Source organism: Triticum aestivum, chromosome 2A, assembly GCF_018294505.1.
Source record: "Triticum aestivum cultivar Chinese Spring chromosome 2A, IWGSC CS RefSeq v2.1, whole genome shotgun sequence".
Classification (NCBI taxonomy): domain Eukaryota; kingdom Viridiplantae; phylum Streptophyta; class Magnoliopsida; order Poales; family Poaceae; genus Triticum; species Triticum aestivum.
In genome coordinates, this window is record NC_057797.1 from 194,864,900 (window position 1) to 194,936,988 (window position 72,089).

Genomic DNA, 72,089 nt, shown 5'->3' on the forward strand with positions numbered 1-72,089 from the left:
CAAGATCAACATTGTCTATGTCATCATAATCATTGTCTACATCATCATAATCATAATCATAGTTCATGACTTCATCAGCTTGGTCGTCGACATCGAATATCTTATCATCACCCTCCCCGGTATTGTTCACATATTAGGAGCCGTCATCTGCTTCATTCAGATAATCTGGCCTGGTAGGGCTGCGTATGATCTCGAACAGGGCCTCTTCTCCCTCTCTGCCGGTATTGTCCACCATAGCTTTTACTTAACTAATACAGAAGAAATATAAAACAATTTAATATTCAAATTACAATGCATGGATGCAATCAATAAGAAAAAACTGAATCATATAGTACATAATATGCATCATCTCGAATAGTATATAATCTCGAATACATCATCTTGAATAATATATAATCTCGGGTACATCATCTCTAATAATATATATAATCTCAAATACATCGTCTCGAATATTATATATCGAATACATCACTGGCCAGGTACCTAATAAAGATCGAATACTATAGAAGAATCTAGGCCACTCGCGGTTCCTGGGGCGCGGGCGGTGGACACCCAAAGAGAAGGAACCATCACAGGATCATATCTCCGGTCATCTGCCCAAAGAACCTGCCAGGTATTGGACAACCTGATGTCCATAGCAGCCATGTAGCGATGGACGTGCTCGTCCTCCTCCCTAACACGACGACGCACCACCTCTGGCGGGCCGTCTCCCTCTGCACCGAATGTGGCCCATGCGAACGCCACCAAAGGAGATTAGGGTCGATGACGGGACCCGAGGCCGGGTTCCTCACCAAGCGGCGCCCCCCTCCAAGTAGCACCTCCCAGTGCCAGCCCGGCGGAGCCCAGTCCCGGACATGGGTCAGCCGGATGTCTTCGCGAACGGGTCGACAGCGAGGGATGCGGGCCGGGCATCGTCGAGAACAAATACTATATGCCCGCAAAAAGTAACATTTTTTAAATGATTGGATTGTGATAAGTAAAATTCTATATGCAAATTCTAAATTTTTCTGTAACTAAAATTATAAGAAACTAAAAAAACATTGATCATCGTCTAACAATTTGACATTAATCTAATTCATCTAGCTAAAACTAATTCTAACATTTCTATATATATAACTAACATTTCTATAACATTTTTAATATTTCTATCACTAAAAACAGAAAAATTGCTAACATTTCTATAAATATTTCTATAACTAAAAAAAGAAAAATTTATAACATTTCTATAACATTTCTAATATTTCTATAACTAAAAAACAGAAAAATTTCTAACATTTCCATAGATATTTCTATGACTAAAAAAACAAAAAATTCTATAACTAAAAAACAATGTGTGTGTGTGGACATGGCGGCCAGGGCAGGAGCTCACCAACGAGGCGCGGCGACAGGGGGCGGCGACGGGCGATGACGACGGGGATGGGGACAGGGCGGCGACGAAGATGACGGGGACGGGCCGTGCAGGGACGATGGGAGACGACGGGGTGGGGACGGGGCGGGGACGGCGACAGACGGTGGGGACGGTGACAAACGGAGGGGACGGGGACAGCCGGGGCGGTGACGGCAACGGGGACGGCGATGGGGGCGGCGACGAGGGGCAGCGGCGACGGGGCAGAGGAGAAAGAAGCAGAGGGGGAGATGAGAAACTGATTTTTTTTGAAGTGCTTTCTTATATAGAACACCCCTTTAGTACTGGTTGGAGCCACCAACCGGTACTAAAGGTCTGCTTTGGCCAGGCCAAGCGGCGGGAAGCGCCCCCCTTTAGTACCGAGTGGTGGCACCAACCGGTACTAAAGACCCCCCCCCCTTTAGTACCGGTTGGAGCCACGACCCGGTAAAAAAGGGGTTGCGCTGCCAGGCGAGGGGCGCAAAAGTTTAGTCCCACCTCGCTAGTTGAGAAGCGCCCAGACCAGTTTATAAGCCCCGACGCGGGCACAGCATTGAACTCCTCTCAAAAGCAGGCCTTTCGGGCCTACCTCTCCTACTCTCCATGTGGGCCTACTGGGCTTGCGGGCCTGCGTCCTGGCCCAACTACAGGTTGGGTTTCTAGTCGTATGCAGGCCGCACTGGCCCAGTAGGTGGGCTTTTATTTTCTTATTTTTTTATGCTTTGTTTATTTTTGGTTTATTTATTTTTGAGTTGTTTTTTGCTATGTTTAGAGTTTCTTTGTGAATATTTTTGCTTTAGGTACAAAAAAATACAAACTTTCCGTTAGTGCCGGTAGTTTTCAAATTTGAATAGTTTAAATTTTAAATTATTTGAAATTTGTGTGAATCACTAGTTTGTGAATAACTTAACTTAGAAAATAGATTTTTCAGTGATTCTTTTTTCTTATGTTTAATATTAGTGTGTTTTGTCATTATATTCAATTTGGTAATGCTTAGGTGATACGTCTCCAACGTATCTATAATTTTTGATTGCTCCATGCTATATTATCTACTATTTTGGACATTATTGGGCTTTATTATCCACTTTTATATTATTTTTGGGACTAACCTACTAACCGGAGGCCCAGCCCAGAATTGCTGTTTTTTTGCCTATTTTAGGGTTTCGAAGAAAAGGAATATCAAACAGAGTCCAAACGGAATGAAACCTTCGGGAACGTGATTTTTGGAACGAACAAGACCCAAGAGACTTGGACCCTACGTCAAGCAACCAACAGGGAGGCCACGAGGTAGGGGGCGCGCCTACCCCCCCCCCCCCCAAGCGCGCCCTCCACCCTCGTGGGCCCCCTATTGCTCCACCGACATACTTCTTCCTCCTATATATACCTACGTACCCCCAAACGATCAGATATAGAGCAAAAACCCTAATTCCACCACCGCAACTTTCTGTATCCACGAGATCCCATCTTGGGGCCTGTTCCGGAGATCCGCCAGAGGGGGCATCGATCACGGAGGGCTTCTACATCAACACCATAGCCTCTTCGATGAAGTGTGAGTAGTTTACCTCAGACCTACGGGTCCATAGTTATTAGCTAGATGGCTTCTTCTCTCTTTTTGGATCTCAATACAAAGTTCTCCCCCTCTCTTGTGGAGATCTATTCGATGTAATCTTCTTTTGCGGTGTGTTTGTTGAGACCGATGAATTGTGGGTTTATGATCAAGTTTATCTATGAACAATATTTGAATCTTCTCTGAATTCTTTTATGTATGATTGGTTATCTTTGCAAGTATCTTCGAATTATCAGTTTGGTTTGGCCTACTAGATTGATCTTTCTTGCAATGGGAGAAGTGCTTAGCTTTGGGTTCAATCTTGCGGTGTCCTTTCCCAGTGACAGTAGGGGCAGCAAGGCATATATTGTATTGTTGCCATCGAGGATAACAAGATGGGTTTTTTATCATATTGCATGAATTTATCCCTCTACATCATGTCATCTTGCTTAAAGCGTTACTCTGTTCTCTTGAACTTAATACTCTAGATGCATGCTGGATAGCGGTCGATGTGTGGAGTAATAGTAGTAGATGCAGGCATGAGTCGGTCTACTTGTCTCGGACGTGATGCCTATATACATGATCATACCTAGATATTCTCATAACTATGCTCAATTTTGTCAATTGCTCGACAGTAATTTGTTCACCCACCGTAAAATACTTATGCTCTTGAGAGAAGCCACTAGTGAAACCTATGGCCCCCGGGTCTATCTTCATCATATTAATCTTCCAATACTTAGTTATTTTCATTGCTTTTATTTTACTTTGCATATTTATCATAAAAATATGAAAAATATTATCTTATCATATCTATCAGATCTCACTCTCATAAGTGACCGTGTAGGGGTTGACAACCCCTTATCGCGTTGGTTGTGAGGATTTATTTGTTTTGTGTAGGTGCGAGGGACTCGCGTGTAGCCTCCTACTCGATTGATACCTTGGTTCTCAAAAACTGAGGGAAATACTTACGCTACTTTGCTGCATCACCCTTTCCTCTTCAAGGGAAAACCAAGGCAAGTGCTCAATAGGTAGCATTAGGTTATTTAAAAAATGAAATGCCTTTGTAACAGATGAGTTTTCATCCAAAACCCTGATACTTCGAAAGAGATTCTCCTTTTTTGTACACGAAGTGCATCCAGTTTTTGCGGTAACCCTCTCTATTTTTTTGCACATGCTATGTGGGGGAAATTATGATACCATGCCAACTTTCAACCTTTTCTGAGTTTGTTTGCACATAAAATTCATTCACGTTTCAAATGCCAAAACACATAACTACCCTAACTATTATAGAAGAAAGTGATGATAGTGAAGTCGATCACATCCCAGATCTTTGGGTGTGAAACTTTTTCTTCGCGTGTGTCCCTTTGCACCGTAGCCATGGAAAATCTTCATCATTTAACTGGATGCTCGGGTCAATATTCACTGTGAATGGAGCAATTTCATCAAACTTTTCATAATCTTCTGACATGTTTGTCTTCTCATCCACTCCCACGATGTTTCTCTTCCCAGAAAGAACTATGTGGCGCTTTGGCTCATCGTGTGATGCATTCGCTTCCTTATCTTTTCTTTTTCTCGGCTTGGTAGACATGTCCTTCACATAGAAAACCTATGCCACATCATTAGCTAGGACGAATGGTTCGTCTGCATATGCAAGATTGTTGAGATCCACTGTTTTCATTCCGTACTGCGGGTCTTCTGTTACCCCGCCTCGTGTCATATTGACCCATTTGCACCGAAACAAAGGGACCTTCAAACCACGTCCATAGTCAAGTTCCCATATGTCCTCTACGTAACCATAATATGTTTCCTTTCCCGTCTTGGTTGTTGCATCAAAGCGGACACCACTGTTTTGGTTGGTGCTCTTCTTATCTTGGGAGATCGTGTAAAATGTATTACCATTTATCTTGTACCCTTTGAAAGTCATTATATTCGAAGATGGTAACTGGGACAACGAGTATAAGTCATCTTCAATAGAGGCGTCGTGCATGGTACGTGTCTGCAACCAGCCGGCGAAACTCCTGGTTTGTTCACGTGTAATCCAGTCATCAGACCGCTCCGGGTGTTTGTAGCATAGAAAATTCTTGTGTTCGTCCATATATGGAGCCACCAAGGCGGAATTCTATAGAACTGTGTAGTGTGCTTCAGTGAGAGAATGTCTGTCCATACATATTATTTGATTCCCTCCTAGTGTGACTTTTCCATCCAGTCTGCCCTTATGCCGCGATTCAGGAACACCAATCGGCTTAAGGTCAGGAATAAAGTCAATACAAAACTCAATGACCTCCTCATTTTCATGGCCCTTGGAGATGCTTCCTTCTGGCCTAGCACGGTTATGAACATATTTCTTTAATACTCCCATGAACCTCTCAAAGGGGAACATATTGTGTAGAAATACAAGACCCAAAACGTTAATCTCTTCGCATAGGTGAACTAGGATGTGTGTCATGATGTTGAATAAGGATGGTGGGAACACCAACTCGAAACTAACAAGACATTGCACCAAATCATTCTCTAACCTTGGTATGATTTCTGGATCGATTACCTTCTGAGAGATTGCATTGAGGAATGCACATAGCTTCACAATGACTAATTGAACGTTATCTGGTAGAAGCCCCCTCAATGCAACTGGAAGCAGTTGCGTCATAATCACGTGGCAGTCATGAGACTTTAGGTTCTGGAACTTTTTCTCTGCCATGTTTATTATTCTCTTTATATTCGACGAGAAGCCAAACGATACCTTAATATTAAGCAGGCATTCAAAGAAGATTTCCTTCTCTTCTTTGGTAAGAGCGTAGCTGGCATGACCCTGATGTATGACGTCTTTTCCGTGCATACATTGCTGGTCCTCCCGTGCCTCAGGTGTATCTTTTGTCTTCCCATACACGCCCAAGAAGCCAAGCAGGGTCACGCAAAGATTCTTCATCACGTGCATCACATTGATTCCAGAGCGGACCTCTAGGTCTTTCCAATAGGGCAGGTCCCAAAATATAGATTTCTTCTTCCACATGGGTGCGCGTCCGTCAGCGTCATTCGGAACAGGTTGTCCGCCAGGACCCTTCCAAAGACTACCTTCAAATCCTTGACCATATCATGTACATCAGCACCAGTACGGTGGCGAGGCTTCGTCCGGTGATCCGCCTCACCTTTGAAATGATTGCCTTTCTTTCTTATGGGATGCCTGCTCGGAAGAAATCAATGATGTCCCAGGTACACATTCTTCCTACAATTGTCCAAATATATACTGTCGGTATCATTCAAACAGTGCGTGCATGCGTGGTATCCCTTGTTTGTCTGTCCTGAAAGGTTAATGAGAGCAGGCCAATCATTGATGGTCACGAACAGCAACGCCTTTAGGTCAAATTCTTCCCCCATGTGCTCATACCATGCACGTACACCTGTTCCATTCCACAGTTGTAAGAGTTCTTCAACTAATGGCCTTAGGTACACATCAATGTCGTTGTCGGGTTGCTTAGGGCCTTGGATGAGCACTGGCATCATAATGAACTTCCTCTTCATGCACAACCAAGGAGGAAGGTTATAGAAACATAGAGTCACATGCCAGGTGCTATGGTTGTTGCTCTGCTCCCCAAAAGGATTAATGACATCTGCGCTTAGACCAAACCATATGTTCCTTGCGTCACCTCCAAACTCCTTCCTGTACTTTCTCTCGATTTTTCTCCACTGCGATCCGTCAGCGGGTACTCTCAACTTTCCGTCTTTCTTACGGTCTTCTCTGTGCCATCGCATCGCCTTGGCATGCTCTTTGTTTTGGAACAAACGTTTCAACCGTGGTATTATAGGAGCATACCACATCACCTTGGCAGGAATCTTCTTCCTGGGGCGCTCGCCCTCGACATCACTAGGGTCATCACGGCTGATCTTATAGCTCAATGCACCGCATACCGGACAAGCGTTCAAATCCTCGTATTGATCACCGCGGTAGAGGATGTAGTCATTAGGGCATGCATGTATCTTCTACACCTCTAACCCTAGAGGGCAGACAGCCTTCTTTGCTTCGTACGTACTCTCCGGCAATTCGTTGTCCTTTGGAAGCATATTCTTTATCATTACTAGCAACTTCCCAAATCCCTTGTCAGATACACCATTCTCTGCCTTCCATTGCAGCAATTCCAGTGTGGTGCCCAACTTTTTCTTGTCAGCTTCGCAATTCGGGTACAACAATTTCTTGTGATCCTCTAACATGCGCTGCAACTTCTTCTTCTCTAAATCACTTGCGCAGTTTCTCTTTGCATCGGCAATGGCCCGACCTAGATCATCAGCGGGCTCATCTGATGCCTCTTCTTCAACTTCTTCCCACATTGTCGGCTCATCTTCTTCCCCCATTGTTGTATCATCGTATTTAGGGAACCCATGGCCAGGATAGCTGTCGTCGTCCTCTTATTCTTCATTGTCTTCCATCATAACCCCTCTTTCTCCGTGCTTGGTCCAAAAATTATAGTGGGGCATGGAACCGGACTCAAACAGGTGGACGTGAATGGTTCTTGACATAGAGTAATTGTGATCATTCTTACAGCCAGCACATGGACAAGGCATAAAACCATCCGCCCGCTTGTTTGCCTCAGCCGCAAGCACAAAAGTATGCACGCCATTAATGAACTCGGGAGAGCATCGGTCATCGTACATCCATTGTCTGCTCATCTTCATTACACAACACCGAAAAGAACAAATTAATACAAGTTCATACATAAAGTTCATACAACACTTAAATGCAACAAACAAAATAACTCTCTAGCTAAAGAACTTAAATGCAACAACAAATGCGATCAAGATCGCAACTAAGGTAACAATTGATCCAACGGCATAATGATACCAAGCCTCACTATGAATGGCATATTTTCTAATCTTTCTAATCTTCAAGCGCATTTTCTCCATCTTGATCTTGTGATCATCAACGACATCGGCAACATGCAACTCCAATTCCATCTTCTCCCCCTCAATTCTTTTCAATTTTTCTTTCAAATCCTCGTTTTCTCTTTCAACTAAATTTAACCTCTCGACAATAGGGTTGGTTGGAATTTCCGGTTCACATACTTCCTACATACAAATATCTATGTCAACTTGATGGGCATAATTTGTCATAAACACGAAATGCAACAAATAGTTTTAAAAGAGAATATACCACATCCGAATCATAACAAGGACGAGGGCCGACGGGGACTGATATCAAAACCATGGCACTATGTATAACAAACAACATACGGGTAAGATAATTATACGAGTAACTATATATCCAAATCACACAAACATCAATTTTTTATATAAAACATTCATGAACAAGAGGCTCACCGCAAGGTGGTGCCGGTGATGGGACGATGCGGGCGATCGACGGTGGTTACGACGGAGATTTAGAAGGCACTAAGTAAACCACACCTACATATGCAAACTAAGTGTTATTTTTGACCTCAAATTGCATATAAATCAAATACTAGCACATATAATTCCTCCCAATTTACTAAACTCACAAATTAATAACTATATAAAGCATTGCAAGAGCTAATCTAGCAATGAGAGATGAAATGACAAAGTTGCTAACCTTTGTGGTCATTTGAATGGATGGGGGCCTTCAAATCTTGACAAATTTTGGGCAAAATGTGTGATGAGCTCGAGAGGAAGAGGGGAAGAACAGAGAGGAGAGGGGAAAGGGGAAGAACAGAGCGAGCTCGGGTGGATGAAGGGTTTATGTAGGACGACCTTTAGTACCGGTTTGTGATACCAACTGGTACTAAAGGTGCTGGAGGGGCCCCAGACTGTCAACATCCTGCCACCACTCACTTTAGTACCGGTTCGTGGCACGAACCGGTGCTAAAGGATCACCATGAACCGGTACTAATGAGAGAGGCCGGGTAGCCATTGGAACCAGCACTAATGCACACATTAGTGCCGGCTCAAAATCAAACCGGCACTAATGTGCTTCACATTTGACCCATTTTCTACTAGTGCGGTGTTGTTTATGTATTCACACATGTATTTAAGTTTCCGGTCAATACAATTCTAGCATGAATAACAAACATTTATCATGAACAGAAAATATGATAATGATCATTTTATTATTGCCTCTAGGTCATATTTCCAACACTACGATCCCACACCATCATTGTAAGGTTCCTGGACCATAGGTGCTTTCAAATGTCCACCTTCAAACATTCTCCCGGAAGCGATCTGTCCACTCGGAGACCTGGAACCACCGAGGAGCATAATGTCAGGCTTCAAGTGTAGTTATTACTTCAGTTACCAGAAACGTTTGTAATAACCCTCCTTCATCTCCCTTGTAACATAGCCATAATGAGGGATGGTGCACTCTATATAATCCAACCCCTCGCGCTGAGGCAAGGGTTCGCAACCCTCCTGTAATCCAGACACTAGAGAAAATAGCCCAGGGCTCGAGACATAGGGCTTTTGCCTCTCCACGAGGGGCACGAACTCGTAAAATTCGAGTGTCACACTTGTGTCGTAGTTAGGATCGGCCATTGTTCGTACCCCTGGTACTCATTGTCAGGTTTGTTGCCTTAACAAGCTCCACCTTCCTTTTGGGTGGGCTAGGGGGTGGAGAACGACGTTTCGCATGTCCGGACCCCCCCCCCCCCCGCACACGCTCACATGGCTTCCGCGGTCCAGACGGATGTGGGCGGTTTGAGGGTTGGCATTGAAGAAGCCCTTAGTGCCATAAATACTGCTACTTTTCCCTATGAAGTTGGTCAAAGTTTTCCCCATAAATACTGCTACTTTTCCCTATAAAAACTTCAACTTAGGATCTTCGTCACAACCGATGATGTTAACATTGTCATTGGAGTGACTCCTATGAAGGAACATGCCGATGGACAGCTCTGGCGACTGCTCGGGCGGCGCTCCTGGCGACGCGGACGCCGCGGTACCTCCGCCGCCACCCCTCCTCCCATCCCCCCCCTCGAGCCCCGCCCCCTCGCCGGCGTCCGCCGCCCCTGCCCCACCGCCGATCCCCCCCTCTGGTCCACCGCGGGTTGTGTGGGCTGACCTCGCCGAGGCCGACGATGTCGCCGCTGGGTGACCCGTCGTGTCCCGGGTGCGTGTCCCCCCAAGGCTCCGCCGCGGCTGCCGCTGCTCGACCACGCCGGTGGCCCTACTCCCAGGGGTGGGAGTTCGGCTGCCCGCGGGTCAGCTCGGCGCCGGTGCCACCCTCCGGCCATCTCTCCGTCGCGGGGGTCGCAAGGTGCGACCTCGGGGACCGGGGTACCCCTCCCCCCCCCCCGGCGTCGCCGTGCCGGCAGCTGGGGTGTTGCCGGCCACACGGACCGCGGCCCTGCTCGCTCCTCCTGGAAGCCCTCGACCCCGGCGATGCCCTCCTCTGCTCCGGCCCGATCATCACCGGTGATCCCGCCGAGCTCGCTGCGGTCCTCTCCCATCGTGCCCCCTTCCGGCCCTTCTTCCCATCTCGCGGTTCCCCCGGGCCCCGCCATCCCCTCGCCGCCCCCGCCCTCCCCACCCCGGGGCGCTCGTACCGGGCCGCCGGGCTCCTGGGCCGGCCCATGGGCCCGGCTGCTGGCCCCTCTCCTAGGGTGTTGACCGCGGGCGCGACCTGTGGGATGCGGGCCACCGCAGGTGGGGTGGGCCGGCCCAGCGGGCCGGTCCCGCCCCGCACAGCCTAGGCTCTTCCCCGGTCGGCCTCTGGCCCAGGCCAGCGCTCTATCTGGCCCCCGGTAGGGTTTCCTCGCCCCCCGAATCCCACCCCCGCGCCGCATGCCCCCTGCCTCATCCTGATTCCTACCGACCCGCCCCGCCCCCTGCTCACCGGCATCGCCGGCCTCCCCGCGCCCCCCTCTCACCCCTCGCCGACCATGACTCGGGAGTGGGGGTACGATGCTGGACACCCCAAGCGGCGGGAGGACGATCGCCGTGACCCTCCCCGCTGTGAGGCTGACCTGCGGCAGCAGCTCGCCTCCCGGCTGGCCAGGCTATCCCCAGTGCGTGACTCCCGCCGCTCCTCCCCTCGTCCATCTCGCCGCTCACCAACCCGCGACGACCGCCGCTCGCGCTCCCTCGCTTGCCGCGCCTCTCCTCGGGCGGAGTCGCGGGACCGTGGTCGGTCGCCGGCTGGGGAGCCTAGGCCGTCCGCGCGGCGGCGGTCCCCCTCGCCTGCCCTTCGCCGGGACCGGTCCCCCTCCCCGCCCCGCCCGCTGCCCGTCTCCAACACCAACAGCGCCCCGGCCACCCGTCGCTACCAACCTCCTCACTCCCAAGCAGCATTTCCGCCATCTAACGGTGGTAATGGGAACCAGGGGCGCCAGGGCCCCAAGAAGAAGAAGAAGAAGAAGGGCCCTCCGCGCCCCCCGGCCTCCGCCTCCACTGCCGCCGCGGCTCCTCCTCCGGGCACCAACGCCCCTTCCGACGGTCCGCTGTGCTTCAATTGCGGCTTAACCGGCCACTTCCAGGTGGCATGCCCCAACCCTCCGATGTGCTACCTGTGCAAGGATGCCGAGCACCCCGCGATTCTCTGTCCGGACCGCCCGGTGATGGAGGAGATCGTGATGTACGGCCACGACATGGAGGACATGGCCTTCTTCCACATCGAGGTCCCAGAGATCCCCTCCCTCCCCCTCGCTGCCGGTGATTGTGTCGGTCATGGGCGAGGCCGTCACCACCCCGGAGCTGATCGAGGCGGAGCTCAACCACCTGTGCAGGTGCACGTCGGATTGGCAGGTGACCCCACCGCATCCAACGCCTTCTCGGTGATCTTACCCAACGCTATGAGCATGGGACTCTGTACCCGCAGCACCAACATCACCTTGGCCCTCAACGACATTGTGGTGAACATATCTGAGCTGAGGTGGGACCCCAAGGCCGTGGCTGTCTTGGACACTGCTTGGCTCCTCATCGACGGCCTGCCAGATGTGGCCCGGTCTGAGCGGGTCATCCGCAGTATGTCCAAGATCCTAGGCAAGGTGGTGGTGGTCGACGAGCTCTCCCTGCGCAAGGAGGAGGAGGTCCGGGTCAAGGTGAAGTGCCTAGACTCCTCCAAGCTCCACGCCACGATCTGTGTCTTCTTCAACGATGACGGCTATGACCTCAAGATCTGCCCCGAGCCTCCGAACCACGTCGGCCGCCCCCGCTTCTCTGATGACAGCCACATGGGGGGTGGCCCAGCCGATGCCGACGACTCCCACCGCAGACGCTCACGTCACTCCCGCCTCGACGACCCTGGGGATGACGAGGACGGCTCGGAGCACTCCCGCTCCCCCTCCCGTGAGCCCACCAACCCACCTTCGGGTTGTGGCGGCTCCGGGGCGGGGCGCACTCGAGTGTCGGCCGCTGACCTCACGGTGGCCCTCCGCCTAGCCACTCCGCCGGTCATGCCCTCTCAGTCTCCGTCAGAGTCGGCCAGTGACATCTCCAGTGTCGGTCTGCTCATTGCGCCGCCTTCGTCGCCTCGCTCTCCCTGCGCCGTCTCCGCCCTTCGCCCCTCTCCGTCGGGGCCGGACCCCCCTTCCCCCCCCCCCCGACTCGGCCTCCCCGGTCTCCATGGGTTGCGGCGGGTGTGAGGCCTCCGACGCGCCTGCTCGGACACCCCCACCCGCGGGGACTACGGCCGGTGACACCCTGGAGCTCGTCGGCCCTCTCCCCTCGCCGGTGACCTCCGACGTCCGCCTCTCCTCACCTGCCTCCCTGACTGCTCCGGTGGTCGTGGGCGTCTCCACTCCGGCCTCCGCTCACCCTCCTCCGACGGTGGCGTACGCCCGGCGGCCCCGCTCCACCTCGACGCCGGTGACGGTCTCCCACCGCAGCGCCCGCCTCGATGTGACCCGGCCGGCAGACTCCCCGGCTCCGTCCATCGCCGAGTGCGCAGAGCTCCGGGCGGCAGTCCGGAACCTCAAGTCAGGTGCGGATCCCGACCTTCCCAGTTCTTCCAGCTGTTCCTTTTCCGCGCTTGAGGCCGCTCCTCTTGGCGGCCTCGCCAAGGTGGCCACTGACTCGGCCATAGTCTTCAGGGGGGGAGGTCGGTCCCCCCTTGGAACGGATCGCGGCCATTAGGGCCCGTGAGATTCTCGATGGTAAGCTGGCTGAGACCCGAGCTCGCTTGCTTCGGCCCCCTGAGGGATCGACCGCCACCCCCGCGGTTCAGGCCCCTCCGGTGGCCGATGGGATAATCCATGGACGCACACGTTCGCGCACTGCGGCTCTTCGCGCTCAAAGCGCTTCCCGTCTCCTGGGGTCAAGCAGCCCCCCGATGGGGGCTTAGATGCGGGCCCTTTTCTGGAACATCTGTGGCTTCGGCCATGATGGCCGTCGCCGCCAACTCATTGAGTACATTCGTGATGAACACATTGACATCATTGCCATCCAGGAAACCTTGCGTATTGAGTTTTCCCTTCAGGAGCTTGAACATCTTAGCTCCCACCTCTTCGCTTGGCACTGGCTCCCTTCTAGTGGGACCTTGGGCCACTCTGGCAGCATCCTTTTAGGGGTAAAGGATGCCACCTTTGAGGTGGGTAGCATGGACCGGGGTAAATTCTTTGTTAGTATGGAGATCTTCGAGCGTGCCCTGAACTTCAAATGGGAGGTCATAATTGTATACGAACCGGCGGACCATCGCCGCTCCCCGGCCTTCCTAGCGGAGCTGCAGCTGAAGATCTCTAACTCCCTCCTCCCAATTCTCGTGGGCGGAGACTTTAACCTCATCCGATCCCCGGATGAGAAGAATAATGATCGGATTAACTTCCCCCAGATGCAGTTATTCAACGATTGGATCGCGGAGCTGGGGCTCCGCGAGCTTGATCGGACGGGGGCCAGGTTCACCTGGACGAACCGTCAGATTGACCCAACGCAATCCGTCTTGGATCGTGTCCTAGTTTCTCGGGAATGGGGAATTATGCTGCCCCCTGGCCTCGCTCCGGGCTGTCACCCAAATTGGGTCTGACCATGTCCCCCTCCTCCTCTCCACCGCCGGCGAGCGTTCTCCCACCCCGCCGCGATTCCGGTTCGAGCCCTTCTGGCTCAATCAGGCCGGCTTCCGGGAAGCTGTCGTCGCTCGCTGGATTTCCGCTCCTCTGCACCCCATCGCTCCATGTCTGTTGTCGACTCATGGCACTTCTGCGCCAAGCTCGCCCGCCAATTCATGAAGGGTTGGGGGGCTAACCTTGGCCGGGACCTTAGAGATCACAAAAAGGCCCTCCTGTTGGCTATCCAAACCCTGGACGCCCGCGCCGACATGACCGGGATCTCCCCGGATGAGTGGATGTTGCGATACGACCTTGAAGACCAGCTCTCCACCATTTACACAGATGAAGAGGCCTACTGGCGCTTGCGCGGTTCCCAACGGTGGGTGCTTCGGGTGACGCCAACACCGCCTATTTCTAGGCGGTGGCGAACGTCCGGCGTCGTCGTCGCAATTCCATCCACTGCCTGTGGGATGGAGACACGCCTATCGTTCTCCCCTCGGCCATCCGTGCCCATGTAGATGGCTTCTATAAAGCCCTATTTACCCCCACGCCGCAGGGTGGGGCTAGTCTCGCCCCCGACATTTGGTCGGGTGCGCAATTGGTCTCGGCTGAGGCCAATGCGGCATTAGTAGCCCCTTTTGACGAGAACGAGGTCCTCGCAACCATTAAGGGGATGAACCCCTCCTCGGCCCCGGGTCCGGATGGCCTACCCGTGACGTTCTTCAAGACGTTCTGGCCTACCATCAAGCCGGAGGTCATGGCCCTGTTTGAGGAATTTTATTCGGGCTCCATGGACCTTGGGAGCCTCAATTATGGGATTTTGACCCTCATCCCCAAGGTCCCGGGCACTTCTGACATCCGCCAGTTCCGCCCAATCACAATGATTAATGTGATTTTCCGGATCCTAGCCAAAGGGTATGCCAATAGGGTGACCCTCCTCGCTGACACGATTACACATCCGAACCAATCCGCCTTCATACAAGGCCGATTTATTCTGGATGGGGTGTTAGTATTTCACGAAGTCCTCCATGAGGTTCGGCTGAAACGCCACGGCGCGGTCTTCCTAAATCTAGACTTCCACAAAGCATATGACACGGTCCACTGGCCATTCCTGCGGGAAGTGTTGCTTCGCAAGGGCTTCGACGACCGTTGGGTGACTCGCGTCATGCAGCTTGTCTCCTGTGGCCGGACCGCGGTGAACATCAACTGAGACATTGGGCCCTACTTCCCCACCCTCTGTGGGGTCCGTCAGGGCGACCCTTTCTTGCTGTTCTTGTTCAACAGTGGTCGATGCCCTGGCATCCATCCTGGATAAGGCCAAGGCCGCTGGCCATATCCGTGGCATAGTCCCCCACCTAGTCGGAGGGGGAGGGGTCTCCCTCCTTCAATATGCGGATGATACCATTATAATGGTAGAGGGGTCCGCTCTAGATATTACTAACCTGAAGTTCCTCCCCCTGTGCTTCCAACAAATGTCGGGTCTAACCATCAACTTCGATAAGAGCGAAGTGATGGTTCTCGGATACCCCTTGGAGGAAGCACATGCTATTGCTGACCGACTAAATTGTCAGCTGGGTTCTTTCCCCACGACCTATCTGGGGATCCCCATTAGTGATTCACGCCTCACCGTAGCCGATCTTCGTCCCACTGTGACCCGTGTGCAACATCGCGTTGAGCCCTGGAAAGGGCGCTGGCTGTCGAAGGCTGCTCGCGTGATCCTTATCAATTCCTTGCTTGCCAGCCTCCTTTGGTTCCTCATGAGCTTCTATAGCCTCCATGAAACCCTTCATCAGGAGATCACTAAATACCAATCCAGATTCTTCTAGGCTGGGGAGGGGGATAAGCAGAAGTACCACATGGTCAGCTGGCCAGATATCTGCAAACCCAAGGACCAGGGCGGTCTTGGGATCTTGTCCTCCTGACGCATGAACATTGCCCTCCTGACCCCTTGGCTCTGGCGCATTGCCAATGGCGATGGAGTTCTCTGGCTTACTATCATCCAGAACAAGTATCTTCGTGGACAGCCTCTCGCATTCTGTCAGCGCTTAGGTGGCTCCCAGTTTTGGCAGGCCATCGTCCAGCTGCTACCCGTGCTTCGCATTGGCACATCCATTTCGGTTGGTATTGGGTCCTTGACCCTGTTCTGGTTTGATAGGTGGCTTGGCGACACCCCCCTGGCCGCGCGTTTTCCAGTGCTCTTTGACATCGATGTTGACCCTTGGCTATCTGTCGAGGCGGCCCTTATTGACCTAGGGCGCCTCGCTTTCCACCGCCCCTTTGCCCCCCCTGAGGTAGCAGCTTGGGATGTCCTCCTCCAGGACATCGCCCTCCTTCCTATGGACGTCGCCGACACCCCGGACGCCATCTCTTGGCACCTGGAACCCTCCGGCTACTTCTCCACCAAATCCCTCTACGCGGCCATCGCCCCCTCGACGGTCCCCGAGCCCTTCAGTTTGATCTGGGACATCCGCCTACCCCTGAAGATCAGGATCTTCCTGTGGCAATGGATCCGCGGCCGCCTCCCGTCCGGCGTAGAGGTCCTTAAGCGTAATGGACCTGGAGATGGGATGTGCCCCATGTGCGGCACGGTAGAGGATGCCAACCACATCTTCTTCTCGTGCTCCACGGCACAGTTCCTTTGGTCCTGTTTCCACGAAACGGTTGGGGGCCAGTGGTGCAACACCAACTTCCCTGACCTGCTTGCGGAAATTCAGGCCTCCCCCCCCCCCTCGCTACAGGCATATTAGATGGCTTTGCGTTGGGGTCCTTCTCTGGACGCTTTGGACCGTACGCAATAAACTTGTCATACAGAAGGTGCCTCTTCAACGTGCTACTGACGCCATCTTTAAAATGTGTGGATATTTGCAGCTCTGGCGGCCGCTTAGCCGCCCCCAGGACCGGGACGTCATCAGCACCCTCCTCGCCGACCTTCGATCGATGGCCTTCCGCTTGGCGCCTCCGCTCCCTCCGCCACCCCCGGAGCCCGACTAGATGATGTGTCGCTCCCGGCGCGTGCGTTATTTTGTGTTTCTTCAGGGCTTGTTGAGCTGTGCCTCAGCATTAACCCTTTGACTACTTGTCTGTCTGGACCTTTTGTGTGTGTGTGTGTGTTTGAACCTTGTTGGATGTTTGGCTTGGGCATTTGCTTTATAATATAAAGCGGGGCCAAAGCCTTTTTTGATAAAACTTCAACTTAAGATAAAAGATAGATGTACACATATGCTGTACAGTAGATATCCATAGTCTGTTCACACATATGCAGGGAGTAATTTCTTCGATGAAACCGGGCCAGAGCGAGATCGATCAACACCCCTGGACGCGACAAGCGCATGCACAAGATGGAAATAATGGAGGCAACGGAGATCTGGTTGTTAGTACCGTGTTGGTGTCTTGTGTGTGACCTGACGATTTTTCTGCTTGGTCATGAAAGTGTCAGGAGGAGGGGCGCACAAGAGGCTATGCGGATGGGCCAGCTGATGTGAGACATGCATGCAATTGAAAAGGAAGGGACCAAGGTAGTCGGCATTAGCTTTCGGTTCCTACGTTATTTGTTCCGAGATGGCGAGATTTGCGTGGGGTTTCAGCCCTTCTGGCAGCCGCTCATACGTTGCTCAAAGCAACAAAATCCGAGAATAGAATACAAGGGGTTGCCTAAAGTGCACTTCAAGATTTTTTTTTAAGATTCAGATCTTTTATAAAAATTCTACCATTATCTCCGCTAGACTGAGCCGCCGACGCGCCATTGTCATCGCTCCCCTACTAGAGCAGACTTGACCTTGTCAATGACAGCCAGGAAATCTTCATGCACGTGTCCCTAAGGACCAACGCCCTGGAGTCACAGTTGTCGTTGTTGAACCCTTGAAGCAACTGACATCAAATCTCACCATCGCGCACACACGACAAGAACACCTTATCTCACCGCTCCATGGAGACGGCAGGAATCTACGCTGGAACTTCATCGACTATGTCTAGATGGATAAATTCAAGGAGGATTGAAGCCTGAAAGATAAACTAGAAAAAAAGCGCCACGACCTGCCCAAACGCCGCACCTACGAGAACTAAAAAACCTTAACCTAGTCTACTAGCCGGAGCAAAGTCACCAGCTGTCGGAGCGGGAGGCGAATTCATGGGGTCATTCACCTGGAGAGAAGAGTTTACTCTAGCTCCTGAGAGAAAGGGAAGGAAAAACATTCCCAACTTCTACTCACTCCGAGAATTAGACTCCTTTCACACATGTCATTCTTTGAACAGTAACATACTTTTTCCTTATCAAAATATAAAACGGTTTTTTAACACTATCATAATATCGAAAAAGGCGTATATTTTGATACGGAGGGAGTACGTCTTAACATATGCCTGTTGCTAACCTCTTCCCTCAAACAAAATTAACATTAAAGAAAGCAATACGTTTTGTATGAACGTAGATCAATAAACCTTTTGTTCATGTGGTATACTCCTTCCGTCTGAAAATACTTGTTATCAAAATGAATAAAAGGGAATGTATCTAGAACTACTTCCGGACGAAGGGAGTACTACCTATCCAAACAAGACATGGCTGCAGATTCCTGGCTGGGTTGACATCATCAGTGTAACTGCTGATGATGAAGCGTGGGCTCGATCAGGCTCTGAGCAAGGGGAAAATATGTTCAAGTCAAATGCGGCCACGCTGCACCTGCACGTACATGAATGAGCAGAGAGACAAGACAGGGCAATTGAATTTTTGGTCCTGCACATTTGCTGCTACGTCTGGAGCAGTGCAGGCCCAGTTTGCTTTCTTTGAGCTCAGATCAGCTGAGGCGCGCAGATTTTTGCTGCAGGTGAGCAGGCAGTGCTCATTTCACATTAACACCCTCGGGCAGGCCAGAAACAATCGACTGTTCGAGCTTCACTTTTCTTCCTCTCTTTTGGAACATACTCATAGCATCACATGAGAAAGAGAAGGGATTGAAGAAGAACATGATGACAATTTCTCTTGCTATTTACACACAACATACATGGAGGGAGAACAATAGCAAGGTCCATTACATACATAGTTTCAGTTGAATAGATTAGAAATGGACCAAGTTTTTTTTTTTGAGGAGCAGAAATGGATCAACTTGATGAACAATTGATTTATTTATAGAATAATAATGATGCTGTATTCTATTGGTCTGCTGCTGCATATACATGTGCTCTATATGTTCTCTTTGTGCTGCTGCTTGCATGTCATGCAGCAGCGGTTTCCCAGCAGGCTGCAGGTCGGTACAAGAATCAATAACAAGGTGAATGCATTTAAAGAGTAAATCTTACCGAGCAGCAAGCCCGGTTAGCTATCTTAGTACCTTGAAATTGATATTTGCAATCATACTTCATAAGAGTAAATCTTAGCAATATATTATTTCAGTTTCTAAAATCCTGATCGTATGCTCTGTTTAACAGTTATAAATGCAGTATGAACATTCAGCGGAAAAGTACACTACCATCAACTATGATTGGTTACTAGATTTCTTTCTGAAGTGCAGGACCGTAGAAGTAGAACAACTGTTGTACGACATTTTCATATTAATAACAACGTAAAGATGTTTACAAAGAAACGAGAAAATGGGGCAGTTTATCCAATGCCAGTTTTAGCTAACATGTAGAGCTAAGTGTGACAGGAAATCATCAAGTTACACACAATGCTCTAGGCACTCTAGATTTTTAGCTTTGACTCTGTGCTTCAAATCTGCCTGAGAAAGAATCTCCAAGAGTTTGTGCTAGGGACCTCACTTTTGAAAAAAAAAATCCCATTTCTCTGATTCCAAATGTTCCAGCATCCAAGGATGATGATGTCCGTTGCAATTCTTGCGAGGAACTTGAGTGGCTAGCATAATGTCATCATATAAAGAAATGCCAGAAGAGAAGCAAAGCGGTTTCGTCAGAGCTTTCATTGCAAAATACACGTTCATAGCGTTCCAAATGCATTGTGTTCCCTTTGAGCAGATTTCTAGCATTGGCTCCGTCATGAAGTAGCAGCCAGAAGAAGAGCCATTTGAACATAAATAAGAGTTTCGTGACTGCCTTTTATCCACTTGTACACGGCCCCGTCCAACTCAAACGGAAATATAAACAATAGAGAAAGCCCATTGTAAAGCCCACTCATGGCCCGTTCCTAGTCCTGGTCCTAGCTTTAACTTCCCTTCCCGTGATTAATGTGTGATTAGTTAGGCTGGCGATTGCGTTCTCGTCGTGCCGCCTCCTTCGCTTCGAGCAGTTCTGGCGATCACAGACTATATCAAAGTGCGACGCCTTAGGCGAAGCGACTGCTTAGCCACGCCAGGAATTCGAGGATAATTCCTACACCAGGAAGGGCGCCGGCGCTGTCCGGAAGCTCCTCTGGAATGCGGCCGGCAACGTCAAGAATGAATTGCAGCAGCTGGAGGCCAGCGTTGTTCTGATCATCAATTCTCCATCCCACTAATCAGTGTTTGCATTACTGACCATTGCCTACTAAATTCTCTCAACTATTGTCTTATTCATGTCAAAATTGTACGTTAAATTAATTGTTTTGATTGTATGATCTTTTTCTTAATTGCGATTGTATGATCTTTGATGTTAATTCTAAGACTTGCAGTTATAAAGAAAAACGCAGCTAAGCACCCTCAAGATTAATTTGAAGTAACCCTAAAAAAGATTAATTCAAAGTAAAATGGAAAGCGACGTGCTTTGCATTGCATGATATAATCTACACTGAAACTTGGAAGTGGCAGCTAAGTTCTCTTCTGATGAAAATATTTATATTTTTTCAATATTAATGGCAACTGAGAGGCAATTTTAAACTAATTCAATATTTGGCGTCGTCCGCTCCCGTCCCCCGCGTCGTCCGCTCTGGGCGACTCGGGGGCGAAACCCTAGCCGCCCCCAGGTTTCCCCCCGCCTCCCCTCCTCCTCCCCCGCCGCCGCCGGCAGCCGCCCGCGCGGCAGTAGGCGGCGGCGGGGCTTCCCCGCGCACCCGCCTCGACGTGGAGGCGCCACCTCCTCGCATCAGACACCGCCGCCCGCCTCCCCACCTCCTGGTGGCCGCCGAACTGCCAGATCAGGCCGGCTCGGCCCTGGATCGGCGTTGGCTCCTCTCTGGCGGCTGGTGGGCTGGGGATCGCCGGATCCACCTGAATCTGGCCGGCGTGGCCCTGCCTCGTCGCCCGGCTTGGGTGCTCGTGGTGTGGTCTCCCTGGTGGCGGCGGTGTGGGTCGTTCTCCGTGTTTTGACGGGATGTGCGCGGTGGGTGGATGTCGGGGCGGCGGCCTCGGACGGTGTGGACGGCGTGGCCTCTCGACGGGCGACGGCCGTGGGAGCTGGTGGTCCGCGACTTCGGCTGTGCGGGCGGCGAGGTCTCGGTGGACGTCTACTACGGTGGGTCGGGGTGCCCCGTCACCCGGCGTGCCTGCTTCGATGAAGTCCGACGCCTTCTCCGGCTGCCGGCGCTCCCCTGGCCAGGTCCTTGGCCGGGTGGTTGGGACGGGGGCGGGATCGGGGGAAACCCTTGGCCGTCGGCGGAGGCCACGACAATGGCGGCGCCTTGTGGGCGTCGGTTCCCTTCTTGGAGGCCTTGTCAAGGTCCTATCCCGTCTCTCACCGTGTTCTTCATTTGGGCGAAAGCTCTAGTTCCCCTTGCGGGCGATGGCGTAGTACCTTCGTCGCGCTCCTTCTTGAAGGCGTCGCCTGGGGTCCCCGGAAGCACGGTGGGCGCTTCGTGGTGCGTGTGAGGTGTTTGGCGGCGGCAATGTGTGCGGCGATTTATCTATTCTACCGCTGATCTTCATCTTGTGGTAGCGCTCCATCTGCTTGGTGATGTTCTACCGTAGGGGGTGGTCGTCATTTGGCGTCATGGTGGCGTTAATGGCGGAGGGCCTGCCAAGGTTAGCACCTCAATCTGCTTGGAGATGGACCCGTGGAAGATGGTGGAGACGACACCTGTGAGTGCGTCAGACCGGTTTATGCCCCAGACCCGGTATGTGGCTAGGCTGGGGATTCCGGCTTTTGATGTTAGGTTTAGGTGAGTGGTCTGGGTAGTGGCCCAGCTAGCACCCCTTCATCATATGGATAGGAGTAGCGGCATATGTTGCCTAGTTGGTGGATTCAGGCTTATTGTTGTAACACTTTGTAAGGTCCTCGAGAATAATCAATAAAGTGGCCGTATGCATCTACCAGATGCAGAGGCCGGGTGTCATCCTCCTTTTCTAAAAAAATAAAAAAAATAGCACCAAAGGGACACATTGTTGATCTTCCAAAAAAAGTTCTTAATTATCAAGTAGGCTCGGCCCCCACTATGCCCAAATCCTGGCTCCGCCCCTGGTCAGGCAGATGGCAGAGTATGGATAGGCAACAGGCCACAAGAACCAATGTATTTTAGCTGGTATGGCTTTACAAAAAAAAACTCAAAAGGTTTTTTAATGTTTTGAAAATTTTCAAAATAATCGTTTCACACGCAAGAATATTGAAAGCACATGCTTGAGTAAACATGGTGCAAATCACACATAACTTGGCTAAATGGCATAAAATTCAACTTGGGAATTTGAACAAATCCTGAAAGGTCGCCCATGTAATCTTTCTCGTCCAAAGACAGTTCACAACTGCAGATCATACATAGTTGGACCTCAGGCCTTAACTTCCTATGACTAGCTCTGATAAACTGACAGTGGCTACCATTTTTTACATTTCACGCATTTTTTTTTGTTTGGATCAGTATCTTTTATTCAACGCCGCTTAAAGTTCTGTCGTGTCCTCAAAGCCCTCAAGTGTGCCCTCCGGAGATCCAGATTCTGATGGCTTAGAGCAACTCCAATGCGCTGATCCAAATGGACGGCGATTTTGTCCGCTTTTGTCCGTTTGGGTCGGCCGCCTGCTCGGCGTCCGCCCTGATTATGATTTGGATCGGCACTGCACCCAACCCCGCGACCCATTTCATGTCCGCGCATAAATTTGAAAAGGCCCGCGGCCATAGACCATGCCATCGCCCAAAGTTCATACCGGCACCATGCCAGCGGCCGACATACAATGCCAGCTCCAAAAAACACCACACAGTTCCATGCTGGCGCACTTGCCAGCGGCTGGTACGCATGCCAGCACACAAAAAGGGGCGGGAAATTCAACCACACCATCTCGGCCATGGTCATGCCAGCACACTTTCTCGCCATACAAAAAAGGGATGGCGGTCGCCGCCATAGATTACTCGTCGTCGAACTTGAGCATGTCGGCCTGCATCTTCTCGAACCACGGCCTCTTCCTCGGCGACACGGTGTTGAGGTCCACCTTCATGATCTCAACCCCTGTCATCATGCTAGTAAGAGCCACTTCTTTAGCCTTGGTCTTGGCATTGGCGGCCTCGATCTCAAGCATCTTGGCTTGCTTCTCGGCCTTCATCTCAAGCATCCTTGCTTGCTTCTCCGCCTCCATCTCAAGCCTCCTCCTTTGAATCTCCATGAAGGCGTTCATTTGCTCTTCCTTGTCTTGTCAGCGCTTCTCCTCTCTTGAGTCCTTGGTCATCATGCCCTCCATGGTTTCGAGCAAGGTGATCGACGCTGCATCCTGCTTGTCCTCCTTCTTGGAGTTGGTCTTCTCCCGCGTCTGTGGCTTCTCGCCCTCCCCAATCTCCTCCACGGCTTTCTTCCCCCCACGCGACATGAGGGCGGCATATTGCGCCTTGAACTTCTCCTCCCCATTGATGATCATCCAACAATGGAAGAGGTTGAAGGACTTGCCTTAATGTTGGACCTTGAATGGCTCCAAAGCTTGGAATGCCTACAAATGAATAGCATGCAAGCATATGGGCAAATGGATATGCAAATGAACATGCAATCATAACGGGAATGGAAACGAAGAGGGCCGCATGCATACCATGTCTTGCATGCCGATGCTGCTCACGGGGCGTGCCTTGATGCTCTCAAGGGTGGCACAAAACTTGTTCCACTCTTGTTGTATCACCCTCCATCACTTCGAAATGAATACCCACCCGCGCATGTTATGCATTTGGTACGGCGCAAACTTCTTGCGCTCATGGAACTCACGATGAACACGAATCCAAAAGGTCGATGCCTTTTGTTCGGCGCCGACCTTGGGGTTTTTCCCAATGTCCCTCCAACACTCACAAAGGAGCTTGTCCTCGGGAGCCGGGTATGCCTTCGTCCGCTTGCTCTTGCGCTTCGATTTCGCCCCGGTGGCTTGGTTGGCGAGCTCCTCCTCGAACAAAGGCTCATCGTCGATGTCCATTTCATCCTCTTCCTCGAGGTCGTAGTCCTCCAAGAACTCGTGGTCGGTAGGGAAGCCATCTAGGCTGACCCGATCTTCCATGAAGGCGTCGTGCACTTGATCATAGGTTGCCGGCGTGAACGGCTCTCGGGCGTATTGGCTTTGGATCTCGTCGGGATCATAGCCAGCGGCGGCACTGCTAGTGGAGCTAGCAGCCGCCGCACCACCCTCGAAGATGTTGCTCTTCATGAAACGGTTGGTCGTCTCGTCGTCACCGGCCGCCAGCATTCTGTCAAACAGGTTGTGGGCGCCGGGGAGCACGTCGGCTGGCATCTCGCGCGCGCGTTTCCTTGGCCCTCTGGATGATGAGGCGCCATCCACCGGCGTGGCGTTGAGGTCGATGGGCATAGGCGCGGGCGTGGAAGGTGCCACCACGCTCACCTCCGGCGGACATTCCTCAGAGAGTCGGGAGGCTTGCGGGTAGACATGGAAGCCGAGAACCGGGTGCGTCGCCGACTCGCGGGGCGACTCTGGCAGCACCATCCGAGGAAACGCGGACAAACCGGTGCTGGCCACGGCCACGGCGGCGTTGCTGAGCCCGTGCTGCCAGGGTTTAACCCTAGGTAGATCAGGGCCTCCCTTGTTACCGCCACGGCGCGGGCGTTGGTTTCCTCCTGCTGCGCGGCGGCGGCGAGGGCGGCGGCCGCCGCTGCTTCGCCCCTTGCGTCCGTCGCATGCCTCCGGTCGTCACTCTTCGCCGACTCCATGGCCCGCTGCTCGGGCGTCGGCTGCTTCTTCTTCTTGGGCGCCGCGGCGGTATTGCGGGGAGCGTGGGGCTTGCCTTTGCCGGAGGGGACGGAGGTGATGGCGGACGAGGCAATGGGGGTGAGGCCCGCGGCGGCATCGAGGGCATCGTCCATGGCGAGCGGTCGGGAGCGCGCGCGGGCGGGAGGGTTTTTGGGTAAGTGGAGGCAAATGGTGGACGCTTTGCCACCGACTGGCGGGCCAAGGGAGTAGTTGGCGCGCGGCGCGTGCGGCCGTCTCGTGTCCGCGCTGACGTAAATGAGGCTCAAAATTGGCCAACGAATGGGTCAGCAGACGGACGAAAAGCGGACGCGCGTCCATTTGAGTCGGCGCGTTGGTCTGACTTTTTTATCCGCCACGACCCAAATGAACACGCGCGGACAAAATAGGTCGGCACGTTGGAGTTAGCTCTTAGCGAATGACAGGTAAGAGAGGAGCAATGTCCCTCATACTATTCACTGTCTCGCTGATTATTCCGAGCACATAGGTTAGAAAGATGCATGTACTTGACTGCAGCTGCTCTACGAAACGACTTATCTTATTTCGCAAAAAAAAAACGACTTGTCTTACACCAGTTATTGGACAATTATCTCAAATGAAAGGCAGCGACGAACCAGTCTTGATTCCTTTCTGTATTCCACAAATCTACCAACACTTTAGGAGTTCTTACTCCAACAGAAGATATTATCAAATTGTCAAATTTGACCATCCATAGCAGCCACATCACCCCCCGCGATCATAGGTGGCGATTAGCAGAGTAACAACAAGAACTTGGACAAGAATGGGAGGGCAGACATAAGCTGGTTATAAACAGATTCAATTTATTTATCTATTCAGATTTGTACAGGACAAATCAAACTACACATCGATGTCATCACAGCCAGTAGACAACCGATAGTAGCTGATGTCTTAGACAAAATGGGGAAAAAAACTCCTGAGCTTTTGAAGTATATAAGAAACATGCTCGCAGATACAAGGAAGATGGTGACACTCACCGAACATGGCAGACTCACAACACACGAGCATCAAAACAGAATATAACAACAACCCTACCAGCAGAGTACAGAACAAGACCACACCACAAAATCAGACTAACACCAAGAGATCAAGAAGATAGCGCCACGATCAGATGGCCACCTCCTGTCTTCCAAGACATTTTTGTTCTCCTTGAGCAGCTTGATGCAACACGGCCTTGATTAGTCGACCCCCATAGGCATTTGATTCCAAACCCTCCACAAAATCCAGGTTACACATCCCAAACCCAACACCATGATTAATCACCAGGTTCCCCTCCCTGGTGAAACCAACTCATAGAAGAAAGTTCAATGGAAACCCAAACAAATATTTCTTTTAAGCTAGACCACAAATCAAGATCTGTGATTAGCATTCTCCTTCACTTCACGGAAAGAAAATTAATCATTTCCTGGCCGGTGTCTATATGCCAACTTGAACTGCTATCGGAATGCCGTCTTTTAGTGCTATGGGGCAAGCCCACAAGATCTTATTTGGGAGGCAATTTGGCCTTCCGAACATCCATGTTCCTGGAATGAACCAGACCACCAAAAGTAAATTCTTCTGCATAGAGGATTAGATCATGTTTTAGGAAGCCCCGACAAATACCATACACCAGTTGAATTTCCTGCAATTCGAGCAAATCCCACTACTGAACTTCAACCTTTCCCAAACACCTTAGTTTCCAGTAACCTCAGTGTCAGTAGCAACCGATGTATTCTTCTACAGTAAAGCCATCGTACAGATGCTGATATCCACGGTGCTTTGTCCCCTCGAGATGTCCTGCAGAATGTGTCAGGAGAGCACAAATACCACAGATTAGAGTTACTAATAGGAATCATATCTATTTGAACCATGTTATAGTTATCCGAATGCTCCAACCACAAACTTTAAGATAAGTTTTCAAAATGACCGCATGTATTTTTGCAAAATCAATTTAACCAAATTCTTTCCTAATTATGTATGGTACTTACTCTTCATGGAAGAATTATGTGCTACAAGAAATATCAAAGCCACGAAAAATGTTTTTGTTGGAATTAAACCAAAGAAAAGTATGTGTAGCTAGTACTATGTCGGAAACAAATCTAACAACTATTTCGGACCCAAAATATAGGCCGGTTTACAACTTTCTATGCACTTTGCCTAAACACTTCCCTGAAACCCCAACCCAATTACTCTCATGAATACGCTATCTTGATACCAGTACAGCCCAGGGAGATGGTCATTTCAGCTTATTTCCCTTAACTCTTGTGGCTGTAGGTTGTCAATTGCCTCCCAGGGAGCCTTGGGTGCTACCAGATGTGGAGCTTTCTTGGTCGTCGTCATCAGCCTCGATGAAGAAGAGTCGCGCACACCGCTGACCCTGAACATAAATCTCATCACAGTTGAAGAAAAGGCCTTGGCTGCGACGTTCTTCTAACTCAGCTGGAGTGAAGCGCCAAACCTGCCGTGGCGGGGTTGGCTCTGGAATGGTCGACAACAGAATAAGTGGTAGTGGCGCTGGCGGGGAAGGTATTGTAGCTGCGTTGGCCGCGGGAAGATTGGAGGGGCACAAGGGCCCTGTAGGACCAGAGGGCTGGTGTGATGGCATTGTTGTCGAGAAATGCTTCTGCTCATAGGCCTTGGCGAAGGAGATGGCAGTATGTTGGTAAGATGGCCACCGAAGCTCGACGTCAATGTGAAGACCATCAGGCAGCCCTGCTGTGTACAGAAGCCGTTGTTGGGACGGTGTTAATGGCTCATTGTTGTGGCACATGAGCAATAGAAACCTGCTGGTGTAGTCGGCAACCAAGGAAGTGAACGGCAGACGTGCCAACTCACCCGAAGGATTGGCGCGAAGTGACGGCCCAAACTAAACATGGGAAGCTTCCTTGAACTGCTCCCATGTTGGCATGCCAAAGTCGCCCTCGAGATGTAAGTACCAGAACTGAGTGTCATTGGTGAGGTGGTAGGCTGCAGCTCAGACCTTGTCAGCCTCCTGCTCGCACCTATTTAGCGAACCAAGAGGATTGACCGAACCAGCATATGTCGCGAAGCCGAGCTTGTGGAAGCAAGGCACGCCTGAACCAGAACCTAATCCGAGGTGATTGTTAAGTAGGGGCAGAAGGGAGGTGATGGGCGAGGTGGGTCCATAGATGGGTTGTGGAGGGGGGTGCAGCCATAACGTCACGAAATCGGTTGGCAGGTGGAGGCATGAAGGCGGTAGAGGCGGCGGCGGCGATGGCCACGCTGGAGAAGGGGGCACCGGAGGTGCTGCTGGCGAGGGGAAGCACCAGGTCGCTAGGGTGGAGGGCCGGGGGCCCAGAGGTGGCGTCATGGGCAGCTGTTGCAGTCATGTTATCTGAAGGTGGGGGCAGGGCCGGCAGCCGTTGCTCGAGTGTCGTCAAGCGCTGCACCAGCCCGTCGAGGAGCACCTGGTCCTCCCCTCGTTGGAGCGTGAAGGTCTCCAATTGCTTCGTGGTGATCTTCATCTGCCCCACAGCCTCGATTTCTTTGCCCGCCATCGAGATGGATCTCATACCAAATTGGAGGAATCTACTATGACCTAACCCTAATTACTCAAAAGTAGATAAAAGTAAACGAAAATATTCTTCTCTGCTTTATTGAAAGGGGTCGGCCCCTTTATATAATAGACAAGACTTGACCAACAAGTCGGTAACTCTATTCAAGCTCTAACACGGTCTCAAAAACTGACTCGACTCTTTCCTAACAAAGATGCTTAATCAACTAAGACACTAATTAAGGGGTAAGACTCCACGTTTGATGGGCTGGTCCACATAACATGCATAATTGGGATCTCAAAAAGAAACATGCATAACTGCCATATAGGCGCTATGGCAGTAATCTACGACAAGTGATGTTGTTGCGAACCTTAAAACAACTAGTGCAAAAAATCAGTCTTCAGAACAGCTAGTTTATTGCACAAGAAACAATCATGATTGCATTCCCTGGTTTGACTTGCTTTACAAGAAGGATGGCAAAGCATATCAACAACATAAAGTAACTATCGACTGCTAAAAACACAAAGGAAGTTTGCAGTAGCAACCTTACTACCTCATATGCTTGGTGGAGACAATAATGGCGGGAAGCCTCGATACAGGTGAGCATGCATCATTTTGTTCTTTGACACATACATCCTCTCAAGCAGGAATGTCTTGAGTTCCAATGCAAAATACTCTATATCCGGTCTCTGCTGTGAAGAGCTTCCAAACCAGGGCCAATCTAGTGAAATCCCTCTTAGGAGTAAGTACTCCTCATCCGCACCTATGATGCACCAGTGATAATTGGGCAACGGATGGTTTATCGTGCTGTGCTGCCACTCTTTGGTGCCTTTACTTTTGTTTCGCCAAACCTTACAGTAGAAGTCTAACGTGCGCATACCAATATTTAACAACCCAATCATACCTTCTCCTGCTTCCACAATGGCGAGCCTTCCCCCATGACTGTTGGGCGGGAGATCTATAATGGTGAATTTCATCTCACGTGTGTCAAGCATGAGCAGTTTGTCCATCCATTCTAACACCCAACAGAAACAACCGTGTGCATAATGGCGCCGATGTAGTCCACAGCGTGCATACAATGCATCCACAACTTCATTGGACAAAGCGCCCAAACCATGGTGTTGAATACTAACCCATTTACCAGTGTGTGAAGAGAAGATGAAGACAGCAACCTTGTTTTCGCACAGCACCTTGCAGATCACTTTGAACGACGATTCACCCTGCCGCACGTCGTCACTGGCCGGAGCAAAAAAGGGCTCGAAATCTAACATGCCGCAGTGCTGCACGGAGTCCGCTAGGTCTTCAGGGACGGGTGGGATCCGGATGTAGCGCCGGGACAGGGGATCACAGACCACGAGATCCACGAAGGTGTTGGAGGTGGCGTCTATGAAGTCGCCACGACCTTCGGAGACTGAGACGGCGGAGAAGAGAACGCGGCCGTCGCGGACGTCACGGGGGCTCCAGCAGGCGGGGTTGGGGAGGAAGCTGAAGGCGAAGTCGGCAGCCTGCGCGAGGGCGTTGGCGGCCGGGGCGGAGGGGTGCGGAGACTGGGCGGCGTAGAAGTCAGCACGGAGGAAGCCGAGCACGGGGACCTTGTGGAGGGAGCGGTAGCGGCGCGCGAAGGAGCGGGGAGCGACGACGTGGCGAAATGAGGTGCAGGAGGTGGAGGCGCGGGCGAGGTCGGCCGCGGTGGAGAGGCGGAGGAGGATCTCCTCCAGGATATCGTTTGGGAGGGAGACCTGGAGCTGTGGAGGCGACGGAGGGGCGTCGGAGTTCGGGGCCGACGGAGGGTCGTCGGCGTCGGGGGGCGGCGGAGTAGGTAATTGTGAGGCCATGATGTGGTGGGGGAGCGAGCGGCCGACGGTGGGTTGTGGAGCTCTGTCTGTAACCCAGCTCAGGTTCCCCGGCGACTGTCTCTCGGGTGTCGTTTTGCTTTATAAAAAAAGAAAAATCCTCCTTATTTATTTATTTATTTTGATAAACGAGAATTCCTCCCTATTTGGTTCCAATTAAAATTCTGCTTCACTATTTGATCTAATAATTATTTTCCATGTTTGGCACTACCTCTAAATTTTATGTCTTATTTGGTTCTAATTAAAATTATGCTTCGGTATTTGACCTAATAAATATCTTCCATATTTGACCTTGCCTCTAAATTTTATCTCTTTCTCGCAACTTCCATCCATTTAGTCATTATAAGTGATACTTAAAAAGACACATTTACCCCTCAGACCACTTTTGAGACATGGTTGAATATATTGGAAAAAAGAGAAGAACATAAGTATTCAACACAATTTCTCTTAAATCTCCCACCTCCCATCTATCTCATGCAGTAGCACATTGGCATCGACGGTGTAGGTGGTGAGCGGGCACCAGCAACAACTGCGAGAAGGAGGCGGGCGGCAAGAAGCGCTGGGCAACAACACTAGTTGGTGCTACCCTTCTTCGATGTTGCGCTTATTCGTACCAACGCCAATCCATGAACCATCCCTCCGTGTGCAATGTCATCTCCATGCGACGTTGTCCCCTTGAGCGTATGGGCTACCACCACATGGTGCACCATGCTCAACATGGAGCCGTGTTTCACCGTGTCATGCCATGCCACGCTCAACTAACCTAATCACCCATCGCCGCCTCACACCATCCATCGTGGCATTGTTTTGCGCGCACCCTGAGCATAGTGCTTCGCTGACGCCAACGTTAACCGTACTGGGCACCACCGTCAGCCAGGGGTAGATTATGTGTGTCGTCGTCATTGAAGTTTCAAGTCAAGGTTGAAGCTGCACAAAGGATGTGTCGACATAGACATCAATCACAACAAACAGATAGGTTGCATTTGCGAGGAGGGCAGGCGGAGAAGTGACGTCGATGACGAGAAGGGTGGGTGTTGGCGAAACAAAGGGTGGGTGAAGAGGTGGGAGTCTAGCTTGGACCGGTGCCATCGACCATGAGGCGAAACGCTCATCAGTGTCGACCAGGTGGAAGGAGGAAGGCGGGAGGTTGTCGGGTTGGAGGAGGAGAGGGGCCCCCTTGCTTATGTGCTCCTATGGCGAAGACAAGTGTAAGGGGGCATGGGAAGAGGAGGGATTTGGGCCCAATGGCTTGTTCAACCTTTTTTCATTGTTGTACAATCAAGGGTAGTTTCATCAATGCAAAAAGGGACGTGTCTTTGATGGAATAGGCGAAGTGTCACAAAAGGCATAAAATGTAGAGGTGGTGTTTAATAAAGAAGAAAATTATTTAGGGCAAAATAGGAAAGAAAAGTTCTAATTAGGACCAAACAAGGAACTCTCAGAAACAAGCTGATCAACGTCGAACGCCTCCACACGGGACCCTTGCCATCGACGATTTTCTCACTGCTGGCGACCGCCTCCACCGCTACCTGATGTGCGCAAGCCTCTTGGAGCCTTTTGTGCCCTCCATTTCCTTTGTCATGCCCTGCATCGCCCTCGGTGAGTAAGCCCAAGCGCCTAGTCGGAGTCACGAGGTGGGTGATGACATGTGGGACTTACCTACCATCCTGCCAGTCCTCTCTCTCTCTCTCTCTCTTAGTGATGGTTGGGCCCCAGCCATCAAGTTTAAACGCCCCAATACACGAGCATGCCGTTTCGGCTAAAGGCGGCTTATGTTGTTATGCCTTCGACATGGCCCTTTGTCACAGCGTTGTGCACCTGGGTTGAGCCCACCTGAGCTCATCAGCATTTTTCTGTTAAATGCCGCTCTGAGCGTGCATTTGTTAACTGGGTCGGATCTATTCGGCCTGGTGTGCACAACAATGTTTATATTTTTCTAAATTACAGCGAACTTTGAAAATTCATATTTAAATATCCACAACCCCAAATCAATTGATTCCCGTTTCTAAATTTAAGACCATTCTAGAGACATGGGTTCCAAAAATAATTGAGCACTTTGGTTGTACTACTTATTTGGGTGGCTTGTTTCTGCTTTATTCTTATGTCTCTGATGTTAGATAATGATTTTCTTGAGAGATTCGAAGAAGGAGCAGAAGACTTTGAAGAATTTGCTGAGCTAGCCAAGCAACCTACTTCGATCATGTTGAACCCATATTTGCATTACACACTTAGCAATATAATTGTTTAAAAATGCTATGGTTGGTTTAGAAAATAGATATTGCATATGTGCTTATTGTTAACATCCCCTTTGACATTGGTAATATGTCAGGACCCTGATCCTAAGTCACACCGATCTAGCATGTAACACATCATATCACTTTGCAACTTCACGCACGGTATCCCCACGGGTGCCACCTTACCTGATCCGGGACCGTTTGCGCCTTTTGACTCACGTATATCGTAGTGTCACTAGCATCCATATGATAGAGAACCCGGGCCGGCATGAGTAGTCATAAACCCAAGGTGGCACTCTTACAGGGACAGACATACATGACCCAGCAACGAACGTGTTGGTCATCAATGTATGAACCCAAGTCGTAGCAAGCTACAAGGACTTAAAGAAACAATGTGTGACATTTCCCCGAAGGGACAGACACAGGAACGAAGAAGGACACATGCCGTCCAGCCTAAGTGTTCCGGAGCAGTAGCAAGCTACCATGGCTCAGTGGAAGCACTAGGAGACATTTCCCGGTAAGAGAGGTGAAGGAAATATGCCCTAGAGGCAATAATAAAGTTATTATTTATTTCCTTATTTCATGATAAATGTTTATTATTCATGCTAGAATTATATTAACCGGAAACATAATACATGTGTGAATACATAGACAAACAGAGTGTCACTAGTATGCCTCTACTTGACTAGCTCGTTAATCGAAGATGGTTGAGTTTCCTAGCCATGGACATGAGTTATCATTTGATTAACGGGATCACATCATTAGGAGAATGATGTGATTGACTTGACCCATTCCGTTAGCTTAGCACTTGATCGTTTAGTATGTTGCTATTGCTTTCTTCATGACTTATACATGTACCTATGACTATGAGATTATGCAACTTCCGTTTATCGGAGGAACACTTTGTGTGCTACCAAACGTCACGACGTAATTCGGTGATTATAAAGGTGCTCTACAGGTGTCTCCAAAGGTACTTGTTGGGTTGGCGTATTTCGAGATTAGGATTTGTCACTCCGATTGTTGGAGAGGTATCTCGGGGCCCACTCGGTAATGCACATCACTATAAGCCTTGCAAGCATTGTAACTAATGAGTTAGTTATGGGATGATGTATTATGGAACGAGTAAAGAGACTTGCCAGTAACGAGATTGAACTAGGTATTGAGATACCGATGATCGAATCTCGGGCAAGTAACATATCGATGACAAAGGGAACAATGTATGTTGTTATGCGGTTTGACCGATAAAGATCTTCGTAGAATATGTGGGAGCCAATATGAGCATCCAGGTTCCGCTATTGGTTATTGGCCAGAGACGTGTCTCGTTCATGTCTACATAGTTCTCAAACCCGTAGGGTCCGCACACTTAAAGTTCGATGACGGTTATATTATGAGTTTATGTGTTTTGATGTACCGAAGGTAGTTCGGAGTCCTGGATGAGATCGGGGACATGACGAGGAGTCTCTAAATGGTCGAGACATAAAGATCGATATATTGGACGACTATATTCGGACATCGGAAAGGTTCCGAGTGGTTCGGGTATTTTTCGGAGTACTAAGGAGTTATGGGAATACGGGGGAAGAAGTATATGGGCCTTATTGGGCTTTAGGGGAGAGAGAGAGAGGCAGGCCACGCGCCCCCCAATGACTAGTCCGAATTGGACTAGGGGGAGGGGCAGCGCCCCCTCCTTCCTTCTCTTCCCTCTTCCCCTTCCTTGTCTCCTACTCCTACTACTTGTTGTCTCCTACTCCTACTACTTGGAAGGGGAGGAATCCTACTCCCGATGGGAGTAGGACTCCTCCAGGGCGCGCCATAGGGGTCGACCCTATCCCCCTCCTCCACTCCTTTATATACGTGGCCAGGGGCACCCCATAGGGATAACAATTGATCTCTTGGATCTCTTAGCCATGTGCGGTGCCCCCTCCATCATAGTCCACCTCGATAATATCATAGCGGTGCTTAGGCGAAGCCCTGCGTTGGTAGAACATCATCATCGTCACCACGCCGTCGTGCTGATGGAACTCTCCCTCAAAGATCGGTTGGATCAGAGTTCGAGGGACGTCATCGAGTTGAACATGTGCTGAACTCAGAGGTGTTGTACGTTCGGTACTTAATCGGTCGGAACATGAAGACGTACGACTACATCAACCGTGTTGTGCAAACGCTTCCACTTTCGGTCTACGAGGGTACGTGGACAACACTCTCCCCTCTCGTTGCTATGCATCACCATGATCCTGTGTGTGCGTAGGATTTTTTTTTTGAAATTAATACGTTCCCCAACAGTGGCATCCGAGCCCGGTTTATGCGTTGATGTTATATGCACGAGTAGAACACAAGTGAGTTGTGGGTGATATAAGTCATACTGCTTACCAGCATGTCATACTTTGGTTTAGCGGTATTGTTGGATGAAGCGGCCCGGACCGACGTTACGCGTACGCTTACGCGAGACTGGTTCTACCGACGTGATTTGCACATAGGTGGCTGGCGGGTGTCAGTTTCTCCAACTTTAGTTGAACCGAGTGTGGCTACGTCCGGTCCTTGAGAAGGTTAAAACATCACTAACTTGACGAACTATCGTTGTGGTTTTGGTGCGTAGGTAAGAACGGTTCTTGCTCAGCCCGTAGCAGCCACGTAAAACTTGCAACAACAAAGTAGAGGACGTCTAACTTGTTTTTGCAGGGCATGTCGTGATGTGATATGGTCAAGGCATGATGCTATATTTTATTGTATGAGATGATCATGTTTTGTAACCGAGTTATCGACAACTAGCAGGAGCCATATGGGTGTCGCTTTATTGTATGCAATGCAATCGCCCTGTAATGCTTTACTTTATCACTAAGCGATAGCAATAGTCATAGAAGAATAAGTTGGCGAGACAACAACGATGCTACGATGGGGATCAAAGTGTTGCGCCGGTGACAATGGTGATCATGACGGTGCTTCGGAGATGAAGATCACAAGCACAAGATGATGATGGCCATATCGTATCACTTATATTGATTGCATGTGATGTTTATCTTTTATGCATCTTATCTTGCTTTGATTGACGGCAGCATTATAAGATGATCTCTCACTAAATTATCAAGGTATAAGTGTTCTCCCTGAGTATGCACCCTTGCAAAAGTTTTTCGTGCTGAGACACCACGTGATGATCGGGTGTGATAGGCTCTACGTTCAAATACAACGGGTGCAAAACAGTTGCACACGCGGAATACTCAGGTTAAACTTGACGAGCCTAGCATATGCAGATATGGCCTCGGAACACTGAGACCGAAAGGTCAAGCGTGAATCATATAGTAGATATGATCAACATAGTGATGTTCATCATTGAAACTACTCCATCTCACGTGATCATCGGACATGGTTTGGTTGATTTGGATCACATGATCACTTAGAGGATTAGAGAGATGTCTATCTAAGTGGGAGTTCTTAAGTAATATGATTAATTGAACTTAAATTTATCATGAACTTAGTACCTGATAGTTTTTTGCTTGTCTATGTTGATTATAGATAGATGGCTCGTGCTGTTGTTTCGTTAAATTTCAATGCCTTCCTTGAGAAAGCAAAGTTGAAAGATGATGGTAGCAATTATACGGACTGGGTCCGTAACTTGAGGATTATCCTCATTGCTACACAGAAGAATTATGTCCTTGATGCACCGCTAGGTGACAGACCTATTGCAGGAGCAGATGCAAACATTATGAACATTTGGCTAGCTCAATATGATGACTACTTGATAGTTTAGTGCACCATGCTTAACAGCTTAGAATCGGGGCTTCAAAGATGTTTTGAACACCATGGAGCATATATGATGTTCCAAGAGTTGAAATTGGTATTTCATAATCATGCCCGTGTCGAGAGGTATGAGACCTCTGACAGTACTTTGCCTACAAGATGGAGGAGAATAGCTCAACCAGTGAGCATGTGCTCAGATTGTCTGAGTACTACAATTGCTTGAATCAAGTGGGAGTTAATCTTCTAGATAAGAGAGTAATTGACAAAGTTCTCAAGTCACTATCACCGAGATACTAGAACTTAGTGATGAACTATAATATGCAAGGGATGACAAAAGTAATTCCCAAGCTCTTCGTGATGCTGAAATCGACGAAGGTAGAAATCAAGAAAAGCATCAAGTGTTGATGGTTGACAAAGACCACTAGTTTCAAGAAAAGGGCAAAGGGAAGAAGGGGAACTTCAAAAAGAACGGCAAGCAAGTTGCTGCTCAAGCGAAGAAGCCCAAGTCTGGACCTAAGCCTGAGACTGAGTGCTTCTACTGCAAAGGGACTGGTCACTAGAAGCAGAACTGCCCCAAGTATTTGGCGGATAAGAAGGATGGCGAGGTGAACAAAGGTATATTGGATATACATGTTATTGATGTGCACTTTACTAGTGTTTATAGCAACCCCTCGGTATTTGATACTAGTTCAGCTGCTAAGAGTAGTAACTTGAAACAGGAGTTGCAGAATGAACAGAGACTAGTTAAGGGTGAAGTGATGATGTGTGTTGGAAGTAGTTCCAAGAATGATATGATCATCATCGCACACTCCCTATACTTTCGGGATTAGTGTTGAACCTAAATAAATGTTATTTGGTGTTTGCGTTGAGCAAGAATATGATTTGATCATGTTTATTGCAATACGGTTATTCATTTAAGTTAGATAATAATTGTTATTCTGTTTACATGAATAAAACCTTCTATGGTTATACACCCAATAAAATGGTTTGTTGGATCTCAATCGTAGTGATACACATATTCATAATATTGAAGCCACATATTCATAATATTGAAGCCAAAAGATGCAAAGTTAATAACGATAGTGCAACTTATTTGTGGCACTGCCGTTTAGGTCATATTGGTGTAAAGCGCATGAAGAAAATCCATGCTGATGGGATTTTGGAATCACTTGATTAATGAATCAGTAGATGCTTGCGAACCATGCCTCATGGGCAAAGATGACTAAGACTCCGTTCTCTAGAGCAATGGAGCGAGCAACTGACTTATTGGATATAATACATACTGATGTATGAGGTCCGATGAGTGTTGAGGCTCGCGACGGGTATCGTTATTTTCTGACCTTCACAGAAGATTTGAGCAGATATGGGTATATCTACTTGAAGAAACATAAGTCTGAAACATTTGAAAAGTTCAAAGAATTTCAGAGTGAAGTGGAAAATCATCGTAACAAGAAAATAAAGTTTCTATGATCTGATCATGGAGGAGAATATTTGAGTTGCGAGTTTGGTCTTCATTTGAAACAATGCGGAATAGTTTTGCAACTCACGCCACCCGGAACACCACAGCGTAATGGTGTGTCCGAACATCGTAACCGTACTTTATTAGATATGGTGCAACCTATGATGTCTCTTACCAATTTACCACTATCGTTTTGGGGTTATGCATTAGAGACAGATGCATTCACGTTAAATAGGGCACCATCTAAATCCGTTGAGACGACACCATATGAACTGTGGTTTGGCAAGAAATCAAAGTTGTCATTTCTTAAAGTTTGGGGTTGCGATGCTTATGTGAAAAAGTTTCATCCTGATAAGCTGAAACCCAAATCGGAAAACTGCGTCTTCATAGGATACCCAAAAGTTACTATTGGGTACACCTTCTATCACAGATCCGAAGGCAAGATATTTGTTGCTAAAAATGGATCCTTTCTAGAGAAGGAGTTTCTCTCGAAAGAAGTGAGTGGGAGGAAAGTAGAACTTGATAAGGTAATTGTACCTTCTCCCGAATTGGAAAGTAGTTCATCACTGAAATCAGTTCCAGTGATGCTTACACCAATTAGTGAGGAAGTTAATGATGATGATCATGAAAACTTCGGATCAAGTTACTACGAACCTCGTAGGTCAACCAGAGTATGTTCCGCACCAGAGTGGTACGGTAATCCTATTCTAGAGTTCATGTTACTTGACCATGACAGACCTACGGACTATGAGGAAGCGATGATGAGCCCAGATTCTGCGAAATGGCTTGAGGCAATGAAATCTGAGATGGGATCCATGTATGAGAACAAAGTGTGGACTTTGGTTGGCTTGCCCGATGATCGGCAAGCCATAGAAAATAAATGGATCTTCAAGAGGAAGACAGACACTGATAGTAGTGTTACTATCTACAAAGCTAGACTTGTCGAAAAAGGTTTTTGACAAAGTTCAATGTGTTGACTATGATGAGATTTTCTCACTCATAGCGATGCTTAAGTCTGTCCAAATTATGTTAGCAAATTGTCGCATTTTATGAAATCTGGCAAATGGATAAACAAAACTGCATTCCTTAAATGATTTATTACAGAAAGAGTTGTATATGATGCAACCAGAAGGTTTTGACAATCCTAAAGGTGCTAACAAAATATGCATGTTCCAGCGATCCATCTATGGACTGGTGCAAGCATCTCGGAGTTGGAATATACGCTTTGATAAGTTGATCAAAGCATATAGTTTTATACAGACTTGTGATGAAGCCTGTATTTACAAGAAAGTGAGTGGGAGCACTACAATATTTCTGATAAGTATATGTGAATGACATATTGTTGATCAGAAATAATGTAGAATTATTCTGCAAAGCATAAAGGAGTGTTTGAAAGGAGTTTTTCAAAGAAAGACATCGGTGAAGCTACTTACATATTGAGCATCAAGATCTATAGAGATAGATCAAGACGCTTGATAAGTTTTTTCAATGAGTACATACCTTGACAAGATTTTGAAGTAGCTCAAAATGGAACAGTCAAAGAAAGTGTTCTTGCCTGTGTTACAAGGTGTGAAATTGAGTAAGACTCAAAGCCCGACCACGGCAAAAGATAGAAAGAGAATGAAAGTCATTCCCTATGCCTCAGCCATAGGTTCTATAAAGTATGCCAAGCTGTGTACCAGATCTATTGTATACCCTACACTGTTTTTGGCAAGGGAGTACAATAGTGATCTAGGAGTAGATCACTGGACAACAGTTAAAATTATCCTTAGTGGAATAAGGATGTGTTTCTCGACTATGGATGTGACAAAAGGTTCGTCGTAAAGAGTTACGTCGATTCAAGCTTTGACACCGATCTGGATGACTCTAAGTCTCGATCTAGATACATATTGAAAGTGGGAGCAATTATCTAGAGTAGCTCCATGCAGAGGATTGTTGACACAGAAATTTGCAAAATACATACAGATCTGAATATGGCAGACCCGTTGACTAAACTTCTCTCACAAGCAAAACATGATCACACCTTAGTACTCTTTGGGTGTTAATCACATAGCGATGTGAACTAGATTATTGACTCTAGTAACCCTTTGGGTGTTGATCACATGACGAAGTGAACTATGGGTGTTAATCACATGGTGACGTAAACTATTGATGTTAAATCACATGGCGATGTGATCTAGATTATTGACTCTAGTGCAAGTGGGAGACTGAAGGAAATATGCCCTAGAGGCAATAATAAATTTATTACTTATTTCCTTATTTCATGATAAATGTTTATTATTCATGCTAGAATTGTATTAACCGGAAATATAATACATGTGTGAATACATAGACAAACAGAGTGTCACTAGTATGCCTCTACTTGACTAGCTCATTAATCAAAGATGGTTGAGTTTCCTAGCCATGGACATGAGTTGTCATTTGATTAATGGGATCACATCATTAGGAGAATGATGTGATTGACTTGACCCATTCTGTTAGCTTAGCACTTGATCATTTAGTATGTTGTTATTGCTTTCTTCATGACTTATACATGTTCCTATGACTATGAGATTATGCAACTCCCGTTTACCGGAGGAACACTTTGTGTGCTACCAAACGTCACAACGTAACTAGGTGATTATAAAGGTGCTCTATAGATGTCTCCAAAGGTACTTGTTGGGTTGGCGTATTTCGAGATTAGGATTTGTCACTCCGATTGTCGGAGAGGTATCTCGGGGCCCACTCGGTAATGCACATCACTATAAGCCTTGCAAGCATTGTAAATAATGAGTTAGTTACGGGATGATGTAGTACGGAACGAGTAAAGAGACTTGCCAGTAATGAGATTGAACTAGGTATTGAGATATCGACGATCGAATCTCGGGCAAGTAACATACCGATGACAAGGGGAACAACGTATGTTGTTATGCGGTTTGACCGATAAAGATCTTCATAAAATATGTGGGAGCCAATATGAGCATCCAGGTTATGCTATTGGTTATTGGTCGGAGACGTGTCTCGGTCGTGTCTACATAGTTCTCGAACCCATAGGGTCCGCAAGCTTAAAGTTCGATGACGGTTATATTATGAGTTTATGTGTTTTGATGTACCGAAGGTAGTTTGGAGTCCCGGATGAGATCGGGGGCATGACGAGGAGTCTCGAAATGGTCAAGACGTAAAGATCGATATATTGGACGACTATATTCGGACATCAGAAATGTTTCAAGTGGTTCGGGTATTTTTTGGAGTACAGGGAGTTACGGGAATACGGGGGAAAAAGTATATGGACTTATTGGGCTTTAGGGGAGAGAGACAGGCAGGCCGCGCGCCCCCAATGACAAGTCCGAATTGGACTAGGGGGAGGGGCGGCGCCCCCTCCTTCCTTCTCTTCCCTCTTCCCCTTCCTTGTCTCCTACTCCTATGAAACATCCCAAATTTTCAATTTGGAATGTTATACATTAGATCATAATTGCATATCATATTTTATTTGCTTTTGGTTTTGATCCTAGAAATTCTACGCAACTCAAGGATCCACGGAGAGAGAGTTGGGGATTTCGTTATTTTCATATTTGAGTTTTCTCAAATTTTGAGAATAGGATCATTTGATTTTATTTATTTTATCATCAATTATTTCTATTACAAAAATATGAGAGAGGGAATAAAATGACTTTCCCAAAATAAAGAAATATTGAGGATTTAATAATAAAATCAAATAAGATTTTATTACGGAGTTTTTCGCTATTTTATTTGAATTTAGGAAAAATGTGCGTTTTTCAAAATTGCATTTAGGCCCCAAATAAATGTTCACCTTGTGCGGCTTGATTTTAGAAGCCCGGGAAAATTTATTTCGGGATTTTTGGAGTCTGTTTAGTATTTCTTTTTATTTTTTTCTTCCGCGCGTAATTCTTAAAAAAACGAACCGACCTAACGGGCCGTGTCCGACTAAGACTCCGGCCCGACTAGGCTATATAAGCCGGGGGGAGGCCCAGCCGAAGCCAGCGCCCTAGTCCCGAAAACCCTAGCCGCCAGCGCCCGCCGCCGCCGCCCGCCGCCGCCTGACGCCGCACGCCGCCGCACGTCGCCCGAGGTCCGCCGCCGGCTCAATTTCTATGCCGGTTTTTTTATTTTTTTCAAAAAACCGTTAGGTTTTTCCGTCGGTTTTTTTAGTTTCGGTTTTCTTTAAATAGATCGGTTTTTCCGGTTTATTTAATTCAGCGAGCGTTCGTCGTTTTTTTTCTTTTTCTTGGATTAAATCCGTGATTTTTCTGATCGCGATTCCTGATCCGATTTTCATTTTAGTTAGTATAACTTTTCACTCGTTTATCAGAATCAGGTGATTCAAGCGCCTGGAGTTTCGTCTCGAAACCCTCTATCTGTTTAACCAACTTAAACAAGTTTTTGCTACTGTAAAAATTGCCCTAGATTCAGATTAGTAGAACGAAGTTGTTTTCTTTCGCCATTTGACTTTCGTTGCTTCGTTCGATTTGATTCTTTTTGCAAACCGGAGTTCTTAAGTTGAACCTTCTGGTTAGATCTCTTATTCGAGTTTTACCTGTGCATTAGATGAGTACTTATTGTATGCTTGTTTGTTTGTCTATGATAGAATACTCGGAATGCGCCGCTTGTTACTTCGAATCGCTAGGTTTCCCGGATCATCAGCAAGGCAAGTAACACTTTGATCATACCTTTTCTACTACCCAGTTTTACTGCATTACATCAATCCACACACATTGCATGATTAGGATCTAATTAAATTGTGGGATGGGAAGTAGTTGAGGTAGTACCTATTACCTGTTTATTATCAAACCTTTGGGAGTTATTTCTACGTTTGCCTTTTATGCCATGCTAAGCTAGTAGACGTGGATTGGGTGAGTGATATCCATGATAGATGTGAGTTTGTTAATTAATGGTTTATCTAAGGTGACAACTTAAACACACATCTGGGTGGATTGAGGCACCTGGGTATTCCAGGACTTGCCTGTTTTCTTTTGGACCGCCACCTAGGCTCAAAGGGATCATGAGACTATTCATACTAGAAACTTCCGTGTGCAGCCACAAGCTATTATGGGCTCTAGCATAGTTGACTAGGTCGTGCGAACTCTTACAGTGGTACACTAGCAGATGTAGGGGATGTAGGCGGTACGGTCTACCCGATCGTAAGGTGCGAGCGCTTCTGAAAGACTATGTCTCGGTCATCCGTCTTCTCAAACACCATGTAGTGCGAGAAACCAAACGGAGGCGATCGAGTCTTGTGGGGAAAAGTGCGCAAACCTCTGCAGAGTGTAACAAACTAATCATGGTTAGCCGTGTCCCCAGTTATGGACATCTTGAGTATCTAATACCTGGATTATCATGTGAATCTCAACATGTTACTCTAAATTATTATTTTTGGGTTTGTTTAATGATGAAGTTTAATTGGGATTCAGAATGCTGTCAACCATTCTTAATGTTTAACAACCACCATGATAGTAATTGAATTTATTCCTTTGAAGTAGGGAAAAATTGGCTTTACGCAAAACTGTAACCATAGAGCTTTCCACCAGCCACATATGCATATAGTATAGCTGTTTCATTCCATTATTCTCTATGTGTTACATTGCCAGCATATTCCATGTGCTGACCCGTTTCAGGCTGCAACGTTAATGTTGCAGACTTTTTAGACGATGATTAAGGAGTTTTTAGGTCGTGGTTCTATACTCAGTGATGCCATTGGAGTTGATGGACTCACTTATCTTCCAAGCCTTCCGCTGTTATCGTTATTAGATGGCCTTAAGCCATATTTACTATAATAAGTTCTCTATGGAGACACTCTATGTAATAAGTGTGTGATTGCTACTCTGTTATAAATCCTCCGAGTACTGTGTGCTGTCAGCATTACTGATCCAGGGATGACACCGGAGCATAGAGATCAGACTATTTGAGGTCTGGTCGCTACAGAGATGGTATCAGAGCACACGCTGACTGTAGGACACGACCACTAAGCTAAAGACCTAGATCACTATTCACTCTCTTCTCCTCTGACTCCTCATCTTTTCTACTCTTTTAGGATGGCGGATGCAAGGAACAAGTTCACGCAACCGGATGAAGATACACCCTTTGGACGTCACCTGAAGGAAGTCACTAGATACCTGAACATAGGAGTACCAAGCTTCACCGGAACCTACAACGCCACTTTACCTGAAGAAGAGCGCTGGATGATTCAAGTTCAAGTTCCAGGAAGGACGTTCATGCTAGTCACAGAGCCCATAGAGTTTTCTTTTGATGCACCAACTTGGAGTCTAGGAAAGAGCATGGCAGCTCACATCGCCATGGGACGCATTGGAGAAGTCTACCCCAATGATCTCAAGGATACTATCTACCAGATTTGTGGGCGCCGAGATGAGCACTGGGAGATGATCAGCACCAGAAAGGATGGATCAATTGCAGCTTTTATCCAGGAGTTAAACTAGCACATTCAACGACAGGAGAATCAGATGTGCGCCGACATGATAGATCTGAAGAAGGCTAAGACAAGAATCAAGGAACTGAAGGAAGAACTCAAGGCTACACGTGAAGATTATGAAGAGGAAATTGAAGTATTGGTGGATAAGAATGCCGACCTAACTAAGAAGCTAGCAGTATTTATGGGAGACCCTACACCAGTAGATATAGACGAAGAACCCAAGGAGATTAGCCCGGAAGACTACATCATCATCGATGACACAGACTCGTACCCAGATGACAGCGATGATGACTATGTTGATGAAGCTGGAGCAGATATCATGGATTCAGCAACCGAAGAATATTTCTAGTAGACCACCTCATCAGTAGTAGTAGTCCACCATGTAAGTATAGTAGTCCGAGCACTTTTGCGATAGTTAGATCAATTGTATGCCCTTGTTTGATTGAATGAAGTGAATTGTTTGCTTTTTCCTCATGTGCATATGAGTAGTGTTTTCTCTTTAGACCCCCTCTATTCTTACATCTCATCTTTTCTAAACCCTCAGATGCCTCCGAGACGTGACCCCAGATTTACCTTTCCACCGGAGCTCACCCAGTTGATCCAGCAGCAGAACATATTGATGCAGTTGCTAGTCTAGAATCAGAATCAGGGAACAACAACAACAACCCACCACCACCACCACCACCTGTTGACCACTTAGCCCATTTTCTTAGGCTGAATCCACCGGTGTTTTCCAGTAGCACCGAGCCAATAGTAGCAGATGATTGGCTCCGCAAGACAGCTAGAGAGTTGACCACAGTAGGATGCACGGATGCGGAGAAGGTGAAGTTTGCCGCGCATCAGCTTGAAGGACCCGCATCATCATGGTGGGAGAATTTCACAGCCACTTTCCTTGTCGACACTGTCACATGGGACCAATTTCAGCAGACTTTTCGTACTGCCCATGTTTCAGCAGGAGCTATGGCCATGAAGAAGCGTGAGTTTCGCAACTTGCACCAAGGAGGACGGACAGTTGGCCAGTATGTGGAGGACTTTAGTAAGTTAGCACGTTATGCCCCAGATGAAGTTGCTACGGATGCGGCTAAGCAGGAGAAGTTTCTGGAAGGACTGAATGATGAATTGAGCATGCAGTTGATGGTAGCAACCTTCAACAACTACCAGGAGTTGGTAGATCGTGCACTTATGATTGAAGGGAAGCAGCAGCAAATTGAGAATCGCAAGAGGAAGTATGGACAAGGGAAGAACAATTCAGGAGCTCCGCAGAAGCCACGTTTTACCCCTAGACCGGGAGGACATTTTCAGCATACCCATGGAGGAGGTAGCTCGCACAATCACAATGGCACCAGGAATGGTAATGGGAATGGAGGAAGCAATGGCCAGAATCGCACCAACCCATCAACCCCAGCCAAGAAGGACCTGAGCCAAGTCACTTGCTTTAAGTGTTCAAAGACCGGACATTATGCCAATGAATGTCCTGAATTACAAAATGGAAATGGCAATGGAAGCTCTGGGAAGAAGCCGAACCCTTTCAACAGGGGACAGGTGAACCACGTTAACGTGGAGGAGGTTGAAGCTCAGCCTGATGCAGTAATAGGTAAGTTTTTGGTTAAGTCATTTACTGCACTCGTTCTTTTTGATACTGGAGCATCGCATTCATACATCTCAAGGGGATTTGTGGATAAGTATAACCTGTCAACCCAAGCCCTTAGGTCACCCATGTTAGTAACCTCGCCTGGAGCAGAGTATATGGCTAGTCGATGGTGTGATCAGTTACCATTAAGGATTGGTAACTATGTTTTTCCCTCAGACCTAATAGTATTGGAATCCCAAGGATTGGATGTGATACTAGGCATGGATTGGTTATCAAAGTATGAAGGGAATATTGAATGTGCTAGTAAGTCAATTTTGCTTACCACACCAGAAGGGAGGAGGATCAAGTATGTATCCCGACATGTGCCAAAGAGGACTCAAGTAAATTGCTTAATAGGAGTTGTGCAGGAGGATGTACTAATAGTGAAGGATTTCCCTAATGTATTTCTAGAAGAGTTGCCCGACATGCCACCGAATAGAGATATTGAGTTTTTGATTGAGCTATTGCCAGGCACAGGGCCAATATCAAAGAGACCATACAGGATGCCCGCAAAGGATTTGGTGGAAATTAAGAAGCAGATTAAGGAGTTACTGGATAAAGGATATATTCGCCCAAGTTCTTTGCCTTGGGGATCGCCAGTACTTCTAGTGAAGAAGAAGGATGGATCGTTAAGGATGGTTGTCGATTATCGAGGATTGAATGAAGTAACGATCAAGAACAAGTACCCATTACCAATGATTAATGATCTGTTTGATCGATTGCAAGGAGCTAAGGTATTTTCCAAGATCGATCTGCGATCAGGATACCACCAGTTGAAGATTCGAGAACAGGATATACCTAAGACAACTTTTACCACCAGGTATGGGCTGTACGAGTATACCGTTATGTCATTTGGTCTGACTAACGCACCTGCATATTTTATGAACATGATGAACAAAGTGTTTATGGAGTTCTTGGATAAGTTTGTCGTAGTGTTCATTGATGATATCCTAGTCTACTCGAAGAATGAAGAGGAGCATAAGGAGCATTTGCGTTTGGTACTGGGAAAGCTCAGAGAACATCAATTATATGCCAAGTTCAGCAAATGTGAGTTTTGGTTGAAGGAAGTTGGATTTCTCGGACACGTTATATCTGGAGAAGGTATAGAAATTGATCCCACTAAAGTAGATACCGTGACCAAGTGGGAAGCACCAACCACAGTGGGAGAGATCCGGAGTTTTCTTGGACTCGCAGGATACTACCGGAGATTCATTGAGAATTTCTCAAAGATTGCGAAGCCTATGACTGAGTTGTTGAAGAAATATACCAAGTTCATATGGACGGAGGAATGTGAGGCTAGTTTCCAGGAGTTGAAGAAACGTTTGGTTACCTCACCAGTGTTGATTTTGCCAGACCAGACCAAAGATTATGAGGTGTATTGCGACGCTTCACGTCGAGGACTCGGAGCAGTGCTTATGCAGGAAGGGAGAGTTGTTTCATATGCCTCAAGACAACTGAAGCCTCATGAGTTGAATTATGCTACGCATGATTTGGAGTTAGCAGCCGTAGTGCATGCATTGAAAACATGGAGACATTTTCTGATTGGAAATCATTGTGAGGTGTACACGGATCATAAGAGTTTGAAGTACATTTTCACGCAGAAGGAGTTAAACCTCAGACAAAGGAGATGGTTGGAGCTCATTAAGGATTACGATATGAAATTGCATTATCACCCCGGAAAGGCTAATGTAGTAGCTGACACATTAAGCCGTAAGAGCCACGTCAATACATTAATGACGGGAGGAATACCAAGGGAGTTAGCAGAAAATCTTCGTGAACTATGTTTGGAAATAGTTCCGAAAGGCTATGTAGCAGCATTGGAGATTCAGTCTACATTGATGGATAAAATCAGAGAAGCTCAGAAGACTGACAAGGAGATTGCCTCTATTAAGGAGAAACTTAGCAAAGGAAAGGCTAAAGGATTTCGCGAGGATGAGCACGACACCCTATGGTTTGAAGACCGTGTTTACGTGCCCAATGACCCGGTGATCAGGAAGTTGATACTGCAAGAGGCACATGATTCACCATATTCGATTCACCCAGGAAATACCAAGATGTATTTGGATTTGAAGGATATTTTCTGGTGGACCGGAATGAAGAAGGATATTGCGGAGTATGTAGCAGTTTGTGATGTATGTCAGAGAGTAAAGGCAGAGCATCAGAAGCCAGCAGGACCGTTACAACCATTGCCGATACCCGAATGGAAGTGGGATAAGTTAGGCATGGATTTTATCACGGGATTGCCCAGAACTCGTTCAGGCTATGACTCGATTTGGGTTGTAGTCGATCGGTTGACGAAAGTAGCTCATTTCATCCCGGTAAAGACCACCTACACCAGTGCTAAGTTGGCAAAGATATACATGACCAGGATCGTATGTCTGCATGGAGTTCCGAGGAGTATCGTATCAGATAGAGGAACCCAATTTACCTCAAAGTTCTGGAAACAGTTGCACGAAACTTTGGGAACCAGGCTAGAATTCAGTACAACTTTTCATCCACAGACAGATGGATAGACCGAGAGAGTTAATCAGATTTTGGAGGATATGCTGAGAGCTTGTGCGCTGGATTACGGATCTAGTTGGGACGACAATTTGCCATATGCAGAATTTTCTTACAACAACAGCTATCAATCTAGTTTAAAGATGGCCCCTTTCGAAGCCTTGTACGGAAGGAGGTGCAGGACACCGTTGTCATGGGACAAAGTTGGAGACCGCCAGTTGTTTGGACCTGATTTGATTAAAGAGTCTGAACAGAAGGTGAAGTTGATTCACGATAGGCTCAAGGTAGCTCAGTCCAGACAAAAGAGTTATGCAGATTCAAATCGCAAGGAGACAGTTTACGAAGTTGGAGATAGAGCTTATCTTCGAGTATCACCACATCGGGGAACAAAGCGTTTTGGAGTTAAAGAAAAGTTAGCGCCACGATTTGTAGGACCATACCAAGTTTTGGATCGTTTGGGAGAAGTGGCCTACAAGTTGAATTGCCCGAAGGATTGTCAGGAGTTCATGATGTGTTCGATGTTTCTCAGTTGAAGAAGTGCCACGCGGAGATGGCTGACATACCCCTGAGAGATACAGTGCCATTGGAAACTATTCAGTTGGATAACAATTTGACCTATGAGGAGAAACCAGTTAAGATTCTTGAGTTTGTCAGTCGAGTCACTCGCAGCAAGGTTAACAAGTTTTGCAAAGTTTAGTGGAGCCACCACACGGAGGATGAAGCCACCTGGGAACGAGAGGAAGATTTGCTCAAGGACCACCCTCATCTATTTTCTAGCCAACCCGAATCTCGAGGGCGAGATTCATCTTAAGGGGGGTAGGTTTGTAACATCCCAAATTTTCAATTTGGAATGTTATACATTAGATCATAATTGCATATCATATTTTATTTGCTTTTGGTTTTGATCCTAGAAATTCTACGCAACTCAAGGACCCACGGAGAGAGAGTTGGGGATTTCGTTATTTTCACATTTGAGTTTTCTCAAATTTTGAGAATAGGATCATTTGATTTTATTTATTTTATCATCAATTATTTCTATTACAAAAATATGAGAGAGGGAATAAAATGACTTTCCCAAAATAAAGAAATATTGAGGATTTAATAATAAAATCAAATAAGATTTTATTCCGGAGTTTTTCGCTATTTTATTTGAATTTAGGAAAAATGTGTGTTTTTCAAAATTGCATTTAGGCCCCAAATAAATGTTCACCTTGTGCGGCTTGATTTTAGAAGCCCAGGAAAATTTATTTTGAGATTTTTGGAGTCCGTTTAGTTTTTATTTTTATTTTTTCTTCCGCGCGTAATTATTTAAAAAAAACGAACCGACCTAACGGGCCGTGTCCGACTAGGACTCCGGCCCAACTAGGCTATATAAGCCGGGGGGAGGCCCAGCCGAAGCCAGCGCCCTAGCCCCGAAAACCTTAGCCGCCAGCGCCCGCCGCCGCGCCGCCGCCGCCGCCGCCTGCCGCGCCGCCGCCGCCTGCCGCCGCCTGATGCCGCGCCGCCGCCGCCCGCCGCCGCCTGACGCCGCCGCCGCCGCACCCCGCCCGAGGTTCGCCGCCGCCTCGATTTCCGCGCCGTTTTTTTATTTTTTTTCAAAAAACCGTTCAGTTTTCTTTAAATAGATCGGTTTTTCCGGTTTATTTAATTCAGTGAGCGTTCGTCGTTTTTTTCTTTTTCTCGGATTAAATCCGCGATTTTTCTGATCGCGATTCCTGATCCGATTTTCGTTTTAGTATAACTTTTCGCTCGTTTATCAGAATCAGGCGATTCAAGCGCCTGGAGTTTCGTCTCGAAACCCTCTATCCGTTTAACCAACTTAAACAAGTTTTTGCTACTGTAAAAATTGCCCTAGATTCAGATTAGTAGAACGAAGTTGTTTTCTTTCGCCGTTTGACTTTCGTTGCTTCGTTCGATATTATTCTTTTTGCAAACCGGAGTTCTTAAGTTGAACCTTCTGGTTAGATCTCTTATTCGAGTTTTACCTGTGCATTAGATGAGTACTTATTGTATGCTTGTTTGTTTGTCTATGATAGAATACCCGGAGTGCGCCGCTTGTTACTTCGAATCGCTAGGTTTCCCGGATCATCAGCAAGGCAAGTAACACTTTGATCATACCTTTTCTACTACCCAGTTTTACTGCATTAGATCAATCCTCACACATTGCATGATTAGGATCTAATTAAATTGTGGCATGGAAAGTAGTTGAGGTAGTACCTATTACCTGTTTATTATCAAACCTTTGGGAGTTACTTCTACATTTGCCTTTTATGCCATGCTAAGCTAGTAGACGTGGATTGGGTGAGTGATATCCATGACAGATGTGAGTTTGTTAGTTAATGGTTTATCTAAGGTGGCAACTTAAACACACATCTAGGTGGATTGAGGCACCTGGGTATTCCAGGACTTGCCTGTTTTCTTTTGGACCGCCACCTAGGCTCAAAGGGATCATGAGACTATTCATACTAGAAACTTCCGTGTGCAGCCACAAGCTATTATGGGCTCTAGCATAGTTGACTAGGTCGTGCGAACTCTTACTGTGGTAGACTAGCAGATGTAGGGGATGTAGGTGGTACGGTCTACCCGATCGTAAGGTGCGAGCGCTTCTGAAAGACTATGTCTCGGTCATGCATCTTCTCAAACACCATGTAGTGCGAGAAACCAAACGGAGGCGATCGAGTCTTGTGGGAAAAAGTGCGCAAACCTCTGCAGAGTGTAACAAACTAATCATGGTTAGCCGTGTCCCCGGTTATGGACATCTTGAGTATCTAGTACCTGGATTATCATGTGAATCTCAACATGTTACTCTAAATTAATTTTGTTGGGTTTTGTTTAATGATGGAGTTTAATTGGGATTGAGAATGCTGTCAACCACTCTCAATGTTTAACAACCACCATGATAGTAATTGAATTTATTCCTTTGAAGTAGGGAAAAATTGGCTTTACGCAAAACTATAACCATAGAGCTTTCCACCAGCCAGATATGCATATAGTATAGCTGTTTCATTCCATTATTCTCTATGTGTTACATTGCCAGCATAATCCATGTGCTGACCCGTTTCGGGCTGCAACGTTAATGTTGCAGACTTTTCAGACGATGATTAAGGAGTTTTTAGGTCGTGGTTCTATACTCAGTGATGTCGTTGGAGTTGATGGACTCACTTATCTTCCAAGCCTTCCGTTGTTATCGTTATTAGATGGCCTTAAGCCATATTTACTATAATAAGTTCTCTATGGAGACACTCTATGTAATAAGTGTGTGATTGCTACTCTGTTATAAATCCTCCGAGTACTGTGTGGTGTCAGCATTACTGATCCAGGGATGACACCGAAGCATAGAGATCAGACTGTTTGAGGTCTGGTCGCTACATCCTACTACTTGGAAGGGGAGAAATCCTACTCCCGACGGGAGTAGGACTCCTTTAGGGCGCGCCATAGGGGCCGGCCCTCTCCCCCTCCTCCACTCCTTTATATACACGGCCAGGGGTACCCCATAGGGATAACAATTGATCTCTTGGATCTCTTAGCCGTGTGCGGTGCCCCCCTCCATGATAGTCCAGCTCGATAATATCGTAGCGGTGCTTAGGCGAAGCCTTGCGTTGGTAGAACATCATCATCGTCACCATGCCGTCGTGCTGACGGAACTCTCCCTCAAAGCTCAGCTGGATCGGAGTTTGAGGGACGTCATCTAGCTGAACGTGTGCTGAACTCGGAGGTGTCGTACGTTCGGTACTTGATCGGTCGGATCGTGAAGACGTACGACTACATCAACCGCATTGTGCAAACGCTTCTGCTTTCGGTCTATGAGGGTATGTGGACAACACTCTCCCCTCTCGTTGCTATGCATGACCATGATCCTGTGTGTGCGTAGGATTTTTTTTGAAATTACTACGTTCCCCAACAAGAGGCTACCAAGAATAAACAACTAGGTTGTCGGATCCCACACATACCAAGCATTTCAAAAGCATACACACAATATGCTCGATATGTGAAAATACAACATGGCATCACAACAAAACTCTACGACTCAAAGTATTTATTCATTAGGATCCGAGGAGCCAAATATTACAAACATGGGTCTGATGACCCAGCATTCAAGTCATACAAGAAATAAGCACATGCGGAAGCTTAACTTGTCTGAGTACAGACAACTACAAATGAGAAAGGCTGAGAAGCCTGACTATCTACAAGACCCTGCCGAGGGCACAAGATCGTAGCTGAGGTAACAAGCTAAACATTGAAGTCCACGCGGAACTACTAGTGAGATTGAAGTCTCTCTGCAAAAACATAAATTAAACAAACGTGGGTACAAATGTACCCAGCAAGACTTACATCAGAACTAGCTACATATGCATCAGTATCAACAAAGGGGTGGTGGAGTTTAACTGCAGCAAGCCAGCTTTGACCGTGGCTACCCTGAAATACGACTGCAAGTAACTCTTTTGAGGTGGCGCACATGAGTCCACATATTCACCAATCAATACACCACTATGGATCCGCTCCCGTCTCCCTACGAGTACGCCATCCATAGCACTCACGATTATCTTGCGCATTTTAGAGTATCCACTTTCACTTGTCTATGAACTGTATAGGCAACCCAAAAGTCCTTTACTGTGGACGTGGTTATTCGAATAGATCATTTATAACCCTGCAGGGGTGTACTTCTTCACACACGCTCTCGCCACTTACCACCATGTACACGCCGTGTATCTCGGCAACCTTCAAGCGGAAGCCTGGCAAGGGAGTCGACCACGACCTGATTAACCACACAAGTCTCTAGTCCAGGTTTATCGCCTATTCGGGTTCCATCCGCAATGAGATCCGGCCGGGGTTTCGCTCACGGCCCCAAACGATGAGAGCAGGGTTCTCGAGGCACCAAACGGGCATCTCGGTACACCGTGCCTCATGTCTCTACCGCATCATAGCCCACCCCTAGGGTCAGTGCTACGCACGGCCCCCAACACATATCCTACAAACACCAGAAACTAGCTGCAACTCCTGGACAGATATCAAGGCGATTAATAAGCCGAGAGGGGTCGAGTTACCGGAACCCAATGTGTGGTAGTAATTGTTCATGGATCACAAACACAAAACTCAGTTCCTGAGGACGGTTTCAATGAGACAATCCACCGTGTACTCCTACATGGCCTCTCATCGCTACCTTTACCAAATTGTGTTCACACACTTAGCTCTCAACAATAAGACATGTTCACCACCTTCTAATTCATCCCCGATGAATCAGACCTGACTCAACTCTAAGCAATAGCAGGCATGATAACAAGCATGAATGAGTAGGCACATCAGGGCTCAAACAACTCCTACTCATGCTAGTGGGTTCCATCTATTTACTATGGCAATGACAAGTCATGCAGAGGAAAGGGGTTCAACTACCACAGCATGTAACCATTGAAACATTGTTGTCCTAATGTAGTAAAAGAGAGCAAGAGCGAGAGAGTGGGGTTGTATAGGAATGAACAAGGGGGTTTTGCTTGCCTGGCACTTCTGAAGATAGTATAGTTTTTCAACGGTGTCATCGATCTCATCGCCGGAACCACGTCTACTGAGAGGGGACAAATACCGACAAACAAGAGGGAGCACAATCAATGCAATGCAACAATATGATGCATGATTATGACATGGCAATATGCTGTGATTTGAGCTAATGCAACTAGTAACAGAAGGGTTTGGGTTGATTTGAACCAAAGGTTCAAATTCAAACTATGAATTTCCAAAGTGCATTAACATGTTTTGATCTATACATCAAGGTTAAGTTGCTTTATCATGCATGAAACTTGTACCAATGGATAGATTGGATTTTTCTGATAATTTTTCATATATAACTCTTTTCATTCTGAGTTATAGATTATTGTCTATGATTTTCTGAAGTTTATAACATTTTTTGGAATTTCCTGGATTCATAAAAATGCTAGAAAACATTTACTGCGTCAGCATGATGACAGCACTGCGTCAGCAGGTCAACCGGGTTGACCCAGGTCAAACCTAACACTGACTGGGGTTTGACCTAGCGTTTGGGCCCACTGTCGGTGGCTGTGAGGTAGCTAATTAGGGGGGGTTTAGTCGTAATGACCGTGCCACGTCGGCTATCGCCGGAGTTCGGCCAGCGGTGACCAAATCCGCGGCGGCAACTCACTAGACCTACACTACAGGCGGCAGATGGATGTGCGGAGACCACCAGGACGAAGCCTAGGCTCGGCCGCATCCAGGGGAGGCGACAGAATGACACAGGGTGGTCGAAGCTCGCTGGAATGGGGCTCGTGGCGGCGCCGGAGTTCGGGTGATTACGGGGTTGGTGCTGCGGTGCACGGGAGGGCGAGTGAGTGTGTGCGCTAGGCTCCTGTGGGCTTCCTGAGCACGGTGACGCGCTCTGTGGTGAGCTTGTGCAGCTGTGGCCACGGCTATGCAATGGCCGGCGATGAGAAGCTCTTAGCCGCGGTGGGAAATGGAGCTAGGGGACGACCGCAAGCACGAGATAAGAGGGGAAAGGAAGAGGGGCTCACGGCGAGTGCAGAGGGCGTCGAAACGGGCTCGAGGAAGGGTTGGAGAAGGTGGGGCGGCAAAGTCAATCTTGTCGTCAGGAGGTTGAAGACGAGCTCGGTGAGGACATTTGGGGGCTTCCGGCGGGGCGGGGCTCGCTGAGGGGGCCGAGGACGAAGTGGCGGAGCTTCTAGGCTGCTCGAGGGAACGAGTGAGAGGTGATGGCCGCGGTGGTGCTCGTCGGTGTGGCCATGGCGGCTTCGGCCATGAGGGAGAGCGAGGGAGCGAGAGGGAGAGAGAACCAGAGAGTGAGGGGAGGTCCGTGGCCGTCTCCGTGGCACTGGGAAAGAGCCTCGGGGGCGTGAGGCAGGCAGGGAGGAGGTGGCAACCTCAGCGCGCGCCATGCCCGCCTTCGCCTCTGCCTACTGGCAGAGGTTGAGGACGACTGGCACTTGCCAAGTGGGCAGGCCGACTGGAGGAGCTAGGCCAGGTAAGTTCTCTCTCTTCTCTCTGTTTTCTCTTTTGTTTTTGTTTTCTAATATTTCAATCTGTTTTGAATTTGGCTTTCAAACCAAACCAAAATTTCTGCTTCGGAAAATTATTGTGGGAGCTAAATGGATTATTCTGGAGACCCACCAAAATATTTCAGAATTATTGGAGCTAAAAATATAATTATAGGAATTTATAACTCCAAAGCAAATACTTATTGGATTAATCCAGAGACCATAAATGCCATAGAAAAATGTGAATTATCATTGGTTAAGGTTTTCACCCTTTTCCATAAATAATGAACATTTTTGAAGGGCATTTTCGGTCCATTGAAAATATTTTAGGTTAAACCTAGTTGATTTGATCTGGTGCTAGGGTTTGAACAATCCCCATTTCAACTTTCAAAGAAATTTAGACATGATGCATGGATGCTTGTGCAACTATTTGCAATCAAATTCTAGGGCTGTGACAACTCACCCCCACTAAACAAGAATCTCGTCCCGAGATTCAAGACGTGAGGTAAGAAGACAGAGGGGACACAAAGCTAACACAATCTTCATGATCCAATTACCCTCATCAAGATGTTGATTCATTGATTCAAATTAATCTTGACGTGTTTGCATTCGAGATCTTCATCCAACACGATGACGACAGAAGGAAACTCTACAAGAATCGACCTTCTTGAAGATCGAGCAACTTAAAATCAACTCATGAAATGAGACATGGAAACATCTCTTGATCTAGGACACAAAATATACATCAAGAGGGATGGATAGTAACAGATGATGGAAGTTTCATCTAGTAGGCAACAATTCTACGCTTAAAAGAATGGTGCACGGGGTCAAGGTAGCGAGGAGATAATTGCCATTACTCCATAACGGAACACCTTGGGGGAGGTGACTCGTAGAAATATTCCCTTGAGTGGCAAAAGAATTACTTTTGATATAGAAATCACTGAAACTCTCTAAACCAGCCCAAGGAAAATCACAAACTATCATTTGAAGGAGTTTGGAGAAATGGCATACTCAGTTTGGAAAGGAACTAGAGTTATAAGACAACTCAGCAAGTGGAAAGCACATTCCAGATGATGCCGAGGATATAACCCAATGACTGAGCGTGCTCTCAAGAACTTGAGCATTTCCTTACTCATCAAGGTATTACCAACATCCGTGTCGAGGATCCTGGCAACACATCATACTACCATGATGAATAGTGATGGACGATGCAGATGCAGAGGAAGACAACACTTTCTCAGATTTGTCCTTAGCAATGCCAAGGAACAAAATCTGGATGATCGACCGAGAGACATTTAGCACTCCGCTTCTAATGTTCGCCTTGATGTACTAGATATCACGATCATGCTTAAAAGCATTAACATGGCCATCAAGTATAGGTCAGACTTCAGAAGCATTAAATCCATAAGGAACAACTTCTAGAATAAGTAGCACGAAATCCTCATGGAGAAGATGGTTAAATGGCTCAATCAAAATACTAGAATGATAGATCTTCCGGCTAGGTGCGTGCACTTCACCGGAACCTATATCATAGTTCTTGGAAGAAGTTCCAACCATCATATCTGCCTGAGATTCAGATCTGGTTGGTAACAGGATAATTCAGACAACATGTCTGGAAAAGAAAGTTTGCAACACAAACCAACGAGATGACGTAGCGAGATTATCGGGAAATGGACTATGGTAGTAAGCTCCAAAACATGAGCTGGTTCTGCTACATACATGTGAACACATTGTCCAAGACAAGCATGATCACATAGAAGTCTTACAACAAAACACCATCGAGTTTTGATTGGGAACCATCAACAAGGATATCGAAGTCCTTACATAAGTCCGGATTAGCTCTTAAGAAGGAACTTCTTCTCCTTGAACAATTCAATCAGTGACTTGGTGTGCTAGGGAATACATATAGAATGGATGTAATTAATCTACCGAACCATAGAATACTTCACACATGCATGACTGACTTGGGATGATCCCAAAGAAATCAAAACAAACTTTCTCGAATCCACGACGGCAACTTGCATCAAATGCACATGAACCAGAGGAAGTTACTCCTTTCATCCAAACATATCCTTCATGAATGGAACACGAAGGCATTGCTTACAAAGTATCCAACACTAGCTTAATGTTCAACACGAATCATGGACAAGATAAAATTCTGCTGATGGGCTCAACAACAAGTCATCAAGATTCCCATAAAGGTGGAATTCCGCAACTATGTGAACAAGGCGATAGTATTGGTCAGACCCAAAAGATATAATGGTGCATGCTCGAGGGGTCAACCAAGAGTAAGACAACATTATGCATATCGTTGGTTCTGAGTTGATTTGAGAATAACCCACACTCAAATCAAAATTTGGACAAGACAATAGATCCAACATTTGGTCGCGGAGATCAATCGCTAAAGATACCATCTTTCTTCAACACATGTATACAAAGATATATCGCTTTGGAATGAACTAAGTCGGATAAAGCATTTATCTTCCAACTCTCCATGTTGTTGTTTAGCTTAACCAACTAGCTCAGGGATATCCAACACAAAATCTTGGAGAAGGGGTGGTTTACAAGAAACAAACTTGATCACGAGCTCAACATAGCGGTCAGGGGATAGCCTGATAATACTTCCGAGAAGATATTTGGAAAATCACGAACCACTGATATGTTATGTAAGCTCAGTAACAATCTTGCTTTTCAGGGCAAGACGATATGATCAAAAGAGTGAGGGATTGACACAATCCTAGCTCATTGATCGAAGAGTGCACCAGAAATAAGGACTAGGTAGCACGATCAATCTTAGAATGATAATTCAATAACCAACACACTAAGAAAGAGAGTATTGTCCTTTAACTACCAAGGAACACGGTTGCTAGGAGTATTGATTTCACACATCACATTTCAATTGTCGGCATTCCGGTTGCAACAACACGGAGACTGAGGAATGAAGAAGATGGCGAGAAGTATCACTTCGTCAAGAATTCATAAAATGTATTCCTATGATATGTTCGACATAAGGGGGGTAATACTCAAGGGTAGAACAGAACAAAAGATGGATTGACATTTTGATCTGCGGGATACAACTTCTTTGACCCATTAATGTATATGGATGAGGCAGTGGAGTTTTGTTTCTCCTAGTCATTTTGGAATAGAATGGCTTGACGGACCATAAGAATAATAGGCATCGATGAATGAATGCACGCATACTCTTGACTATCTATTGATAGACGAAGGTCAAAAGACAACTAAAGAGGGACAACGCAAAGGAACGTATGGTTTTCTGAGTTGTGGGTGCATAGATTAGCATGTCGAATGAGTTCAACATATTTCTTTCGGATAACCCATGCAGATAGGTAGAACTGGCAGAGTCACAATATAGAATGTGGAACTCATCGAGAGCACTCTTGTTGAGATCTTTTGGTTCAAGAACTTCCGCCATAAGCAGTTCATGGTATTTGGAAGAAAGAAATACCATAGACCTTGAGGACTATCACAAAGGTTACTAATATCCTAAGGAACTAGCAACACTATCAACATGAATGAGTAGTGTCGGATTTCGTGTTCCGGCAGACCCTTGAGGTTCGAACACTGGGGTGCGCGCAGAGATTTCGCCTCCTACCTACCTGCGCCCCTCCGCCTCGCTAAGGTTTAAGCTATGGAAAGAATAACACGAGGGACATGAGGTTTATACTGGTTCGGGCCACCGTTGTGGTGTAATACCCTACTCCAGTGTGTGGCGTGGTGGATTGCCTCTTGGGCTGATGATGATGAACAGTACAAGGAAGAACAGCCTCGCGAGGGTCTGTTCTTGGCTGGGGCGATGAACTGCTGGGAGGAGTTCAGCCACCTTTCTCTCTCTCTGATCCCTTTATCCTTCGATTGATCGATCGATCGATCGATTCCCTTCTCTTTGGGTGGCTGGTCCTATTTATAGAGGCCCTGGTCCTCTTCCCAAATATCGAGCGGGAAGGGAGCCAACAATGGCGGGCTAATTTGAAAGGGGACAGCTAGTACCAGCTATCCTGACAAAAGTAGTCTTCGCCTGCACAAAGCTCTGGTGGTGACGCCGTCTTGGGCTCCACGATGACCTCCGTCTTGCAGTCCTTCCGGTCTTGGTCTTCTTGCACGGAAATGACAACCTTTGCCTGATGCCTCGGTACTCCGCGGCTGCGCTTGCCCCCTTTGCACCAAAGAGGAAAGGAGGACACTGCGCGGGCTGGCACCCGCCTGGCGCCCTTGGTCGTCATGGCTTGCGTCACCGGCACCTCGTGAGGTACCCCGCCTTGGTCTCTCCGCCTCCTCATGAGCCAGCCTGACGAGGCCATGCATGAGGAAGCTCCGCGTCGTCTGCCCCGCGAGGCTTGGCCCCTTGCGAGGGTCTTGGGTTTGTGTTGGTGAAGATGGGCCGCGCTGGGCCCCCCTTTGAGCCACGCTGCAGGCCGCAGGCAGGCAAGTCTGGGGACCCCCGTTCCCAGAATGCTGACAGTAGCCCCCGGGCGCAAGGCGCGCCCGGACTTGGCCGTGCAGGGAGGCGGAAGGGCAAGAGCGAAGCGCCGCGGGCCGTAACAGCCTGCGGCCTTGGGCGCCGCGTGGCGGTTGATTGGAAGTGGGCGGCACTGTTCCCCCACGCCCTCCTTATTTTGCGCCATGCTAGGCAGACCCGTATTCGTACACAGCCGTTCCCCTTTCTGTTGCTTGAGCGCCCTCTGTCCTCCGCTCGAACTCTGGTTTCTGTTTTCAACCCAATCTTGAACCTCCCCCTTCCCATCGCCATGGCTCCGACGAAGAAGGGAAGAGGGAAGAAACCCGTGTCTCCGCCTTGCCCGCCGCCGTTGGCGGCCCTCACCGAGGGCTTGGGCAAGGTCAGCTCGGCTCTGGCCACCATCTTCAATGAATGCGGGAGGACGATGGCCTGGCCCACGTCCCACTTCTCCATCGACAGGATAGTCACCGAGGTCCCGTATTTTGCCGACGCCCTATGGGCGGGTCTGGTTCCTCCCTTTTCTGATTTCTTCAATGCCGTGCTTTCCCACTATCAGATCCACATGATGCATCTGGGTCCTGAATCCATCACTCTCCTTTCGGTCTTCGCCTTTGTTTGCGAGGCTATGATGGGCATCCTTCCTTCGGTTGCCTTGCTGCGCCACTTCTTCTCGCTGCGCCTTGTTGACCCTACCCAATGCTGGGCGTGTGTGAGATTTGTTGCCGCATCTGAGACAATGGCCTCTGGGATTGACTTCAAGCTCCCTCCGCCCGTGGCTGGGCTCCGCGAGCGGTGGCTGTATGTGGATGCTGGGGTGCCCAGCCCCCTGCTGTCGGAGCCAACTTCGCCTGCTGTCCCCAATTCGGGCTGGGGCCAGGAGACGCTTGAGAGCCCCCGGCTCGTCTTTGTTTGGCACCGCTTCGCGTTCTTGAGGTCGCTTGGCGTGACAGCGCCCAAGGTGGTGAAGGAATTCCTGCTACGCCGCATTGCTCCTCTCCAACACCACTCCCGCCGGATGTGGGCCTTCAGCGGGCGCGATGATCATATGAGGCTCCAGGAAGAGGACCTGACGCCTGAAGTGCTGAGGACGGCGCTCTTGACCCTGACGGGGGACCCCAACCCTGGCAGCATCCAGCAGGGAGGGGCCTTGCTGTACCTCTGTCAGAGCGGGGGCGATTTTGTGAGGCAGATGCCTATCTTTGATGAGTGGGGGCCATGCCCCGCCGGCCTCCAGGGTGTCAGGACCCCGACTCAATGCCACATCGATCTAGCATGTAACACCTCATATCACTTTGCGGCCTCACGCACGGTATTCCACGGGTGTCGCCTTACCTTAGCCCGGGACCGTTTGCGCCTTTTGGCACACGTATATGACAGTGTGGCTAGCATCCATATGATAAAGAGCCCGGGCTGACATGGCTAGTCGTAAACCCAAAGTGGCACAGACTTACAGGGACAGGCATCCATGACCCAGCATCGAACGTGTCGGTCATCAGCGAGTGAAACCAGGCTGTAGCACTGGGCTAGCAGGACTCCGGTGAACCGGGCTGTAGTGGGCTAACAGGACTCCGGTATTCATCGCGTGACATTTCCCCGAAGGGACAGACACAGGAACGAAGAAGGACACATGTCGGCCAGCCTAAGTGTTCCGGAGCAGTAGCAAGCTACCATGGCTCGGTGGAAACACTAGGAGACATTTCCCCGTAAGAGAGGCTACTAAAGATAAACAACTAGATGGTCAGATCCACACATACCAAGCATTTCAATAACATACACACAATATGCTCGATATGTGCAATACAACATGGCATCACAAAATGACTCTACGACTCAAGTAGTTTATTCAATAGGCTCCAAGGAGCGAGATATTACAAACATGGGTCTCATGACCCAACACTCAGAGCATACAAGTCAAAGCACAAGCGGAAGCTATCATGTCTGAGTACAGACAACTATAAATGAAAAAGGCTGAGAAGCCTGACTATCTATTAGATCCTGCCGAGGGCACAAGATCGTAGCTGAGGTAACAAGCTAAACGTCGAAGACCACGCGGTAATACTAGTGAGACTGAAGTCTCTCTGCAAAAACATAAAATAGGCAAACATGAGTACAAATGTACCCAGCAAGACTTACATCAGAACTAACTACATATGCATCATTATCAACAAAGGGGTGGTGGGGTTTAACTGCAGCAAGCCAGCTTTGACTCGGTGGCTATCCTGAACTACGACTGCAAGTAACTCTTTTGAGGTGGCGCACACGAGTCCACATATTCACCATATCAATACACCACTATGGATCCGCTCCCGTCTCCCTACGAGAACGTCATCCATAGCACTCACGCTTATCTTGCGTATTTTAGAGTATCCACTTTCACTTGTCTATGAACTGATATAAGCAACCCAGAAGTCCTTTTCCACGGACACGGCTATTCGAATAGATGATATTAACCCTGCAGGGGTGTACTTCTTCATACATGTTTCCACCACTTAGCGTCTGCACACGACATGTGCTCGGCAGACTTCAAGCGAAAGCCGACGTGGGTGTAGACCACGACCTACCTAAACACTCAAGTCTCTAGTCCAGGTTTATCGCCTATTCGGGTTCCATCCATGAGGAGATCCGGCCGGAGTTTCGCTCACAGCCCCAAACGATGTGAACAGGGTTCCGTGACACCAAACGGGCGCTCGGTCTACCCGGCCACGTGCCTACCGCATCACAGCCCACCCCTACGGTCAGTGCTGTCCACGGCCTCCAGCATACTACAAACACCAGAAACTACTTGCAACTCCTGGACAGAGGACAAGGGTGAATAAGAAGTCGAGCGGGGTCATATTTCAGGGCCCAATGTATGGTAGTAGCTGAATCATGGATCACAAACACAGAACTCAGTTCCTGAGGACGGCTACAATGAGACAACCCACCATGTACTCCTACATGGCCTCTCACCGCTACCTTTACCAAATCGTGTTCACACACTTAGCTCACACCCAGTAGGACATGTTCACACGCCTCTGATTCATCCCCGATGAATCAGACCTGACTCAACTCTAAGCAGTAGCAGGCATGACAAACAAACATGAATGAGTAGGCACAACAGGGCTCAAACAACTCCTACTCATGCTAGTGGGTTTCATCTATTTACTGTGGCAATGACAGGTCATGCAAAGGATAAAGGGGTTCAGCTACCGCAGCAAGTAACAGATAAATCGGTGTTGTCCTAATGCATTAAAAGAGAGCAGGGGCGAGAGAGTAGGATTGTATCGGAATGAACAAGGGGGTTTTGCTTGCCTGGCACTTCTGAAGATAACATTGAGTCTTCATCAGTGTCAACGATCACATCATCGGTATCACGTCTATCGAGAGGGGACAAATACCGGCAACAAAGAAGAAATACAATCAATGCAATGCACAATATGATGCATGCTATGACATGGCAATATGAATGTGTTTTGGGCTAATGCGACTAGCAACAGATTAAATGAAGTTGGTTTGAATACAAGATTCAAATTCAAACTCCATATGTGATTATTTAAATGTCATTCACTTCATTTGCTCTAAACAGTAGTGATAAGTTGTTCTAACATGCATGAAAATGGTACAGATGGATTCCTTGAATTTTTCTGATAATTTTTCATATATAAATTATTTAATTTGGAGTTACGGTTAATTTTCTATGAATTATTGAAGTTTAGGGCATTTTCTGATATTTCCTGAATATTTAGAACTAGAATAATTCCAGAAAATGAATTATGGCGTCAGCACCACGTCACTGTGACGTCAGCAGTCAACTGGGCTGGCTCGGGTCAAACCTGACATGTGGGGGCCACACGTCAGTGACACAGTGCTGGCTGGAGTCACAGACATGTGGGGCCGGTCAAAGGCCACGTCAGCGAGGTCAACGCCGACGCGTGGGGCCACTGCAATTAGATTAAACTTAATCTATTTTAGTTAGCCGGTTAGTTAGGCCGTGGGGCCCGGCTGTCAGTGGCTCTGGGGGGTTAGTTAGTGGGGTCATTAGCGCTAATGACGACGCCACGTCAGATACGCCGGCGATGAGTCGCCGGTGACCACAGAACACGGCGGGGCACGCCGGACTTGCGCTAGAGGCGTCAGTTTGGCGCGCTGAGGGCACCAGGGGATGGCCCTTGCTCCCGCGCATCCAGAGGACCGAGTGGGAGGTCGTGGGGTCGACGGAGCTCGTCGGAACGGAGCTCGCGGCGGCGCCGGAGTTCGGTGAGTGCGGGGCTGGCGCTGTGGTGCACGGGAGGGCGAGTTAGGATAGGCGTTAGACTCCTGGTGGCTTCCTGAGTGCGGTGACACGCTCCGAGACGAGCTCAAGCGGCTGTAGTGACGGCGGTGACGAGGTCAGCGGCGGCCGGAGTTCGGCCGCGGCGGAGCTATGGCCTAGAGCTCGCAAACGCGAGGGGAGAGAGAGGGGTTCTGCACGGAGGCTCACCGCGGAGCTGTAGGGAGGGTTAGTGGGCTCGGGGGCGGCCGGAGTGCAGCGAATCGACGGCGACGACCTCCGGTGGCCGAGGAGGGGAACGGCGACGTGGGCGGCGATGCAGGGCGTCCGGGGCCTCGTGGCTTGGTGGAGAGGAAGAGGGGGTCGAGGCGGAGCCTCTGGGCTAGTCGGGGGAGCGAGGGAGGCCCGGCGGCCATGGCTACGGCGAGCGGCGCTCTCAGGTGCGTTCGGTGACGAGAGGGAGGGAGAACAGAGGAGGAGGAGGGGGTCCAGAGAGAGAGAGAGGCGGTCGAGGGGGGTCGAGGCCGTCTCCGTGGCGTCGCGAGGGGGTCGGGGAGGCTGCCACGGCGAAGCAGGAGGTGGCCGGCGTCGGCGCGCGTGCGTCCAGCACGCAGCTGCTTCGTGCGCTGGCACGGGAAGAAGACAGGAGAAGGGGGCCAGGTGGACTGGGCCGCTGGGGGAGCTGGGCCGGGCAGGTAAGCAGGTAAGTGGCCCAGGTGGCCTCTCTCCCCTTTTTTTCTATTTTGTTTCTCTTTTCTATTTCTGTAGTTTTGTTTCTGATTTAGTTTATAGCCCAAATCATTTTAATAAATCCTGCAAATAATTGTGGCCATTAAAAGAATTATTACAGAGGCCCTTAACTATTTTCAGAATTGTTGGAGCATTTAAAAATATTAATAGTATTTAAATGCCCCAATTCAAATACAATATGGATTATTCAAAAATCCATAATGGCCCAAAAATATTGGCATCATTTTTGGTAGAGGTTTTTCACCTTTGTCAAAAATCATGAACATTTTTGAAAGCCATTTGGACTTACTTGAAAGTATTTTAGGTGAACCTAGTGAATTCCTTTAATGCTAGGGTTTGAGCAATCCCCATTTCAAATTTCATAAAATTTAAACATGTTGCATGGATGCTAAAGCAAAAACAAACAAGGGCTGATCTGGGGCTGTGACAGCTCACCCCCACTAACAAAAATCTCGTCCCGAGATTCAAGCGTAGGGTAAGGTGAAGGGGAAACGCAAACTAGTATAATCTTCATGATCCAGGGTGCACTTCGAATGAACGTTGATTTGAACACCATCATTGTCTTGTCGTCTTGCTCTGAGAACTTCAGCTAATCATGACAAGAAGAGGAAAGGAAAACTCTAGAACAATCGATCTTCGAGAAGACCGAACAACTTAGGATCAACTCATGGGATGAGATATAGCAACATCTCTTGAGCTGAGAGACGAAGCACAGATCCGAAGAAATGGAGTAAGACAAATGACGAGGGTTCGCTAAGTAGACAACAATTCCAGACTTAAGAATGTGGCGATCGGTTGTCAACGTAGCGAGGAGTTGGATTGCCATGATACCACAACGAGGCATCTTAGGGATGGTGACTCGTAGATATATCCCCTTAAGTGGCAAAAAGAATTACCTTTGATTCAGAGATCATTGAAATTCTTTATACCAGCCTAAGGCAATTCACAATCGATCATTTGAAGGAGTTCGAAAGAGTGACATTCTCGGGCCAGAATGGATGATGTGGATTACCTTGTTGAAAACAACACAAGGGATGATTTTAGTAACTAGGGAGAAACTCAACAGTAGTGAGTGAGTCCACTGTTTGAAAAGCTATAGCATAACCGAGGAAACTGAGAGCAATCCTAGTTAGTGCCGATGATAACACCTAGCGCTTGTGTGTGCTCTCAAGAACTTGAGCATTTCCATATTCATCAAGGTTTTACCAATATCCGTGTCAAGGATCCTAGTAATACAACATACTACCATGATGAATGGTGATGGATGATGCAGATGCAACGGAAGATAGCACTTTCTCAGATTTCACCTTAGCGAGACCAAGGGGACAAAATCTGGATGATCGACCGAGAGACAATTAGCACTCCGCTTCTAATGTTCTCCATGATGTACTAGCGTATCCCATTCATAGATATGGTTTGATATCTAGAACATCAAGTAAAGGTCGGACTTTGGAAACACAAAAATCCATAAGGGACAACTAGGGGGTGAATCCTACGAAATCCCTATGGGGAGGTGGCCAACTTCTTTAATCAAGATACTACAATAATAGGTCTCTCGGCTGGGTGGTGCTGGCCACGACATCCACTTTACCGATTATCGAGGGACCAATATTATAATTCTTGGGAAATGTTCCAACCATCACATCTGCCTGAGATTCAGATCTGGTTGGTGTCAGGATATCCCAGACTCATCAAGTCTAGAAAGAAAAATTAAAGTTTGCACTCGACGAGATGACGTTGCGGGATTCTCGGGAGATGAACTACGATAGCAAGCTCCAAAACATGAGCTGGTTCTGCTACAAACATGTGAACATGTTGTCCAAGACAAGCATGACCACAAGGTAGTCTTATAATAAAACACTACCGAGTTCAGGAGGGGAAACCATCATTAATGACATCGAAGTCTCCACGCGTGGAAGTCCAAAGAGTTCACCTTGGACAGACTCCTTTATCTTTGAACAACTCAATCAGTGGCTTGGTGTGCTCGGAACACATATGGAATGAAGGTTGCAAGTCTCCAGACCACAGAATACTTCGCACGTGTGCATGACTGATTTGGGATGATTCCAAGGAAACAAAACTAGCTTTCTCAAATTCACGGCGGCAACTTTCACCAAATGCACGTGTATAAGAGGAAGTCACTCCTTTCATCAAACAAATACTTCATGAGCTAGCATGAAGGAAATGCTTCAAAAGTTTCCAACACTAGCTTAATGTTCAGCAAAATTATGGAGATAAGGATGTTGTCAATGGGCTCAACAACAATTCATCTAGGTTTCCTTTTAAAAGGAATTCCATAGTTAAGTGAACACGGTGATAGCATTGGTCAGACCCAAAAGATATAATGGTGTATGCTCGAGGGATCAACCACGAGTAAGACAACATTACGAATATCGTTGGTTCTGATTTGATTTGACAATAGCCCATACTCAAATCAAAGTTTTTATAAGATAATAGGTCCAACAACTGATCACAGGGACCAATCGATGAAGATATCATCTTTCTTCAACTAACACACCAACACTAGGATATCCCTTTGAAATGAACTAGGTTAGGTAAGCTTTTATCTTCTAACTCTCCAAGTTGTCGTTTAGCTTAACCAACTAGCTCAGGGGTATCCAACACGGATTCTTGGAGAAGGGGTGGTTTACAAGAAACCAACTTGATCACGAGCTCAACATAGCGGTCAGATGACAACCTGGTAATACTTCCGAGAAGATATACGGAAAATCACGAACCACCGACATGTCACTAAGCTCGAGAACAATCTTGCTTTTTAGGGCAAGATGATATGGTGAAATAAGCAAGGAATTGGATAATCCTAACTCATTGATTGAAGAGTGCACCAGGAAATATGGACTAGGTAGCACGATCAATCTTAGGATGATGATTCAATAACCAACACGCTAAGAATGAAATTGTTGTCCATTAGCTACCCAACAACAAAGTTGCCAGGAGTATTGATTTCACACATCATAGTTCACCTGTCAGCATTCCGGTTACAATAACACGGAAACCGAGGAATGAACAATGATGGCAAGAGGTATTACTGTATCAAGAGTTCATAGGATGGTGTGCAATTCCCATGACATTCTTGATATAAAGATGGTAATACTCCAAGGTAGAACAGAGCAAAAGCTAGATTAGCAATTTGATCTGCAGAGTACAACTGCTTTGACCCAATCCTAGAAATGGACAAGGCACTGGAGTTTGTTTCTCCTAATCATTCTGGAATAGAATGGCTTGACGAACCACAGAAGTAAAAGGCATCGATGAACACGAATGCACAACTACTCCTGACTATCAATCGATAGACGAGGGTCAGAATACAACTAAAGAGGGACAACCCAAAAGAACATATAATTTTCTGAGTTGTAGATGCATAGATTAGTATGTCGAACCAAGTTCAACATGTTTCTTCCGGATAACCCATGCAGAAAGGTAGAACTGGCAGAGTCACGATATAGCAAGGAGAACTCATCGAGAGCACTCCCGTTGTGATCCTTTGATCCAACAAACTTCTGCCATAAAAGGTTCACGGTATTTGGAAGAAGGAAATACCACAGACCTCGAGGACTATCGTAAGGTTACTAATAACCTAAAGGAACTAGCAACACTATCAACACGAGGTAAGTAGAGTGAATCTTGGGTCAAGAACCCAGGAGTAGAATACCTACTACTAAATGGCATCACGGGATGCTTTCAAGAGTGAAGGCCAGAGTCATCACACTGAGATACAATCATGGCTAGATTACTCGATGATCCCCTAAGACACCTAGGGTCATAATAATAATTCCAACATATATACCGAGGCAGCAGGGTACCCCAACACTCTAATTTGTGTGATTAATCTAGCCCAAATGAACATCAAAGTGGGAGGAAGGGATTTGCAAATGCTTCAGATTGTTTTAGAAACCTGAGATGACTCGGACAGCATAACGGCTGTAAATGCTCAGAAAAGATTTGAGACATTCACAAAAATGGTGGCATAACCACTCAGAAGCACAATATCAAGGTTCCGAGATCAACAATTAACATACGGAAGTAGTAGGAACTGAACTGAGACTTAAATCCAATAATCTTATAAGTCTACTGATTAGTAACACGTGATCCTAATAGAAAGAAGAGATAGCCTAGTTCTTAATCCCCGCAGGAAAGATAAGATGACTCAGATCAGAAGGCATAAGGTATAAGGAATAAAAAGAGCCTTACGTTCCATCCCACAATCAATTCCCTTATATAACTAAGAATTTCTAGACTCAACTTCGACCAGTTTGGCTTGGTAATCCTACAGGCAGTCAAGCTCTGATACCAACGCTGTCAGGACCCCGACTCAATGCCACATCGATCTAGCATGTAACACCTCATATCACTTTGCGGCCTCACGCACGGTATTCCACGGGTGTCGCCTTACCTTAGCCCGGGACCGTTTGCGCCTTTTGGCACACGTATATGACAGTGTCGCTAGCATCCATATGATAAAGAGCCCGGGCTGACATGGCTAGTCGTAAACCCAAAGTGGCACAGACTTACAGGGACAGGCATCCATGACCCAGCATCGAACGTGTCGGTCATCAGCGAGTGAAACCAGGCTGTAGCACTGGGCTAGCAGGACTCCGGTGAACCGGGCTGTAGCGGGCTAACAGGACTCCGGTATTCATCGCGTGACATTTCCCCGAAGGGACAGACACAGGAACGAAGAAGGACACATGCCGGCCAGCCTAAGTGTTCCGGAGCAGTAGCAAGCTACCATGGCTCGGTGGAAACACTAGGAGACATTTCCCCGTAAGAGAGGCTACTAAAGATAAACAACTAGATGGTCAGATCCCACACATACCAAGCATTTCAATAACATACACACAATATGCTCGATATGTGCAATACAACATGGCATCACAAAATGACTCTACGACTCAAGTAGTTTATTCAATAGGCTCCGAGGAGCGAGATATTACAAACATGGGTCTCATGACCCAACACTCAGAGCATACAAGTCAAAGCACAAGCGGAAGCTATCATGTCTGAGTACAGACAACTATAAATGAAAAAGGCTGAGAAGCCTGACTATCTATCAGATCCTGCCGAGGGCACAAGATCGTAGCTGAGGTAACAAGCTAAACGTCGAAGACCACGCGGTAATACTAGTGAGACTGAAGTCTCTCTGCAAAAACATAAAATAGGCAAACGTGAGTACAAATGTACCCAGCAAGACTTACATCAGAACTAACTACATATGCATCATTATCAACAAAGGGGTGGTGGGGTTTAACTGCAGCAAGCCAGCTTTGACTCGGTGGCTATCCTGAACTACGACTGCAAGTAACTCTTTTGAGGTGGCGCACACGAGTCCACATATTCACCATATCAATACACCACTATGGATCTGCTCCCGTCTCCCTACGAGAACGTCATCCACAGCACTCACGCTTATCTTGCGTATTTTAGAGTATCCACTTTCACTTGTCTATGAACTGATATAAGCAACCCAGAAGTCCTTTTCCGCGGACACGGCTATTCGAATAGATGATATTAACCCTGCAGGGGTGTACTTCTTCATACATGTTTCCACCACTTAGCGTCTGCACACGACATGTGCTCGGCAGACTTCAAGCGAAAGCCGACGTGGGTGTAGACCACGACCTACCTAAACACTCAAGTCTCTAGTCCAGGTTTATCGCCTATTCGGGTTCCATCCATGAGGAGATCCGGCCGGAGTTTCACTCACAGCCCCAAACGATGTGAACAGGGTTCCGTGACACCAAACGGGCGCCCGGTCTACCCGGCCACGTGCCTACCGCATCACAGCCCACCCCTACGGTCAGCGCTGTCCACGGCCTCCAGCATACTACAAACACCAGAAACTACTTGCAACTCCTGGACAGAGGACAAGGGTGAATAAGAAGTCGAGCGGGGTCATATTTCAGGGCCCAATGTATGGTAGTAGCTGAATCATGGATCACAAACACAGAACTCAGTTCCTGAGGACGGCTACAATGAGACAACCCACCATGTACTCCTACATGGCCTCTCACCGCTACCTTTACCAAATCGTGTTCACACACTTAGCTCACACCCAGTAGGACATGTTCACACGCCTCTGATTCATCCCCGATGAATCAGACCTGACTCAACTCTAAGCAGTAGCAGGCATGACAAACAAACATGAATGAGTAGGCACAACAGGGCTCAAACAACTCCTACTCATGCTAGTGGGTTTCATCTATTTACTGTGGCAATGACAGGTCATGCAAAGGATAAAGGGGTTCAGCTACCGCAGCAAGTAACAGATAAATCGGTGTTGTCCTAATGCATTAAAAGAGAGCAGGGGCGAGAGAGTAGGATTGTATCGGAATGAACAAGGGGGTTTTGCTTGCCTGGCACTTCTGAAGATAACATTGAGTCTTCATCAGTGTCAACGATCACATCATCGGTATCACGTCTATCGAGAGGGGACAAATACCGGCAACAAAGAAGAAATACAATCAATGCAATGCACAATATGATGCATGCTATGACATGGCAATATGAATGTGTTTTGGGCTAATGCGACTAGCAACAGATTAAATGAAGTTGGTTTGAATACAAGATTCAAATTCAAACTCCATATGTGATTATTTAAATGTCATTCACTTCATTTGCTCTAAACAGTAGTGGTAAGTTGTTCTAACATGCATGAAAATGGTACAGATGGATTCCTTGAATTTTTCTGATAATTTTTCATATATAAATTATTTAATTTGGAGTTACGGTTAATTTTCTATGAATTATTGAAGTTTAGGGCATTTTCTGATATTTCCTGAATATTTAGAATTAGAATAATTCCAGAAAATGAATTATGGCGTCAGCACCACGTCACTGTGACGTCAGCAGTCAACTGGGCTGGCTCGGGTCAAACCTGACATGTGGGGGCCACACGTCAGTGACACAGTGCTGGCTGGAGTCACAGACATGTGGGGCCGGTCAAAGGCCACGTCAGCGAGGTCAACGCCGACGCGTGGGGCCACTGCAATTAGATTAAACTTAATCTATTTTAGTTAGCCGGTTAGTTAGGCCGTGGGGCCCGGCTGTCAGTGGCTCTAGGGGGTTAGTTAGTGGGGTCATTAGCGCTAATGACGACGCCACGTCAGATACGCCGGCGATGAGTCGCCGGTGACCACAGAACACGGCGGGGCACGCCGGACTTGCGCTAGAGGCGTCAGTTTGGCGCGCTGAGGGCACCAGGGGATGGCCCTTGCTCCCGCGCATCCAGAGGACCGAGTGGGAGGTCGTGGGGTCGACGGAGCTCGTCGGAACGGAGCTCGCGGCGGCGCCGGAGTTCGGTGAGTGCGGGGCTGGCGCTGTGGTGCACGGGAGGGCGAGTTAGGATAGGCGTTAGACTCCTGGTGGCTTCCTGAGTGCGGT

General features: G+C 47.8%; 1 protein-coding gene across 1 annotated transcript; it reads right to left on the reverse strand.

Annotated features, from left to right (window-relative positions):
• Positions 1-25,667: 25,667 nt before the first annotated feature.
• On the reverse strand, positions 25,668-30,298 carry LOC123188301 (uncharacterized). Its single transcript, XM_044600350.1, has 2 exons — positions 28,937-30,298; positions 25,668-26,665 (listed from the first exon to the last, which is right to left on the reverse strand). Exon 1 carries the CDS (start codon positions 30,216-30,218, stop codon positions 28,938-28,940), a length of 1,281 nt encoding a protein of 426 aa, XP_044456285.1. The 5' UTR covers positions 30,219-30,298; the 3' UTR covers positions 25,668-26,665; position 28,937.
• Between the last annotated feature and the right edge of the window lie 41,791 nt (positions 30,299-72,089).

Bases quoted from the DNA above. Each gene is read 5' to 3' on its own strand.
- LOC123188301 (XM_044600350.1), bottom strand. From the start codon at position 30,218: ATGGCCTCACAATTACCTACTCCGCCGCCCCCCGACGCCGACGACCCT.